Source organism: Myotis yumanensis, unplaced genomic scaffold (assembly GCF_028538775.1).
Source record: "Myotis yumanensis isolate MYYU_CA2020_CCGP unplaced genomic scaffold, mMyoYum1.0.hap1 SCAF_27, whole genome shotgun sequence".
NCBI lineage: Eukaryota > Metazoa > Chordata > Mammalia > Chiroptera > Vespertilionidae > Myotis > Myotis yumanensis.
In genome coordinates, this window is record NW_027223778.1 from 965903 (window position 1) to 1037553 (window position 71651).

The following is a 71651-nucleotide window of genomic DNA, read 5'->3' on the forward strand; positions in this document are numbered from 1 at the left end:
CCTCACTGGGGGCCTCGTCCACAGTTAACTAAAAGAGAGCCCGTGGTGTTGCGTCGGGAACACTGGCATGTTGTAAGAGAGAAGAAAAACACACTACAGTAACGGAAGAACAGGCGGCAGGACAAAATTAACTCTCACGGTCAGCCAGCGGCGGGCACCGCTGACTCGGCCCCATCGCAGTCGCCAGCGCAGCACACGTTGCGAGGGCCCGGTCCCCCTTCCGCGAGGGGGACGGACGTGCCTTCCCCTTATCCAGCCAGACTCCCCCGGGACTCCCCTCCAGAGCACCGCCGACAGCAGCAGCCTGGCTGTGGGCTCGTGGGGAGCGGGAAAGCACACCACCAGCTCAGCCTCGGGCACCTGCAGGACATCCAGGAGAGCTCCAGGGGCACCCACCAAGGGCCAAGGTGAAACAGCGACAACACGCCCAACGGGGAGGCGCGTGCGGAGTGATGATGGACGGCCCCTCCCCGCCGCGGGGAGGGGCGCCTGCGACAACGCAGGCCGGGAAAGGCGAGCAGAGGGTGTCCACTGTGTAAGAGAGACCACCAGCGTGACACCAAGGTCGGGCGGGTTCCTTACCCCTTCCCTTCCACGCACCGCCGACTATCAGGGAGGAGAGGAGAGGGGCCAGCGGGTAGAGCGAGAAGAGCAGTCCCATTCGCCAAGGAATGTCTGTCTCTTGGCTGGCGCAGCTTAGGCCCACCCAGGAGAGCGCGACATCACCATATCAAGCTCCCCCCAGCGAGCATAAGGGAAACGGGGCGGAGAAAACCGTCCAGAAAACGAGACTGCACTTCAGCCTCGCCATGTAAAGCCCTCCATTCTCTTACCACGCGGAGGGGGAGAGCACAGTCCTCGGGGACAGGGTCTGAGACGTACAGCAGCAGCCAGCGCTCGCAGGCCCTATGCTTAGGGCTTTCGCTCGTGCAGCAGGGATGGGGTAGTCATGCTTCCGGTCGCTGCCGAGAAGCTCCCGGGCACACCCCCTGTTGTCCAATCACCCGAGGACAGCGTGTCCACACTCATCTAGTGGTACAAAATGCCAACTTTAGGCAAAACATGCATGGTGCCAGTGATGGGGGCCTCTGTCTTCAGATCACGCTGGACTCCCGGAAGCGAGTCGCGGCCACCAGAGACCCCACGGGACACCATCACCACCAAAGAAGGGCGGGGGGGGGGGGGGTGCAAAAGTAAGGGACGGAGCTATCTGGTTGACCCCCCAAAGCACGTAAATAGCATGCCATGGACAGGTGGCAGCAAGAGAAGAGGGCCGGGCCGTCCACGGCCTCGCTCACCACTTTGCACGTGCGGGCAATGCCCTGTCAAACGTGCTTCCGAATCGGGACTTTGAAAAAATTCTGCGGGCACCTAGAACCACTGTGTCGCCGGAAGGCCTGGACACAGAGTCGGCCCAAGCTCACTCACAGAAAAATGAAGAACCATATCTGACGACAGGGACCACGTGTGCGCTCCTACCAACCTGCCTCGTCCTCCGCCATCCTCCACGCACCGCCCATACCGGCCCCCACCTACGGAGCTCCGAGACTCAGATAACGGCCACAAAGTAGAGCCCGGTGAGCGAGGCTCACTCGGCACACGCCTGCCCGGCGCAGCCCGGTTGACCACTTAATGACGCGCATGCTCCGGCCTCCAAAAGGGGATTTTGAAAAATTTCGTGGAAGGCGCCTCTGATGGACAGAGGGACGAACTCACAGGAGTGACGTGGACACACGGCCGGGGAAGTTAACATGCCGGATTTGGGGCAGCGGGGAGAGGATAAAAGAGAGGGATTGACCTTTGCCGTTTCAAAATGGCGGCTGCCGCCCTAACTGGTTTGGCTCAGTGGACAGAGCATCGGCCTGCAGACTAAAGGGTACCAGGTTCGATTCTGGTCAAGGGCATATACCTTGGTTGAGGGCACATCCCCAGTAGGAGGTGTGCAGGAGGCAGCTGATTGAGGTTTCTCTATCTTTGAGGTTTCTAAATATCTATCCCTCTCCATTCCACTCTGTTAAAAAATCAAGGAAATATATTTAAAAAACAAAATGGCGGCTGCCAAGTGACTGGAGCCCAAAGAGCTGGAAGTATGCCACGGTCACCCACATCACGGGACAGTGCATGAACTCTAAGGTAGAGATCCACCTCATGCGCCGCATCCACCTGCCAGATGGCGAGATATTCCGCAACTTCAAAGAGCTCCCCCGTGTGGTCCAGGAGATTGACAGCAGGTGATCCGGGAGCAGCAAGAGCAGCAAGAATGTGGGGCCGAGGAAAGCCAGGGCCACCCCTGGCAGAAGTCTGGTTGACTGGGGCAGGGAGCGGCCTAGGTCCCAGCCTCGGTCCCTGCCCCCGCCTCTGCCCCCCCCCCCCCCCGCGGCCTCGGCCCCCACCTTGGCCGTCCCGCTCGCTCCGGTCCAGCCTAATGATGTCGTCCAGTGACATGTGGATTTTGTTGGCCATGGCGGGCCCTGAATCAGCCTCGAATCGAGCCCGTGCGGAGGCACGCTGGTCCTGCACTTCCTGCACGGCGTTGGGGCTGTCCCATGTTGGGGTCCAGGCCCAGGGGTTTCCAAGTGTGTGGACGAGTCGGTGAAGAAGAAATGACACCGAGACAGCGTTCAGTGGATCAGCAGCCCAGCCAGGCTCTAGCCAGATGCTCTAGCGGCTTCTGTGTTCCGGGACCCGGTCTTGGGGAGAACTCTCTCCTGAAAGCACCCTTGAAGAACGAGGACGACGACCACTACCACGACAAGCCTAGGGCTGAGAAGCTCTGCAAAGAAGGCCCTGCGTTCTTTAATAGCCCTAGTGCTGGTGGGAGGAGCCAAATCAGGCGCCCGCTCGACCAATCAGCCTCCCCCAGGACCAAAGTCACTAGTTGGGCCTCAAGTTGAGGGGAGGAGGCTTGCATTGGCGCTCCAGGATCAGGAGAGGGCGCCACTGGCCCGCCCAAGCGATTCACGGGGCTTGGGAAAGGACTTGGGAGACGGGGCAGGTGCCCAAGGAGGCCTGCAGGGCTCGGTCTCCACGTCTAGCAGGACGGCATAGCTGTTGTTTCTCGGTGGAAGAGGGGACAATACATACTTAGACAGGCTCTGGTGGGCTAAGGCTGGGCCAAAAGGAAACAAAGCCACGGAAAATCTCCTAGGCGTGCCTCACTCGGCAGATATCTTGTTAGCGGTACCTTGTGGTCGTGTGTGTGGCGGGGGGCGGGGGGGTTGGAGGCGGGAGGGATAGGTGTGTGGGTGTGGGTGTGGGAGTTTGTGTGTGCGCGCACGAGCGTGTACGTCTGTGCATGTACATCCACAGTCACGCACGGACACTCCTTGCTTTGAACGGTCCGCCGCCATCCATGAACACCCTTCAGCCCCTGCCTTCTCAATGATAATGCCCCCTGCATGTCCTTCCCGCCTCGGGTCTAGCCAGAAATGGGGAAGTCCAGTCACCTGTCTGTGCTTTCCCCACAGGCGGTTGCAAGAGGGGGGCTTGCATTGACACTTCTGGACCAGCAGAGGGAAGGACGGGCTCTTAAGCCCCTGCCCCAGTCCACCCAAATTCTGTAATCCACAGCCAAAGATTATGTCCTGGCCTGTCCATCTGATCGACACTACACCCACGCCCACCCCCCAACGCCCCACCCCCAACCCTCCCCCCACCCCGCTCAATCTGTGGATGAATGGTCCGGCCCCCGCCCAGAGACCAAGTCCAGGCCTGGCCACCTGGGCTTGCCAAATCCTCAGAAATTGGAAAGGCGGGATCAACCTATTTTTCTGAGGAGGGTATTTTGTTGTTTTATCTTAGGGAACGAGTTATTTTGTTCGTTTGTTTGTTGTTTGTTTGTTTTTCCCACACCTTTTTGGGTGATTATGGCAAAGGTAAAAACAGCAACCGGTAAAATGAATCCCGAAAATGACCTCGGCACAAAACATCTTTTTCAGAGTTATTGAATAAAATAAACGTTAATGAAAAATCTTTCTAGGAGTTTTAAATCCTATTTCCAAACAGAAGAAACATCTCCATCATTGGCCCCAGGTCCCTGGCCATCCTCGCACACACTGACTTGCTGGTGCTTTAGCTGGTGTCCATCATCGCATCGTCGTCTAGCAGGGCATCCATCTCCTCGGCGTCCTTCTGGCCGTCCAAGTCCTCGGTGTCCTTCATCGTGCCGTCAGCGTCCAGCTGGGAGTCAAACTTCTCGGTGTCCCTCATGGAGCTGTAAGCGTCCTTCTGGGAGTCCAACTTTTTGGTGTCCCTCATGGCATGGTAAGCGCCCAGGTGGGCGTTCATCCTTTTGGTGTCCCTCATCGAGTTGTAAGCGCCCTTTTGGGCGTCCAACTGCTGGGTGCCCCTCATCGCGCTCTAAGCGTCCAGCTGGGCGTCCAACTCCTCCGCCGAGATGTATGGCTTTGAATGGCGCCCCGTGCGCCTGCCTGGACGCCGCTTGCCTCCGTGGGCGCGGTCCTGAGTGCTGCCGCCGCCGAAGCCTCCAGATCCTTGGTTTGTAGTCACCCAGCCTCTGTTGACACTCGGTACCGGCCTGGGCTGTGTGTCCATCTGCGAGGTGAGGATCTGGATGTGGAGGGGACGGCCATCCAAAGGGATGCCATTGTAGTGTTTCCTGGCTTCCAGGGCTTCTGCCTTCCTTTCAAAGTGCACGTGGGCTGTTCCCAGGCTGCGGCCAGAGAGGTCGTAATGGGCAGCGGCCTGCTTCAGAGGCCCGAACTCCACAAACAGCTGCTGGATGTCCGCTTCGGACACTCCGAAATCCAGGTTGGACAACAGCAGCTTCCCGCAGATGGTCAGGCCGGTATCCGTGCCGAATGCCCTGCGGAAGCGGTCGTGTTGCCACTCGTGGGGAAGCTGTCTGGGCCTTCTGTAGGGCGCCGGCCGGTTCCTGCCTCGGCCGAGGGCCGCCCTGTTCCGGAACGACCCGCCGCCCCAGCTCTCCGGGGAGGCCTCCCTGGGAACTGGCCCTGCCTGGGTCCCGGCCGTGGTACCTGTCCCCGCCGTGGCCGTGGCCCTGGCCGTGGCCTCCCTGGGAGCCGGCCCAGCCTCGGTCTCAGCCTCGGTCCCTGCACCCGCCCCCGGCCCCACCATGGCCGCGGCCCCCGCCTTGGCCGTCGCACTGGCTCCGGTCCAGCCTAATGATATCGTCCAGTGACATCTGGATTTTGTCGGCCATGGCGGGCCCCGAATCAGCCTCAGATGGAGCCCGTGCGGAAGGACGCCGGTCCTTCACTTCCCGCGTGGCGCCGGGGCTGTCCCAGATGTTGGGGTCCAGGCCCAGGGCTTCCCAAGGGTGTGGACGAGTCGGTGAAGAAGAAATGACACCGAGACAGCGTTCAGTAGATCAGCAGCCCAGCCAGGCTCTAGCCAGGTGCTCTAGCGGCTTCTATGTCCTGGCACCGGGTCTTGGTGAGACCTCTCTCCTGAAAGCTCCTCCCTTGGAGAACGAGGACGAAGATCACAACCACTATAAGCCTAGGGCTGAGAAGCTCTGCAAAGAAGGCCCTGCGTTCTTTAATAGCCCCAGAGCTGGTGGGAGGAGCCAAATCAGCCGCCTGCTTGACCAATCAGCAGCCCCCAGGACCAAAGTCACTGGTTGGGCCTCAAGTTGAGGGGAGGAGGCTGACATTGGCGTTCCAGAACCAGGAGAGGGCGCCACTGGCCCGCCCAAGCGATTCACAGGGCTTGGGAGAGTACTTGGGAGACGGGGCAGGTGTCCAAGGAGGCCCGCAGGGCTCCGTCTCCAAGCCTTGCGCGACGGCATCGCCGTTTTTTCTCGGTGGAAATGGGGACAATACATACTTAGACAGGCTCTGGTGGGCCCAGGATGGCCATTGGAAACAAAGCCACGGGAAATCTCCTAGGCGTGCCTCACTCGGCAGATATCTTGTGCTCCCGTGTGTGTGTGTGTGTGTGTGTGTGTGTGTGTGTGTGTTTGTGTGTGGCAGGGTGACCCCGGGGGCAGAGGGTTAGAGGCGGGAGGGATAAGTGTGTGGGTGTGGGTGTGGGAGTTTGTGTGTGCGCGCAAGTATGTGCGTCTGTGCGTGTATATCCGCAGTCACGCATGGACAATCCTTGCTTTGAACAGTCCGTCGCCATCCATGAACACCCTTCAGCCCCTGCCTTTTCAATGACAACGCCCCCTGCATGACCTTCCCACCTCGGGTCTAGCCAGAAATGGGGAAGTCTAGTCACCTGTCTGTGCTTTCCCCAAAGGAGGTTGCAGGAGGGGGGCTTGCATTGATGCTTCTCGATCAGCATAGGGCTGGACGGGATCTTTGGCGCAGGCCAAGGCCCCAGTCAACCCAATCTCTGTAATCCACAGCCAAAGACTATATCTGGCTCAAGCAATCTTGTGGGCCCTCCCCACCCCTCACCCCCACCCTGCTCACTCTCTGGATGGATGGATGGTCAGCCCCCCGCCCACAGACCAAGTCCGGGCGTGGCCATCTGGGCTTGCCAAAGCCTGAGAAAGTTGAAAGGCCGGATCAAGAGTTTTTCATGGAGGATTTTTTTATTTTTATTTTTTTTAAGGAGTGTTTTTTTGTTTTTTTTTTTTTCAATCTGGCATGACGTGGAAGGTGTCATTCCAGGCCCCCAAATCCAAGAATGTGGGGGGAGGAAGCTGACCTGAATCCAGTTCCTCAAGCTATTTTGCCTCCTCTGTTGGTGTGTGGTGACCCCTTCACACTACAAAACTGTTCACTATTTACTAGGAGCAATGTCAGAGTCATCCTTCAGCACTCCAACCATGTGTTCGCTATGAGTCTTAAATCGTCGCATTTTGTGTAGTGGGCAGGCTTTTTCCTGCTCTGGATAGGGGCCACTTTCTTTGGTCTGGATTCCTGCATGGAAGAAATACCCTGTCGCTTCAGATATTCTTCTGAATATCTCCGCTGCCTTCTCCAATTTTCTCCTCACCCATTGAATCCACAGTGACACTCCTCCACAGTTTCTGAAACCCTTCGTCCACAGAAAATTGACAGCTTTTATCATTGAAGAAAAGAATTTTCTTCTATTCTGGATGATTTACAAAGAATATCTGGTCCCCTAAAGCCTTGACAGCTTTCTGGGAATTGGGCAGTTCTTCCTCTATGTCTTCTAGAAGAATTCCTCCTAAGCCTCGCTGGTCATGCTTATCTATGAGCAGACGCAGAGCCTTCTTATCTTCTACTCAATGGAATACTACCTTGCATTGAAAAATAAAAAGAAGAAGAAGAAGAAGGAATTCTTGCCATTTGCAAAAGCATGGGTGGAACTGGAGAGCATTATGCAAAGTGAAATTAGCCAGTCAGAGAAAAATGAATACCATGTGATCTCACTCATTTGTGGAATATAGAGAACAACATAGACTGATGAACAGGGACAGGTCCATAGACATCTGTACCACCACTCTGTGCTGGGGCCCGGCAACATGGCCACCACCAGGCAGTTCAGGGCTATCCCGGTATCTTTATATTTCTATCTACCTATCTACTTATCTGTCTATATATCTATCCAAAATCATGTTCATGTTCAATTTGTAACAAGGAAATTGGGGCTCCGCACAACATGAGGAGCTGTATTAAAGGGTCACAGCATTAGGACGGTTGAGACCCCTGGTCTAAGGTTTATTTCTACCTCAATTTCTGGCCTCTACCCAGCCTGGCCCTGGTCCGGGCTTGGGCAGGGGGGAAACTACTGATGTGTTTCTCTCACATGGATTATGTCTCTTTTCCCCCCTCTTCCCCACTCTCTCTAAACATCAAGGGGAATATTTTCTCAGGTGAGGATTAAAAAAAAAATCGAACAAAGGTCGGTCACAAGGTCAGAAGGTCCAGTATTCAAAGTGTATGCAAGCTGCTCCTCCTGGGGGGTCCGGGCTGAATGTTTCAGAGCATCTCCAAGAAGGCCTGTGGGGATGGTGCCTCCACATGCTGGAAGGTGTTCTGGACTCTGTCTAACAGGATGAAGTATTTCATCTCCAGCCAGATGAACCGGAAGTAGTTCTCATCGAACAGGATGAAGACTCCCCAGTTCCCGTCCTCCCCTAAGCCGCTTTGGTGAATCCCTTCGGAGGTCTCTCTGGATCCACCAGATGCTGAACCTGTCCTTCTGATTCTGCATGTGGCGGCTGTGGGAAAAGCTGTACAAGTCGTCCATGTACTCCACCGTGGCTGATTTCCTCTGCATCAGGTGAATTCGAAACGAAGGCTCGAATTGCATTGGGCCATCCACATGGGTGTTAAGGCGAGGCCCGTACATCCAACCAGTAATGCATAAGCCATCATGCACCACAACATTCAGCAGTCTTCTATAGCCATAATCTAGCTGCCACAAACCCAAAAGGTTTCTGTATGGGAACATCTTGGCGTAGACTTCTTTATAAGACATATCACCGATCTTCTCCAGTTTCTGCAAGTTTCCAGGAATGCCAAAGTCCTGGTGACAGCACTGTCTCCTGTTGGGAGCCATTATAAATCACATATACATCTCCAGCTTACAACAAGAGGTTTCTGGCTCCTCCAAGCCTACTCCCGGTTTGGCCTGGAGTTAAAAGTTAACCTTGCGATTTAGCCTGGAGTTAAAAGATAACATACCCTCACCCTAAGCACAAAGCAAGCTACATCTCCGCTGATAAGCTGAGACATTCCAAAGTCTGTTACATCCTTAATGACTTCCTTTGCCCACCCCCTTACTCTAGAAACAGTATAAATACCACCCGCTGTAAAAATAAAACTGAGGCTTGATCAGAACTTTGTCTTGCCTCCATTTCTTCGCGTCTCCTATCCTCTCATTCCTTTGCAGGATTTGGTGCGGTGTACCCACGAAGCGTGCCCTGCAGGTCAGGGCATAACTGGCGCCCAAACGTGATCTCCGCTCTCCAGTCCTCCTCAGGAACGTTCACTTTTTATGTCCGGCCGGACCTCCCTTTGGCCCCACTGGGATCGCCCTGTGAGTCAGCCTGCTTTTTTCCTGGTCGCCGCTCTGCTTACCCGCTTTGCGAGTCAGACCTGTTGCTTTGGTAAGTGAACGCATTTATTTTGGATAGGCATTCTCTTCCCTCATTGCCTCCCCCCTTGTCTCCTGCCTCTAGTCCACTTTGAGCACTCTCTTGTTGTTTCGGGGAAGAGTGAAAGGTACCCGATTTCGGCGGAGAGAACTCCGAATCACTCAGGCTTGTCCCTTGGTTTCGTTCCACGTGGTTGACTCCTTCCAAAAACCCTGCGTTCACCTTGTCTTAGTGGTCTTTCTGAGAAAATGGGGACTCCAGCTGAGACTCTGAAGTAAGTGTTTTTGCCTACTTTAAAGCTTAAACCGTCCACCCAAAATTAGAAGTAAACCAGTAAGAACTTGTGTCACTGTTACTCCGGGAAAACTCCTTGCCTACTTAAAAACGCAAGCCGTCCACCTTGTGAGCACTCATGGGGTGCCTGACTCCCGACTGGTGAATGCCTGAGGGTCCTAGCAGGTTACCTGCCTCACAAGGGTCCGAGTTGGCGGGTTATACCAACCGGCTGTTTACGTAGGAGGAGTGAGCTGCAAAAACAGCTCCGAGGAAGGCACTTGACAACAAGTTTCGATCTGGGGAGCTCTGATTCAGGGGCCCGAGTTGGCGGATCATACCAACCGGTTGTTTACGTAGGAAAACACACCTGTGGCATAAACAGGACTGAAGTAGTCTCAGCAGAGAATTTCAACATCCAGACCTATGACACGTGAACAGGGGCCTCTCTTTTGAGGTGACGGTTGGCATCTTCCTCGCTGGTTCGTCTCCTTGTCGACTCCTGGGCTGACCTGGTACGGGGTTTATACGTCCCGGAGGCTTACGTGGAAGAGGCTAAGACATGGGTCAGGCTCTGAGTTCTCATGAGCTGTTTCTTAAAGGACTCAGGGAGTCCCTCAAGGAGCGAAGATTTAGGGTTAAAAAGAAAGATTTAAAAGGCTTCTTACAGGACTCAGGGAGTCCCTCAAGGTGCGAGGATTTAGGGTTAAAAAGATTCAAAAGGCTTCTTGAAGGACTCAGGGAGTCCCTCAGAGCACGAAGATTTAGGGTTAAAAAGAAAGATTCAAAAGGCTTCTTGAAGGACTCACGGAGTCCCTCAGAGCACGAAGATTTAGGGTTAAAAAGAAAGATTTAAAAGGCTTCTTGAAGGACTCAGGGAGTCCCTCAAGGCGCGAAGATTTAGGGTTAAAAAGAAAGATTTAAAAGGCTTCTTTACTTTTAAGAAATGAAACCCCGCTGCCGAATCTCTCTCTGGTTCGGAGAGATTCAGAGATGGCAGGAGAGGGCAGAGCTGTGGGCTCTCCTGCAATGAGATTACTTGGTGTTTTATTTAAAAATTACTGGAGAACATCTTATGACAACCAAACTTTGGCTAAGATTACCTTGGGTGTTAACCATGACTTTAGAAAGCGAAATAGGAAAAAATTTAAAAAGTCTTTTTCTATTAAGCATGACTTTGGGGAAAAATACGCCATCTGAGTCATTTGCTAAAACTTCCCCCAAAGCAGGACATGTAGGGGAAAGGAAAAAGGAACACATGGCGATCCTATATGGACGCCTCCTCCCCAGTATTCAAATTTAAAATCTCCTTCTCGTAATTAAAAAAGTTTTACAAAATTTAGAAAATGCGTCTGGGATTTCTGTTCATGTGTAAAGAGAAAAACTGGCTTGGAACTAAAAGCGCATCATCCAATTTTGGACATTTAGATAGAGTTTTGAGCTAAAAATCTCTTTACAAATGTACAGAATAAAACCCAAGACTGATTATTTCCTAAGAAAAATGGCATATTTGAGCCAGGGAAGAAATGCCGGCTGGTTCTAGCAATAAGATTGGTATATTTCCATAATAAAGAGTGATTTTTGAAATGTTAATAAAGCCTGTTCCAAAGTTAATCTTAAAAGCCTCAAAGAAATTTAGTAAAATTGTCTGTTATAGAAAAGTTACCAAAATAACTGCCTTAAAATAATGATCTAGATTTGAATCTCAAGAATTATTGATCTATATTAATTATAAAAATCTAAGTAGCCCGGTAAAAAACCAGCCCTTTGTTAATTGAAAAGGCTGGCCAAAACATTTCTAATGAAAAAAGAGGATAAATTCTGTGATCCCAACAGAAATTTTAAATACAAAGATCAGTTTAAATTTGATATCTCTTAATAATTATAAAAGGTATATAATCTTTAAATCATATATATACATATATATTTGATGGTCTTTCAAGTTGGATTTCAAAACTATAACCAAGGAATGACTTTGGGACATTTCATGGGCCCTGAAATGTTTTCAAAAGTTTATTCTCTCTTCTTAAAGGATTTTTTAATAAAGCCAATTTAATATACTTGAAATCACATGGGAAGCTTTATCAAATATAAATTAATAAATATATTTTAGGTTTTTGCCTCTGAGAAAGGGCAAAACAAGTAATTTTGTTTAATATTTCTTAAAATACAGCAGTGGAATTTTAAGATGTAATTTGAAATAACAAAAGCTCCTCGCCGCTGCATTTTAAATTAGGCTGGAGGTGGGGCAGCATTTGTCCCTTGTGAATCAAAAGTTTACTAAATACTAAATTTACTTGTTACATTTGTTGCTTGTGTGAGAAAGAAAGCTGTCTGGAAGGAAATAAAAAGGTTTCCTTCAGATGCCTAAATAAATTAAAAATCAATATATTGGGCCTCAAAAGCTAAATTAAATAATTTGTGTTTTGTCTCCTTAAACAAAGTTTATGTAAATTTACCCAAAAACTAATACCAGAAATTTAATTAAGGTCATTTACTGTCCATAACTTAGGACAAGTAAAATTAAAAGAATAAATGCTATTTCAAACTGACTTAAAATTGGCAAATTGGGTTAAATGGATATTCAGGGGAACTTAGTTGTCACCTATTAAAAGATAAACTTTTACAATTTTTATATAAGACCTCCATCATTATACCAAAAAATACTACGCAGGAACCAATTCCTGGAGCTTTAACTGTTTTTACTGATGGGTCATCAAATAAGGAAGCTGCCTATTATACTATAAATTCTGACAGAGTTAGGGAAACCCTAGTTCAGAACCAAATTGAAGAATTCATTAGAAACATGTATCCTCCCCTCCACTATCACCCTTTAGCCTTACCTAAATCACGAGGAGTAGATCTAGACACCCAAACCTCTGATATCTTAGAAGCCACACTCCGTGCTTTAAATGCCTCCAATCCATCCCTTGCAGAAAACTGTTGGCTATGCATGACCCTAGGTACACCTATGCCCCTTGTCATTCCAGATGACATCAGTAACATCACTTCTAATAATAATTGTACCCTCAGTTTGCCCTTTAGAACTCAACCTGTTGCATTCAACTTTTCCTCATGTCTACAAAAACTCCCCCAGAATAATAGTTATGATCTAGATGTAGGCTTCGTTAGCTTTGTTAACTGCTCTCCCGTTCACAATCACAGTTCCTCCCTTTGCCCCGCTCCTGGACGAGTGTTTGTATGTGGAGGTAATATGGCCTATACAGCTCTACCTTTAAACTGGACAGGATTATGTGTTCAGGCTAGTATTCTCCCTGACATTGATATTATTCCAGGGGGAGAACCTGTCCCCCTACCCAGCCTTGATTACATTGCTGGACGCAGTAAGCGGGCTGTCCAATTTATTCCTTTACTTATAGGACTGGGAGTCTCTGGAGCTGTGGCCACTGGCACAGCTGGATTAGGAACCGCATTACATACCTATAATAAATTATCTAATCAGTTAATTGATGTTCAGGCTCTTTCAGGTACTATCAATGATCTCCAAGACCAAATTGACTCCCTAGCAGAAGTAGTTTTACAAAATAGAAGAGGATTAGATTTACTTATAGCAGAGCAGGGAGGAATATGTTTAGCCCTACAGGAACGCTGCTGTTTTTATGCCAACAAATCTGAAATCGTCTGAAGACAAGATAAGAAAACTCCAGGAAGACCTGGTGAAAAGGCGAAGAGAGCTGTTCGAAAACTCCCTTTGGAGAGGACTCAATGGCCTACTCCCCTACCTGCTCCCTGCACTTGGCCCCCTTGTCAGCTTACTGTTCATTTTAACCTTTGGTCCATGGGCTTTTAAGAAACTGACAAGTTTTGTCAAACAGCAAATTGATAGCATCCTGGCCAAACCCATTCAGGTTCACTACCACCATTTAACTACTATAGACCGAGAACGTGATTATGATTGCCAGAGCTCCCTCCCCACGGGGACAGCATAAAGCCAGAGGAATGCTTACCTACACTCTATATAGAGGTATGGTATGGGTACCATCTGGGTGCAGGGCAAAGCACTGCAAGGGAAGGTCAAATCAGAAAATCAAAATTTTCTTGACCGCCTCTGGATTTCTCTGTGAGCACACCTGGTTTGCATAGAGGTTGGTATCCATACATATATAATTGTTGGCTCTGCCTCTCCTCCCCAAAAGATACCAAGAGCCACCAGAGGTGAGATCTGCTGATCTCATGGGAGGAACCAGGTCACTACTCCCCCAGTCGGTTAATGCCCACCCTTAACTAAATGGTAAGGGAGGAATTGTTGGGAGCCATTATAAATCACATATACATCTCCAGCTTACAACAAGAGGTTTCTGGCTCCTCCAAGCCAACTCCCGGTTTTCTTCATTGTGAAAAAGTGGTGAAGGGGTTACCTCTACAGGGGATCGAGAGCTCTATCACTGTGAACTTTGGGGGTGCAGAAATGAGATTAACATTTATGATGCTTTCAATTCTTCATAATGCTCTGCATCCTTTCAAAAGCAATCTGAGGTAGTTCTTAGCTTTGACAATAATTCAATCAAAAGTAAAGCATTCATTTGTTCATTTCAAAAAATATTTACTCACTCACTGGTGCAGAGAAACAGACTCGAAAGGCTATATCATGAGTCTAGGTGTAATGATTATTAGCATTTTATGAATGCTAAAGTATCTTATCTTTTGTACAATGAATATACATAGCATTGGAAATAAGAAGACAAACAACAATGATCTCACTTACATGTAGAATTTATAAAGAGCTGAATTCATGATAACATGGAGCAGAATGGTGGTTGCCAGAGATTGGGCCTGGAGGAAATTGGGCAATGCTGGTCAAGAGGTACAAACTTCCAGTTACAAGATGAGTAAGGTCTGAGGTTTTAACGTATAGCATGGTGGCCACAGTTAACAATATTAAATTGTATACCTGAAAGTTGCTAACAGTGTATCTTAAGTGCTCCCACTACAACAAGAAAAAAAGTAGCTGTACATGTATCGACGCATCATGTGCACACATTAGACTTACACAACAGTTGCATGTCCATTACTAATATATATCTCAATAAAGTTGGCAGGTGGAGAGAGAGAGAAAAAAACAAACAATTATGATTATTTGATTTTTAAAACATTTTCTTCATTGTGAAAAAGTGGGGGAAGGGGTTACCTCTACAGGGGATTGAGAGCTCTATCACTGTGAACCAAGTAAATAGAAAATGCAAACAATACTCTAAGCCTCAGACCGGAAACTTTGCTTTGCTTCTCCACCTGACTACTCTCAGCCCCCAAGGATTTAAAACAATATGCCAGGACATCAATGTTGTACAAATATTTTTGAGGAAGAATATATATCTATATATCTATATATCTATATATCTATATATCTATATATCTATATATCATCTATATATCTATATCTATATCTATATCTATATCTATATCTATATCTATATCTATATCATCTATATCTATATCTATATTTATATCTCTATATATATCAAATTCAACATATAAAATCAAATGAAAAATTGCATAAATCCTTAAATCATTTTCAAGCTCATTGGTATCAATCTGATACCCTTACCCTCACCCCCATCCCCACCCCCTGGGGCAATTGTCAGTCTTCCTTGCTCTAAGAGACTCTTCTATTCAAAAGTTTGGGAAGCCCTAAGGCAAAGAGCACCGTCTGATCCCCACCCAGGAGCCCCCTCCCCGCTTTGAAAGAGCAACAACCTCATTAATAATATCACTTTTATGTTAGCTTTCTTTTAAGTAAAATTTTTCTTCATCTACTCTATCTTCTAAAATTCTTTACAAAACAGGTGGCAGCAAACATGTTGCCAGGGAAACCCAAAAGCCACAGGAGCATCCTTGGCTCTGCTTTCCTTGTTGGTGCGGCAGAGGAAGGGAGGGGTCAGGGGGCCGGTGGAGAAAGAAGTGTCTGGCCTGGCGCCCTCGGCTCTGAGGGATACCTCTGGGCTGCCTCACATTTCTGCAGGACAGCAGATTGCTCTGCACAAGGTACTAATTCAGCCATTCCATAGGTATTTACTGAGTGAAGCCTGAGAAAGTCCTCTTAGGGGACAGTGTGATCATTCACAAGCCAATGAGCAGGGCTAACGGATCAGATGTGGACAATCCATCTTTCATTAGACCTCAAACCACCTCTAGGATACAGCAGCCAGGCCCCTGCGGCACCCACTCAGAGCAGCTGGGCCGGATCAGGCAGGGGCTGTGGAACAGGGGTGCTGTCTGGGAGAGGCTAAGGCAGTCCCGGATCCACACCAGAATCTTTGAAACCCTTGCACCTGACTTTGAGCTAACACCTCTAAATGCTTCCAACAGTGTCTAGTGTTATGCCCAGAGTTCGGGGTCCCCAAGAATCAACCACCAGGGAGCCTCCTCTGATGCAAAAGCAGAGAGTCTTTATTCAAACTAGTTTGCCACCCCACCCCATCAGCCACATTTGCGGATGCAGCGGCAAGCTGCCGAGAGAGCCCCGATTCCCAGGAGAACAAAGGTTATATAGGGCTAGTCATTTGGGTGGGCTTAGGTAAGTGACGTGGGTTACAGAGACTGGTCACTTTGGTCAGGGTCTTTCATCAGGGTCTTACAGCACAGTGGTCAGGAAGTGACCAACACATTCTAAGGTTTGAGCCATCCCTCACTAGGTCCTGATTGGTCAACTGCAATGAATAGAGAACAATTTATGGTATAGCCTTGTTAGGACCTTGGCTGCATTCCTTAGCTTCATTGGTCCACTCAGGCAGTGGTTGGAGGAGTTAGGACATTTCTGGCATTCCTGTGGTTACTCCCTTGGGCGGGGGGGTTGTCAGGCTGAAGATCCAGCTCTACAAGTATGGGGATAGTCAGTTCTGCTTTGTTCTTTCACGGGCACCTACTAAGAACTCAATCGTCAGTTTTGCTGGTACTATTCCAGCTTGCCCTTCCTCAAGGAGCATCAAAACAGTGGAAAGAACACAAGTGTTAGATTCAGAAAGACCGGATTTGAGTCCTAGCTATGCCACTTACTAGCCATGTGACTAAGGGATGTGATCATTCCAAGCCTCGGTTTCACATTTGTAAAATGGGGTCAAGGGCAGTATCCCATCCTCACGCGAGGCTTTCAGAGAATTAAGGACACATTTTATGCAAAGAGAAGTGTCTGGCCCATAAGTGCTCCATAACAGATAGTCAGTATTGCTACTGGTTTTCTTCACCCCTTCCCCACACCTCTTGAAGGGTCCTGGAATCTGAATTCACATGGAAGTCACAGTAGAGCAGAAAAACTACAGGGGTGAGGGAATGAGGGGAGTGTGAGGGAGGGGGAGGGGAGATAGGAAAGGGAAGGCTGAAGAACTTCCAGCAAAGTTCCCAGTTCCTTTCAGCCACCTTCCTCTGGCTGCTCCATCCACTGACAGATGGGGCCACTATTCCCTAGTTAGGGAGGCTGCCAAGACAGGGACAGGAAGCTGGACAGCGGTTTGAATCCATCCAATCTTCCTGTGTTTGTCTGTCTGTCTGGACCCCACTGGGCTTCCTCTGCACGTCCCTACCAGGCTGAGGGGGCCAGAAGGCTGACAGTATGACTCACAGCTGTTCTTATCTGGGCTTCCATCCTCACCCAGAGCCCAAAGGCCTGGAGGGAGGCCGCTGGTCACCACCCAACATTCAATGAAAATGAGGACTTTTCACTAACCAGGGGATTTATAAAGGGAAGAGGGAGAAAAGGAAAGAGGGGGTTGGCAGGGTGGGTGCAGAGAGAGGCCCACTTCCTACATGCTGGAGGAGCCCATGACTTAGTGCTGGAGCAGTTGGCTTTCCACTTTAGAGAATGACAGCTAGCACTCCTGTCATTTATAACTCACCGTGGGACAGGTCTGCGTGTAGGAAGAGAATTCCAAAAACAAATCTGCTTATTTTCCAAGTACAAATTATCAGCCGCAAATCCCCTTCCCAACACCCCACCAGTGTGGCCAGTGGTCCTAGCGCGCTGCCTAAGTCACCTGAGCAATCTGGGGCCGTCCCTCTGTAGCCAGGTCCCACCAGCAGCCAGCACCAACCCGGGCTCAGGCCGCAAAATCCCCAGGAAACCCCAGCGCCCAGCGGAGCCCCCGCCGACCCAGGACCTTGGCTTCCTGGAGCCTCTGGCCCCTGGGCAGCGGAGCTGGACCTTAAGTAGGTGGGGAATTGACCAAGGAAGCTTGCCGGCTGCCAAAATGCAGTTCACGTGTCAGAATTCATAAGACTAAAAAGCACCATTCAACCCCAACGCCTTCATTGAACCGAGAAGGAAACAGACCCAGAGAAGGAGCGAAAGTGGCCCAAGGTAACACAGCGAGTGGGCAAAAAAGTTCAGACTAGCACCCGGGAGGGCTCCGAGTGGCAGCCAGACAGGGAGCGAGTCCCGCTGCCTTCAGAATCCTCTAACCCGCGGCCGAAGCCAGGTGTGTAACCCTCAACCCCGGTTACCTTCTGCCAACCGGGGAGCAGGAGCCTCCTCTTCCCTGCCGGGCGCTGGCGGCTCTACCTGGCTCGCCAGGCCAGACAGGCTTCCAGGTGTAGCCCTACAACTGTCAGCGCAGGGCTGAGTGCTGGCCCCTCCCATGGGCGCTGGCACTGGCAGGGGTGGCGGGCGGTGCTGGGGCTCGCAGGAGCACCCGCCATGGAGCAGATCCTGCTCCATCCGCTCTCGCCTCCCAAGGGCCCCAGCTCCCTTCCTGCCATTTGCCCACCTTTTCCAGCCTCTTAGTTTGCTGCTCCTTCTGAGCCCTCAGGGTCCTCCTTCCCGGCCTTCTCCAGGGCACATGAACCCCGAAAAAGCTTTTTTTTTTTATTGCGCAGAGTGCAGCGCTGTTATGTTGTGACCACTGTGCGTTAAGCGACTTGGAGTAGGAGAGCGGGAAGCACTCCAGTTATTTGGGGTCAGCCACCCAGCATGGACAACTGCGCTGAGTGGTGTGGAGCCTGTTGACCCCAACAAGATGCTTCACCTGCTCTGGGCACCAGTTTTCTCACGAGTAAATAGGTCACAAATAACTCCCAGGTTGTTGAGAGGATTCAATGAGGTGATGCTTTACGTTTCTAATAAACACCGGGATCAATAGTGAGGGCAGTTGTAGGGCCTGAGCCCCCCCAAGGGGTGGGCAGTGAGGACTGGCAGGATGCTGGAAGGTGCTGGATGGTGTGAGGCATACCTATAAAGGCAATGTGATATTATAGCCAACTTGAAAAAATTACTGATGATGTGGCAAACCAGGCAAACTTCTGAAATTGGTGAACCTTAAGGCCTTCTCCCATCTTCCCAGTTGGTGCTGTCTATCCAACTAAAGGTGGCCCAGGTCAGCATTGGATTCTTCCAAAGATCTTCCTTCTCCCAGACTTACAAATGCGACATCCCAAGGGCCTCTTTCAGTACTGGGGGCAGGACTGCTAACCTGCTTAGGAATCCATGCACTGTGTTAACATGGGTACTCTAGCTTTCACCCAAACTTGTGGAGTCTGCTGTGTCCCTGTGCTGGGTGAGCACTCAGCATGTAGAAGGGGATCAAGCCGCTTTTCTTGCCTTTGGTGAGACAAATTTGCAAATAATTTATACTTATGTTAATGACTGCTTTGAAACTACAAAGTGTTTAATAGTCACACTGGGTGAATAGGAAAAGAAAAGCTTAATTAAGGTGTGGCCAAGGTAAGTCTTGAGGGGGGGGGGGGCTATAACTTAGGTGGGATGGAAGCAGGAGAGAGCAGTGGGTGCAGACAGGCAGGGAAGGCATGGAGAGATGCCTGTCATATATAGTGGCTGTGTGACAGGCAGGCAGAGATGAAACTAAGGTGATCCATACAGACGGGGTGGCGTGCCTGCGGGAAGCAGCTGTATCCTGTTGGTGATGGCTGCTGGTGAGAGATTTTAAGCAGAGGAGTGACATGGCCTCATTTGCTTTGGTATCTCACTTTCAGTGTTGATAGCACCTTCCTTTGTTATCTCCTGTGCTATACCAGCACGGCCAAGGGTGATCCCGAGTGGGGTGGGGTGAAAGAATTGAGAAAAGACAGATAAGAGAATGATAGCTGGGTCTCGGTGGGTCGCTGCCTCCCTGGTGAGGAGACAACGACCATGCCCACAAGCCCAGTCTTTATTTTATAGCAGATGCCACGAGGTAAAGTAGGGTTGTGATCAAGCTGTTTACAGCATAATCCTGAGTTTCAACCATACTCAACTATATGCACATGAACTCTAGCACAAGGCACATGGGGCCACGTGTTCGCACTATAGGTTCAATCTGACAACCACAGCTGTTGGCTATGATTGTGCTGGGAGGGCCCTGCCCTCCAGCTGGGACTTGCACGTGGCAATGAGAGGACCCTGTCCTTTCATTAGTCTGAGGCTTGAACATGGCCAAAACACTGTAGCCGCGCCCCACATATCCCCCTTTACTTTTGTTTTTAAACATGCCCATTTACACTATCCAAAAACTCTAAACAAATTATTCAGCATCATCAAAACATCAAAACAAACCCCTGGCTGTTAACAAAACCATAAACAGCAATGTTAACAAGAGAACAAAATTCTGGCTACTAACAAAGCAATCCCAATGAAAATCAAACTACAAACATGTTAACTTTTTCAGGATATCTTACTCAAAGTCCTTAGATTTAGCTCCACAAGATTTTAGGGAAAACTGACAGTTCAACAATGCTAACATAGCTTCCACTTGCTTTTCTAACATCTGCTTGGCCTCAGTTGCCATCTTGTTGAGCTGACTCCATGCTGATATATCTGTCACTAGCGTAGTAAGATGATGCTGATGCAAAGATGTCCTTGATGCAAAACCAGTCCCCTGGTCAGTCTGTTTGGATGGTTGACCTCGACACTGAGTCTGCACCAGTCCCAGTCAAATCATCCCTGTCCACGCAGGTGGAAGTCTGGTCCCTTCTCAGCCTCTTTCTTTATCTGCAGCTGCATGGAAAGGAGCAACCGTCAGTCCTGCAGAGCTGGAGACTTCCCACTCTGAGTCTGGCATCTCACACAGACCCAAAGTCCCAGGGAGCTATCAGTTCACACATGCAAAGATAACCAAAGCCTAGAAACAATGCAGCTGCTGCAAGAGCTTGCAATCTAAGTCTAAAACAAAATTACTTCCTTAAACAGCATCAACCACAGCCATCTTCTGCTTTACAGTAGCTTAAACAAAACCTAGGAGATTGCTACTTTATTTTGTATTTCCTAATTATTTTCTTACCGCTTATTTTCTACCACTTATTTCTCTGTTTCTACTTTCTTTCTATTGTTACTTTATTTCTACCACTTTTTTTTTTTTTACTTATTTCTCTACCTCTAACTATGAGCTACAGTGAGGCCTTGACTTACCAGTGTCCCGACTAAGGAATTCTTTGAGATACCAGATGTCTCTCGCAGGATTTTTGCTTTGAGTTGACGGAGTAATTTGAGTTAATGAGCTCCTTAACGAGCATGGTCTCCCAAAGAATTAAACTTGTAAGTCAAGGCCCCACTTATAGGTCGGCTTGGCTGCCCCTGCCTAAACCTTCCTGGGTTGCAACCCTCCGCTGGTTTCTATATTCCTACAACTTATTTCCTACTCTCTATTTCTACAGCTTATTTTCAACTGCTTACTTTTCTGTTGATCTCATCATTTCTACAACTTATTTTTTTAAACCAATAAATATAGCAAAATCAAACTTAGTCCTCGGTTTTGGCTGCACAAGATTTTATAGAAGACTGGCAGCTAACCAATGCTAACATAGCCATAAACATGGCTGAAGGAGTAGCTTCCACTCCTTGTTTTTCTGCTATTTGCTGGGCTTCAGTTTTAGCTTCTTCAACTGACCCCATGTTGGCACCTCAGCCCCTAGTGTAGCCTTTGTTTTCTTTTTATTCCTCTTTGCTGTCATCGGGGCAACTCTCAGTCCCTTGAACGGAGGGACAAGGAGCTTCTCTGAGTCCATTGTGGTGCCGCACGTACCATTCTGCACCCAAATTGGCTGCAATGCTCCTTCTGGAAAGACACAAACACAACCTCTTCCCCACATCATTACTGGATCTGGTCCTAACCATCGTCCAGTTTGAAAGTCTTTCCACCGGGCTAACCTGGAGGAGGCTATTGTGCTGGAGGCCTGATTCCTTTCAGCTGCTGGACGACCTTCTGCATCAAAATTCAAAAAGATTAAGACATATATAGCATGACTGAGTTTATTTTGAGGTGACACATAACATCCGTCTCCTCCCTCCTTTATTTTTAGTAATTGCATTTTAAAAGTAGGATTGGCTCTTTCCACTACTGCTTGCCCTTGAGGGTCATAAGTAATACCAGTTTTGTGACAAATTTGATACTGTTGACAAAACTGCTGAAAAGTGGAACTAGCGTATGTGGGTCCATTGTCTGTTTTCAGCTCTAAGGGAGAACCTAGCACCACAAAGGCGGCTAAGCAATGCTTTATTACATGCTTGGCACTTTCTCCTGTTCGGGGAGTCGCAAAAATAAAGCGAGATCAGGTACCTATGGTAACATGTGCCCATCTCTGTGTACCAAATTCTGGAGCATGGGTGACATCCATTTGCCAGATTTGATTAGGTTAAGACTCCTAGGATTAACCCCTAATGATTGTACAGGGCAATGAATTATACACTGATCACACTGCTTAAGAATTTGATGAGCTTGCTCCCGAGAAATACGGAATTGTTTACACAGGGCAGCATTTTGATGATGCAAAGCATGGAAGGGCTGTGCAAGAGAAAATGGCGTCTTCTCCTGCACCACAGCAAGGAGGTGATCAATAGCCTCATAGCCATAGCTAACGGACCAGGGAGACCTGAATGAGACCGAATATGGCCAATAAAGCAGGGAAATTGTCGTTCTCTAGTGACTTTTTGAAGGCTGAAAAATAAATTAAGAAGTCCCTCTGAATTAGTATGCCCTATAGTAGCTGTCTCTATAATTTTGGCCATACTTACCACGTAGGCACTATCACTATACCAGTTGATAGGCTCTGTAGCAAAATCTATCAAAGCATAGACAAGGGCTTGTATTTCTACCCATTGTGCTGAGGTATAAGGGGTTTGACAGACCTTGGCACCTCTGTTGCAGTAATATCCAGCTTTTCCAGAACTAGATCCATCTGTAAAAATGGTTAATGCTTGAGGTATAGGTTTTGATGTTATTATCATTGGGAAGATGAAGATAGTAACTGAAAGAAATTGTAAAATTTTATTTGCTGGATAGTGGCTATCAATCTGTCCACAGTAATTAGCAACTGAAACTTGCCAACTTGTTGACCATTGCCAGAGCCAGTCTTGCTGTATGGCTCAGGGTCTCAGCCCACCAACTGGCCCAATCCAAGATGGCCTCGAGCAATCAACTGCGACACTGAATCATGAAAGGGAGTGAATACCTTAGTTGGAGAATGAGCCAGGTGTAGCCATTCAATGACTCTAGCATCTTGCCAAATAACCCCAGTGGATGTATGTATAGTGGGAAAAATTAAAACTTGTAAAGGAAGGGAGTAATCAATTCTAGTAAGCTGTGCCGAATTTAAGGCACCCTCGACTTTATGTAGGGCTGTCCTGGCTTTCTCTGTCAAGCAGCGTGGGGCTGTTGGGGATGGATCGCCCCTGAGTACATGAAATAAAGGGCATATGTCAGATGTAGTTGGTTTTAAAACAGGTCGAACCCAATTAATGTCTCCTAATAATTTTTGGAAGTCATTTAAGTAAAGTGTCAGTCCGAATTTGAGTTTTCTGAGGTCTTATTTTTTGTCCTTCAATAATGCTACCAAGGTAAGAAAAAGGAAATGTTCTTTCAACCTTTTCAGGTGCTATGCATAATCCAGCACAGCACAAGGAATCCTGCAAATCTATATAAATGGTATTTAAGAGCATCTCATGTTTATGAGCTAAGAGAATATCATCCGTCTAATGAATAATATAAGCCTCAGGATATTTTTCCCTTATAGAATGTATGGCAGCAGCCACAAAATCCTGACATAAGGTAGGTCTATTAGCATGCCTTGAGGGAATATTTTCCACTGATACCTTTTCATGGGTCCATTGAAATTTATTGTAGGAACATTAAATGCAAATTTTTTGCTATCCTCAGGGTGAAGAGGAATAGTAAAAACGAAAACCCAAAAAACAGTCTTTTAGATCTAATACCAATAAATGATATTGCAATGGGATACCTGTGGGGGATATTAACCCTGACTGAAAGGGATCCCATCATCTCCATGGTCTTATTAACTGCCCTCAGGTGTTGCAATAGTCTCCATTCACCAGACTTCTTCTTTATCACAAATATGGGTGTGTTCCATGGACTGTAAGTGGGTTCAATATGCCCTGCCTCAAGTTGTACTTGAACCAATTCTTGTGCAGCTTTTAATTTTTCTCCTAATAGGGGCCATTGATCAAACCAGATAGGGGTATCTGTAAGCCAGGTAATCTTAGCTGCTGTAAGCTGGATCAGAGAAATGATCAAGGCCCCTGTTGAAAATCCTGGTAACCCAATTCATGCCTCTCCCTTTTAACAGACATTGGGATAGACAAAAGCCTTTCTTGCTGCTTCTTTCCCTGCCTCTTTTGGGGGTGAAATTCTTGACCAGAAGTAGCAATAGAACTAGGACTTGTTTTTAAAACTTCCATTTGTTCTAACATCTCTCGACCCCATATATTGACAGGTAAATATTGCAATACATAAGGTTTAAAATAACCTGTATTTCCATCTGGATCTTCCCATCGAAGGAGTTGAGCACTCTGTAGAGATTGAGTAATATGCCCTACTAGGTGCAATTCAGAAGCTGCGGGATTTAAGGGCCAAGCCTGAGGCCAGTGTCTAAAGGCAATGACTGATACATCAGCTCCGGTGTCTATAATCCCTTTAAAAGGCTTCCTATTAATTTTTAGTTCTAATTCAGGCCGATCTTGCTTAACTATTCTTGCCCAGTATACAGCGTCATTGGATCCAAACCCCACTGCACCACGGGGTCGACCGGTTATAGGCTGCCCTTCTACATAATACAGCAGAAGGAAAATTTGTGCCATTTTTGTTCCTGGTAATACCTGAATTACAGTATTGATTATTTGTGGTATTACTTTAGTTTCTTCAGTATAGTCCTGGTCTGTTACCCCAGGGAGAACTTGAAATCCTTTTAATGTTAAACTGCTTCTCCCTAAAATTACTCCCATCTTGCCTGCAAGAAGGGGACCATGCACTCCCGTAGTAATGGCCTGAGGCCCCATTTCAGGTTTTAGTACACATCTGGAGGTAGGATAGAGTTCCATTCCTGTGCTTCCCAGGGTGGTAAGGTAAAGGTCTCCGATGGTTGGCTTTGGGACCAAGCCGCCTGGAAAGGCTGAAGTGGTGTCAAAGATATGACCCCTACTGTTGGGTGGGGCTGGGGCTGGCCCCTCTTGAAATTTCCCCGCCTATAGGATATTGAATTATCATTAACATCAGTCCATGAGTAACATTCATTTACCCAATGCTTTCCTCTCCTGCATCTTGGACATAGTCCAGGCTGCCTATTTCCACTCTCCATAGCCTTCTGACCTCCATTTCTGACATTGTATTCATTTTTTCTGTTTGTTTGTTTGTTTGTTTGTTTTTTACTGCATTTCTGTGAAATGTGTCCCACACCACCCTCCCATAGCAATATCCCTGGAGGCATCTCCCTGCAGAAAGCAGATTAGCGACTGCCTGGGGCTAGGGCTGGAGGACAGGAAGGCAACAGTTAATGGGTATGAGTTTAAAGTCCTACAATTGACTCCTTTCTGAGGGGGCTTGGCTAGGCTGTGGAGGGCGTGGCTGGAATCTAGGGCGGAGCTAGCCAGCTTAAAACCCTGCGGAGGCTTAGTGGCCCAGGCTATGATGGCTGTTAAGCCTGGAGGCATGGAGGAATGCGCTTGCCTCTGCAGCTTGGGCTCTTCTCTGGGATTTCCCTGTGATCAGGAGTGCCAGGGCCCAGCCTAGATTCAGAGGCCAAGGGCAAGCGCTGTCTTCAGGAGTGCCAGAACCCAGCTGAGAAGGGAGAGGCCGATGGCAAGCAGGCCCCGGCAGAGAAGCACCTCGAGGTGGCCGCGGCCGCCCCCTTCTGTGCAGGGAGTGGAGGAATGGCGAGCCCCATGCCGCCCCCGCACTGCTCGCTGCAGGACCTGCAATGTGGAGATGCTGGTGGACATCTTCACCTCGCACCCCGGCACCTACCTGGCCAGCCTGGCCCAGGCCTGCACCAAATTCCGCCACATCCTGCGCACTGACAGCATCTGGAGACAGTGCTGCCAGGAGGAGTATGGCGTTTGTGAAAACTCGCAGAACCCGGCGATGATCGGTATGTCTTATTGAGAGGTCTACGCCAAGATCTTCCCATACAGACACATGTTGGGATTGTGGCAGCTAGATCATTGCTATAGAACACTGCTGAGTGTAGTGGTGGATGGCTTATGCATTGCTGCTTGGACATGCAGGCCTTCCTTTAACACCCATGTGGATGACCCAGTGCAGTTCGAGCCCTGCTTTAGAATTCTCCTGATGGAGAGGAAATCAGCCTCGGTGGAGTCCTACATGGAAAACCCCTACAGCTTTTTCCACAAACGCCACCTGCAGATTCAAAAGGACAGGTTCAGCATCCAGTGTGTCAAGAGAGACCACCAAAAGGATTCACCATTGTGGCTTAGGGGAGAACGGGGGCAAGTGCTGTTGGTGGAGGACTTTCTGCTTTATAACCGCCTGACTTACTGCCGAGTCTACCTCCCGCTGAGCCATGCGGAAGACCTCATTAGGCCAGGCCTCTTCCAATGCGTATACTATCACAAAAGCCTAAAGATTGTCATGCTCAGCTTCCATGGGAAGTATGCCAGGGTCACCCACATCACGGGACAGGCCATGAACACTAAGTTAGAGATCCCCCTCATGCGCCGCATCCACCAGCCAGATGGCGAGATCTTCCGCAACTTCAAGGAGCTCTCCAGCGTGGTCCAGGAGATTGACGAGCAGATGATCCTGGAGCAGCAGCAGGAGCAGCAAGAAGACGGGACGGAGGAAAGCCCAGCGTCTGGGAGTCCAGGGCTGCAGCTTCGGAGGAGCAGCCTGTTTCTTTTGTTCTGCCTGAGGGCGTGGGCTCAAGAGACCAGAATTACCCCCGAACCTGCAGGATGTGTTTCTATGGCGTGGAAGCTACTAATGTTACCTCAGCTACGTTTGTCTGCGCCACATGCCGTTCTGGAGTCTTCATCTTGTTCGATGAGAACCACTTCGGGTTCATCTGGATGGAGGCAAAATACTTCATGCTGTTCGGCAGAGTCCAGAACAACTTCCAGAATGTGGAGGCACCATCCCAGTGGGTCTTCCTGGAGATGCTGTTGCACATGAAGTCCAGGCCCCCTGGGAGGAACAGCTTGCATGCACTTTGAAGATTTGACCTTCTGACCTCGTTAAAAAAAACCAAAAACCCTCCTTTTAAAATAAAATAAAATAAAATAAAATAAAAACTCCTAAAAAATAAAAAATAGCTCATTTAATTAAAAACTTCGTTTCAAAAATAAACTCATTTAAAAAAATTCAAAAACTCCTTAAAAATAACCCTCCTTAAAAACAAACAAACAAACAAACAAAAAATCAACTCCTTACAAATGACATTGATCCAGCCTTTCAAGGTGCAGATGATTTGCAAGCCCATGTGACCCGGCCCAGACTTGGTCTCTGGGCAGGGGCCTGAGCATCCATCCAGAGAGGGAGGTGGGTGGGGGTTCGACCACAGGGCCCAGCCCAAGACGGGCCGAAGAGCCCGTCTCGCCCTTTGCCGGTCGAAAAGCGCCACTGCAAGCCACTCTCTTGCAGCCACCTCTGGGGAAGGCAGAGCCCGGTGCCTGCACTTGACCCGACCAGGGAAGGACAAGCAGGGGCCGCGCTGTCTATGAGAAGGCAGGGGCTGAAGGGTGTACACACACAGACACGCACACCGAAAACCACACCCACACCCACACCCACACCTACTCACCAAACCCCCCTCCCCCACCTCCAAAACACACACACACACACACACACACACACACACACACGGGAGCACAAGTTCCGCTATCAAGATTTGTAATGAGTGACCCTCGTCTAGAAGATTTACTGTGGCTTTTTTCCTTGTGGCTTGTCCCGGGCCCACCTGACCCTGTCTAAATATGTATTGTCGCCTCTTCAACCCAGAAAACAGTGATGCCGCCCCAGGAGATGTGGAGATGGAGCACTGTGGGCCTCCTTGGGCACCTGCCCCATCTGCCAAGTCCTCCCCAAGCTCAGGAATCACTTCGGCGGGCCAGCGGCACCCTCTACTGGTCCTGGAGCGCCAATGCAAGCCTCCTCCCCACCCCACACCCGCACCCCCTTGGGTAACCTCCTCTGGGGAAGGCAGAGCCTGTGTCCGGACCAAAGAGCCCTTCCCGCCCTGTGCTGGTCGAGAAGCGCCAATGCAAGCCACCCTCCTGTAGCCAGATCCAGGTGCCTGGACTTGACCTGAGCGGGGAAGGACAAGCAAGGGGCTCACTAATATACAAAACCATACACATTTTATATACATCAACTTCAGCCTCTGCCTCCCATGACCTCCAAGGCCAGCTTCATTCGGTGTGTCTGCGTCTCTGGTCTACCCCCGTCTGCCACCCACCCCCACACACACCCCACCCGCTCCTGGCCCATTCCCTTCGAGGAATGAATGCCAGGCACAGCCACGTTCAGCAGAACCTTTCCTTTCTGTCCTTTGGGTGAATGCCACCTGAAGGGGCGTGTCCTACGGGGCCTAGCTTGGAGCATGTGCGCCCCCACCTGAAACTTGATGCCCAACCGCTGATGCTTTCAGTCCTGGGGGCGGCTGATTGGTGGAGTGGGCGGGCGGCTGATTTGGCTCCTCCCACAACGCTCCGGGGCTATAAAGAAATGCAGGGTCTACTCTGCCCAGCTTCTCAGTCCTAGGCTTTTTGTCTTGGTCGTCGACCGTGTTCACCAAGGAAGCTTTCAGGGGAGAGATCTCGCAAGACCCGGTCCAGAATATCTTGAACACATGGTACTAAAATTAGCAAAGGAATCACCACCTCCTTTTGAAGACATAAAAACGGGTGAGGGTGAAGATAAGGAAAATCATGATGCTGTACCGAAAGGAAATGAAGGCCCTGGTGCTCGCTGAGACAAACCTGTGACAGGGGAAATATAGAGATATTTGCCAACAAATTGGGTGAACAGTGGAACATTCTGGCTCCTTCCACATCATCCCATATATAAAAGCAGAAGAAAAAACAAAAACAAACAAAAAAACCCCACAGAAACGAAAAAAGCGTACAAAAAGAAAAAACCCTCCTAAAAAAAATCACCCCAAAAAACCAAAAATATAATAATAATAATAACAATAATAAACCAATAAAACAAACAAACAAACAAACAAACAGAAAAACCCCACAGGAAATCCTCCTTAGAAATGATATTCATCCAGCCTTTCAATGGGCAGAGGCTTCTGCAAGCCCATGTGGCCTAGCGCGGACATGGTCTCTGAGCCGGGCCTGACCATCCATCCTGAGAGGGAGTGGAGGTATGGATGGGGGGGGGGGGGGGGGGGCGGGGGGGTTGGAAGTGCAACAGATGGCCCAGCCTAGGCGGGGCCTGAGAGCCCGTCCCGCCCTCTGCTGGTTGAGAAGCGTCAATGCAAATGCCCCCTCCTGCAGCCTCCTCTGGAGAAGGCAGAGCCAGGTGACTGGACTTCTCCAGTTCTGGTTAAACCCTAGGCAGGAAGGACGTGCAGGGGGCTATGTCTTCGAGAAGGCAGGGGCTGAAGGGTGCTCATGGATGCTGACGGACCACTCAATGCCAGAAGTGTCCGTGCGTGACTGCAGATGTACACGCACAGACACACTCCCCCGCGCCCACGCGCACACACACACACACACACACACACACTCCCAAATGCACACCCACACTCACACACATAGTCCTCCTCCCCCCCCCCCCCCCCCCCGACACACACACGGGAGTACAAGGTCCGCTAACAAGATATCTGCTGAGTGACGCACTCCTAGGAGATTTACTGTGGCTTTATTCCTTGTGGCTTGTCCCGGGCCCACCAGAGCCTGTCTAAATAGGTATTGTCCCCTCTTCAACCCAGAAAATGGCGATGCCTCTCCGCAAGGCCTGGAGATGGAGCTCTGTGGCCTTCTTGGGCACCTGCCACATCTCCCAAGCCATCCCCAAGCCCCGGAATCGCTTCAGTGGGCCAGTGGCGCCCTCTACTGGTCCTGGAGCGCCAATGCAAGCCTCCTCCCCACCCCCCCCCACCCCACCTCTTCCCTCAGCCTCCTCTGGAGAAGACAGAGCCAGGTGTCTGGACCTCCCAGGTGTGCATAGACCCCAGGGGTGGCGGAAGATCCAGCCGGGGGCGCTGTCTGCAAAAAGGCAGGTGTGTGGGTGTGTCTGTGGCAGGAGGGAGGACGGGGCGGGGGGAGAAGAGGGGTTCTCTCAGATGCCATCACACAATGGAAATCCAACAGTTTGCCTGAGTGGCTGTGGATATACACACATGGAGCACAATGTCGTGCACCGTGATTTCTGCCGAGTAACCCGCTTCTAGGAGATTCACTGTGGCTTTTTGCCGGGTGGCTCGGGCCTGTGGCTGAGATTTGACGCTCAGCTGAGATTCTGATCACACCTACAGTACAACTGACCTCCTTGGCTTCAATGGTTTTGAAAAACCGACGTCATAGGGCACATCTGAAGGAAGGCATCCTATTCATTTCCTAGAGTCGCCATGTCCCTTTGCCACCAAATAGGTGGGTTATAAGAACAGAGAGGAATCCCCTGAGAGTCCAGATGCCAGGAGTCACAAATCAAGTTGCTCGTGGGACCCCAGGGAGCGACCCTACGCATGACTCGGCCTTGGTTCGAGCCACAACCCAGGCAGGGCCGGAGCAGAGAAGGGGACACCGTCACCACAATGGGCCCCACGACCACCTTCCTCTTTTCCCGTTGGCAGCGTGGGGAGCGAGGAAGCTCCTGAGAAGGAAAACCGTGGCCTCGGGGCCTCGCCGGTATCTCACGGGGCGCACAGACACCGTCATCTACACTTAGGGGGATGGAGGGCCCAGGAACGGGCCCTGCAAGGAAACCCCCAGCCGCGCACACACCCGGGGGCGCACGACACCCCGGGGGATGATTGATCGGCAAGGGATACTCATTCAGGCGTAACCCCGGGAGGAACCCTGGCCCGCAAGTGCGTTCAAACTGTCGATGATCAATGTGTCCTGCAATTCACATGAATCCTCGCAGCTAGCTGCATTCTTCATCGACATACAAGCAAAGTGATCCATCACTAAGAGTGGTAACGTTTTGGTTTTTGGTTTTCGCTCCCTGGCATGGCAACTTTCTCTTCTCCCCCTCCACCCCCACATCCCACTGGTTGTGGGCGGGGGCGCCTCAGGCAGCCGTCTAAGCTCGAGACAAACAAGACCAGACTCTGCAGGTCGGGAAGGTATGACCTTGGGGTGGTCCGAAGCAATGGCCCCAAAGGGGCGTGCTCAGACGCCCCACAGACTCCCGGGGGTAGGGAAGGGAAAGGGGTAGAAAAGGGGGTGGGGTCCTTCCTGCCTGGCCCTCCCCACGGGCCGTAAACCCGCAACCCAAGGAGGATGGGCGACCCCCAAGGGTCTTTAAACCTCCGCGCCGGGAAGCGATAGGTACCTGGAAAGGGGGAAGCAAAAGGTCAGAGCGGACGGGGTGGGGAACCGCGTTCCAACGGGCGCCTTCACCCCCGAGGCCTCGACCCCTCAACCCAATGGTTCCCACAACCTGCACAGGCGTAGGGCACAGAGCCCCCCGACGCTGCCTTCCCATGACGGGGCCTCCTGCTGACCCGGCAACCGGTACCATCCCCCCCCACGCCCCTTCAGCGCCGACCAACCACCTTCATTTTCACCACCTGGCAGACTCTAAGCCTGGAAACCCCGCGCAACACACCTCAACAGGCGTCCTGGGGCCGTTCCCCCTTCTCTCCCTCCACCACCGTGTCCCGTCCCTGTACCCGTGGCCCAGGCCCCTCACCACTTTGAGGCTAGGGGCTGCGACGGGAAGCAGGGTGCAGGCTGGGGCACGGGGCGAGGCTTGTGGGGAGAGGGGAGGCAGAACACCCGGAACGTGCGGGGCGGTGGACGGCGGAGGAGAAGCACGGGGCAGATGGTTGTGCTCCTGACTGGAAGGACAGGATGACCCGTGTCCAGGGCAGGCGTGGGAAGGGGCCACCGCGGCCCAGTTCCCGAGACACAAGGTTTGGGGTTGGGGGGGGGGCGCCCACAACGCGTGCCCTTGTCTTCTTGCGGCCGGGGGTGAGGGCAACAATGAACCACAAGGTGGCAGGTGTGGGCAACGGGGGCACCCCGAGGCCCCCTCCTAGTCCCCGCTTGCTCCTTCTCTAGCGAACAGTGGGGGAAAGGCGGCAGCAGTTGCCGCCCCAACCCGGACCACGCCGCAAAAACCATGGGGGTTAAGCCAGAGGAAACTGACCCGACCAACGGAATGCAGAAGGACTTGGGCTCAGTCGCCCCTTTCCCGTTAATGATCCTTCCACAGGTTCACCTATGGAAACCTTGTAAGAATTTTACTTCCTCTAGATAGTTAAGTTCGACCGCCTTCTCAGCAATCCACCAGGGCCATGGGCCCACCCCGGCGGGGCCCATCCCAGGGCCTCACTAAACCATCCAATCGGTAGTAGTGACGGGTGGTGTGTACAAAGGGCAGGGACTTAATCAACCCAAGCTTATGACCCGCACTTACTGGGAATTCCTCATTCATGGGGAACAATTGCAATCCCCGATCCCCATCACGAATGGGGTTCAACAGGTTACCCGCACCTGCGGTCATAGGGTAGGCGCACACTGAGCCAGTCAGTGTAGCACCGTGCAGCCCTGGACATCTAAAGGCATCACAGACCTGTAATTGCTCAATCTCGGATGGCTGAACGCCACTTGTCCCTCTAAATTGGGCTACTCATCTAAGTTGGGGTTGAGTAACTAGTTAGCTAGCATGCCAGAGTCTCATTTGTTATCGGAATTAACCAGACAAATCGCTCCACCAACTAAGAACAGCCATGCACCACCACCCACAGAATCAAGAAAGAACTCTCAATCTGTCAATCCTGTCTGTGTCAGGGCCGGGTGAGGTTTCCCCAGGTTGAGTCAAATTAAGTCGCAGGCTACACTCCTGGTGGTGCCCTTCTGTCAATTCCTTTAAGTTTAAGCTTTGCAACCATACTCCCCCCGGAACCCAAAGACGTTGGTTTCCCAGAAGCTGCCCAGCGGGTCGCGGGAATAACCCAGTCGGGATCGTTTATGGTCGGAACTACAACGGTATCTGATCGTCTTCGCACCTCCATCTTTCGTTCTTGATTAATGAAAACATTCTTGGCAAATGCTTTCGCTCTGGTCCCACTTACACCAGTCCAAGAATTTCACCTCCAGTGGCACAATACGAATGCCCCTGGCCGTCCCTCTTAATCATGGCCTCACTTCCGAAAACCAACAAAATAGAACGTTGGTCCTATTCCATTATTCCTAGCTGCGGTATCAAGGCAGCTCGGGACTGCTTTGAACACTCTTTTTCAAAGTAAACGCTTCGGGCCCTGTGGGACACTCAGCTAAGAGCATCGAGGGGGTGCCGAGAGGCAAAAGGGGGGGGGGGGACGGGTGGTGTCTTGCCGGGCCATTCGAAAGTGAAAGACTTCCTCTAAGTCACACACCACCACCACCACCCACCCACCCACCCCACACTCACACACCCCGCAGGCCCAAGACGTCCCAGCTTCTGCCTCACTTTCTCCCTTTATCCCTTCCCGGAAGACATAACAAAAACATTCTATTAAATATTTTATTGATGTTTACAGAGAGGAAGGGAGAGGGATAGAGAGAAACATCCGCCAGAGAAACATCGATCAGCTAGCTGCACACCTCCTACTGGGGATGTGCCCGAAATCAAGGTACATGCCCTTGACTGGAATCAAACCTGGGGCACACACACACACACACACACACACCCGCCCCTGCCCCTTCTCCCCCCCCCCCCCCCCCCCCCCCAGTCCAAAGGCCAACGCTCCATCCACTGAGCCAAACCAGTTAGGGCACAAAAAAATTTGCCGCCTGGGAGCTGAAACCTAAATGAGGCAGTACTCAAGGATCGGATCCTCTCATCTTCTCTCTCTCTCTCTCTCTCTCTCTCTCTCTCTCTCTCTCTCTCTCTCGTTGAAATTATTGGGGAGACACCGGTTCATAAAACCATACGGGTTTTAAAATAAAATGAAAAATGAATAAATCAAATATGAATAAACAGGAATTTTTGTATGGAACTAAACAAAAAACAACAACAACAAAAACATTCAGGTATTCGAGTGGACAACTCAAGAAAATGTCATCTGAATACATACATACAGACATACATACCACATCCAGCGTGCAAGCGGGAAGCATCATCGGAGAGCATCCAGCCCATGGAGCCCAGTGCATCAAGTACCTCCTTCCTCATGGATTTTTTCTCCACATGCCCGCCCTCCTCTTTTCTTTCTTCTCTTTTGTGGCCCACAACCTCCACACCCCACCCAGCATCCATGACTTTCAGCACAGGTAGGAGTGAAAGGGTGAGGGCTATGCCCTCCATCTTACCCCATATCCTCCATGTTGGGGCAGTAGCCATGTGCTCAGACCCCTTCTTCCAGGAAGCCCAGGCCTCTGCTGGCCACGCCAGGGATTTATTTAAACTCACCAATGACAATTGAGGGATGTGCGGGCCATAAAAATTACCGCATCCTATGTAACTAGACCCAGCTTGCGCCTGGCCAATCTGCAGGGCCCACAGTCCCCTCACTCCACCCCCTATTAAAACCCTGTTTTTTTTTTTCTCATGAAGGCTCTCCCCCTTCTTGTTGTTACGTGGGAAGAAGCTGGGAGCCAGACCCGGGTCTGTAATAATAATAAAGGACTCTCTGCTTTTGCATCAGACTTGGCTGGCTCCCTGTTGGTCTGTTGGGGATCTTGAAATCTGGGCATAACATTTGGGGGCTCATCGTGATCCCCAACACCATCAAGGGACCCCCAGTCCAGAGGGCATGACTGACAGTGGTAGGTGTCTGTGTCATTCTGTGTTTTGTATCTGTCCTGTGTGAGCTCACTTCTGAAATCAGCAATCGCCTGCAATAATCTAAGTAGACGCACAGGGGAATCAAGGGCGGGAGGATTTGGGGGACGCTTGGACCCTCCATCTGGAGGGGTGTAGTTTTGCTTCTGTGGAGTCGGGAAGGTCTGTAGGAACCCCCTCAATCTGAGACAGGCTGGTCGCTCCCGCTGGTTGGTGTGCAGCCACTGGTTGGCATGCAGCCATCGTTTTCAGTTTTTGCTTCCATGGAGTTGGAAGATTGTTTTGGTTTCACTTCCATGGAGTTGGAAGGCTGTATTTTTGGGCCCTCTTAGTTTTCTGTGTTTTTGTGTTTTTTTTCCCTGTGGGCTTACTGAACGGATGTTATGGGATAGAATTGGACTGCTCCTTTGGGTATTGTGATTGATCATTTCAAGGAGATTGGGGGAGGCTGTAGAGCTCCCTCAGGAGTTGGGAAGTTGTTATTGTTTAAACTCTGAATGAATGTCTGGTGAAAGTATGTGAGTGTGGAGGGAGGGGGCCTGCCTTCTCCCCTCCTTTGTGTGGCTCCAGGATTTAGGTAATGTGGGCATCTGAGTAATGATCTGTGAAAACAGGTCACCCCCTTCCCAAGTAAATGCTTCTGGGATTTCTGTGCACATGTAAGGAGAAAAGCTGGCTAAAACCTAACGTGTGCACCAATCGATTTTGGATAAAGTTTTGAGCTGGAATCTCCTTGCAGATGTGGAGGATACATCACAATACTAATCATTTAGCCTTGGAAAAAATATATGCTAGCTAGATTCTAGCAGCAGGATTTGCATTTCCATAATAAAGAACAGTTTTTGCAAGGGAAAAAATGGTCTTTTGTTAATTAAGAAAGCTTTTCTTAATGGAGGAAGGAGATAGTCCCTCCTGCCTGTAGCGTCTGTATAAACCAGGTAGGCCAGAACCTGCTTTGCAAGGCTCAAATTTGGTTTTCCAGAGCCGCTTGACAGTAATATTGAATGAGACATAGGTCAAGAATCCTGTCCTGTGATGTGGGAAAGAAAGGCCTCCCCATCTGTTTCTGTCAGGCCCCCATCAGGGGACCTGGGGGTGGTGTACCTTTTATCTGCTCAAGAGCCCAAGACTGTAAAGATACTTGTTCACTGAAAAGGTGTAAGTGTAAATGTATATTTGATGTTTGTAAACATCTCTGTCTGTTTGTTTGCTGGGAACTTTGATTTGCTATGTGATATTCTGTGCTGGGTTGGGATTTTGGAATTCTGGGGTAAATTTAAAAGGTATTAGTGGCTTTCCTAGTCTAATTGGGACATCTTAGGGTGGGGCTCACAGTTCCTCAAGACAAAGATTTAATGGGCCCTTCCCCCTGCCTGTGCTGAATTAGATAATACGGGCCAGTGTCATTTGGCTTGCTGATAAAAGTAACACAATGGACCCTGGAATCTGTAAAGATGTGTGGGAATGAAGCTGCTCAAATGTACTGAAAGGGTTTGGTACCTGTTGCTGCTAGCAAAGGAGGGGCTGATATCTCCTTCTAGGATCTCCCTTGAAAGAGGCCTGGTTGCTCCTCTGCCAAAAAGGGCCCAAGTAAAGCAGGTAGTAACCAGGGCTATTGGGGCAAATTGGAAATTACATCGTGCTTATAGACCCCAGAGTTCAGGGCAGGTAGAAAGGAAGCATGGAAACTGGCCGGGACTTGGTGGCTATCCTATCATATTTAGCAGGCCACCCCCTATCATTCCTAACCTTAAAGCTGACTTTCTTGCTGCAAGAACTATCTCATTCCTTGAGAGGGCTCCAGAAGGTGCACAAGGACACTCCGAAGTCCAGGTTGGACAACAGCAGCTTCCCCCAGGTCATCATGCCAGCGCCCATGCAGAAGGCCCTGCGGAAGTCGTCGTGTTGCCACTCCTCAGGAAGTGGACATGGCCTGCTGTAGGGCACCGGCCGGTTCCTGCCTCGGCCGAGGGCCGCCCTGTTCCGGAATGACCCGCCGCCCCAGCTCTCTGGTGCGGCGGCCTGCACTCTGCCACCTCGGCCTCCCTGGGAGCCAGCCAGGCCTCGGTCCCAGCTTCGGTCACTGCCCCTGCCACTGCCCCCGCCATGGCTGCGGCACCAGCCATGGCCGCTCCGCTGGCTCCGCTCCAGCCTAATGATGTCGTCCAGTGACTTGTGGATTTTGTCGGCCATGGCGGCCCTGAATTAGCCTCAGATCAAGCCTGTGCGGAGGCACGCCGGTCCTTCACTTCCCGTGGGGCGCCGGAGCTGTTCCTGTACGGGCACCAGATGTTGGGGTCCAGGCCCAGGGGTTCCCAAGGGTGTGGACGAGTCAGTGAAGAAGAAATGACACTGAGACAGCGTACAGTGGATCAGCAGCCCAGCCAGGCTCTAGCCAGGTGCTCTAGCGGCTTCTATATCCCGGGACCAGGTCTTGGCGAGATCTCTCCCCTGAAAGCTCCCTAGGAGAACGAGGACGACGACCACGACCACAAGTCTAGGGCTGAGAAGCTCTGCAAAGAAGGCCCTGCTTTCTTTTACAGCCACAGACCTGATGGGAGGAGCCAAATCAGCCGCCCGCTCGACCAATCAGCCGCCCCCAGGACTGAAGTCACCAGTTGGGCATCAAGTTTAGGGGAGGAGGCTTGCATTGGCGCTCCAGGACCAGTAGAGGGCGCCACTGGCCCTCCCAAGCGATCCACGGGGCTTGGGGAGGACTTGGGAGACAGGGCAGGTGCCCAAGGAGCCCCGCAGTGCTCCGTCTCCATGCCTTGCGGATCGGCATCGCCGTTTTTTCTCCGTTGAAGACGGGGCAATACATACTTAGACAAGCTCCGGTGGGCCCAGGACAGGCTAAAAGGAAACAAATCCACGGAAAATCTCCTAGGCTTGCCTCACTCAGCAGATATCTTGTTAGCAGACCTTGTGCTCCCATGTGTGTGGCTGGGGGACGCGGGGATAAGGCGGGTTTGGGGGATAGGTGTGTGGGTGTGGGTGTGGGAGTGTGTGTGCGCAAGTGCGTGCTTCTGTGCATGTACATCGGAAGTCACGCACGGACACTCCTTGCTTTGAACGGTCCTTCGGCTTCCATGAATACCCTTCAGCGCCTGCCTTCTCAAAGACAACACCACCTGCATGTCCTTCAGGCCTCAGGTCTCGCCAGAAATGGGGAAATCCAGTCAACTGTCTGTGCTTTCCCAACAGGAGGTTGCAGGAGGGGGGCTTGCATTGATACTTCTAGACCAGCAGAGGGCGGGACTGGCTCTTTGTCCCAGACCCCTGCCCAGTCCACCCAAATTCTGTAATCCACAGCCAAAGATTACATCCTGGCCTGTCCATCTGGTCGACAGACGCCCACCCCACCCCCACACACCCCCACCCCACACACAGCCGGCTCACTCTGTGGATGGATGTTCAGGCCCCCTCCCAGAGACCAAGTCCAGGCCTGGCCATCTGGCCTTGCCAAAGCCTCAGAAATTTGAAAGGCTGGATCAACCTTTTTTCTAAGGAGGGTTTTCTGTTGTTGTTGTTTTATCAGAGGGAACGAGTTTTTTTGTTTGTTTGTTTGTTTTTCCTACACCCGTTTCTGTAGATTATAGCCAAGGTGAAAAGAGCAACTAGTAAAATGAATCCCCAAAATGACTCTGTACAAAACAGGTCTTTTTCAGAATTATTTCATCAAATAAAAGTTAATAAAAACGCTTTACAGGAGTTTTAATCCTATTTCAAAACTGAAGAAACAACTCCATCATTGGCCATAGGCCCCTGGCAATCCTCGCACACACTGACTTGCTGGTGCTTTAGCAGGTGTCCATCAGGGGATCCATCTCCTCTTTGTCCCTCATGGAGCTGCAAGCGTTCTTCTGGACGTCCAGCTCTTTGGTTTCCCTCATCGAATTGTAAGCACCCTTCTGGGATCCAACTGCTTGGTGCCCCTCATCGGGTGTAAGAGTCCTACTTGGCATCCAAATGCTTGGTGCCCCTCATGGAGTTATAAGCATCCAGCCCGGGGTCACCCCGCCCCTTCCCCCCTTCCCCCGCCCCATTCTCCCTCTCTGGATGGATGGGATGATCATGCCCCAGCCCAAAAGCTGGACGGATGTCATTTCGAAGGAGATTATTTGTTTGTTTGTTTGTTTTTAAGATTTTTTTTGAAGGAGGATTTTTTTAAGATTTATTTTCTTTATTTTTTTATTTTTCAATTTTAAAATGAGTGTTTCTGGCTTTGGTTTTTGTTTTGGGTTTTTTTTAAAAACCAGGTCAGAATGTCAAATCTTCAAAGTGCATGCAAGCTGCTCCTCCTAAGTGGCCCAGACTGAATATTCGAGAGCATCTCCAGGAAGGCCTGCAGGGACGGTGCCTCCACATTCTGGAAGGATTTCTGGACTCTGCCAAACAGGGTGAGGTTTTTCATCTCCAGCCAGATGAACCCGAGTGGTTCTCATCTACCAGGATGAAGACTCCAGGGCAGAACCTGGCGAAGACGAACTTAGGGAAGTTAACATTAATGGTTTCTACTATCGCTATAGAAACACATCCTGTGGGTTCGGAGGTAATTCTTGTCTTCTGAGCCCACACCCACAGGCAGAACAAATGGAACCGGCTGTTCCTCCAAAATTTCAGCTCTGGACTCCCGGACGCTAGGCTGGGCAGGGTCCTGCCAGCCATGGCCCTGGCTTTCCTCAGTCCCGTGTTCTTGCTGCTGCTGCTGCTGCTCCCAGATCACCTGCTCGCCAATCTACTGGACCTCGCTGGAGAGCTCATTGAAGTTGCAGAAGATCTCACCATCTGGCAGGTGGATGCGGCCCATGAGGTGGATCTCTACCTTAGTGTTCATGTACTGTCCTGTGATGTGGATGACCCTGGCATACTTCCCGCCACTTTGGCCCCAGTAACTTGGCAGCCACCATTTTGTTTTATAAATATATTTTATTGATTTTTTTTCTAGAGTGGAAGGAAGAATGATAGAGAATTAGAAACCTCAAAGATAGAGAAACCACAATCAGCTGCCTCCCGCACACCTCCTACTGGGGATATGCCCACAACCAAGGTATATGCCCTTGACCAGAATCGAACCTGGGACCCTTTAGTCGGCAGGATGGTGCTCTTTCCACTTAGCCAAACCAGTTAGGGCGGCAGCCGCCATTTTGAAAAGGCAAAGGTCAATCCCTCTCTTTAATCCTCTCCCTGCCGCCCCACATCCCCCGTTTTAACTTCCGAGTTTGGATAGCAGAAAATGCAAGTACAAAACATTGCACAAGTGTACGTTTTACTACACGGAGATGGATTAACATCTTTGTGCGGTTGGTGTGTGTGTGTGTGTGTGTGTGTGTGTGTGTGTGTGTGTTTTAAAATATATCTTTATTGATTTCAGAGAGGAAGGGAGAGGGAGAGAGCGATAGTACATTCACGATGAGAGAGGATCACCGGTCAACTACCTCCTGCACACCCCACACTGGGGATCTAGCCCTCAACTGAGGCATGTGCCCTTGACCAGAATCAAACCCGGGAGGCTTCTTGATCCACAGGCTGACATTCTATCCATAGATCCAAACTGGCTAGGGCCATTTTGTTGTTGTTGTTTAAAAAGAGATTGGAAGGGAGAGGGAGAGATAGAGGGGAGGGAGAGGGATTTGGAGAGGGAGAGGAAGAGAGAGAGGGAAAGGGAGAGGTAGAGTGAGAGAAAATTGATTTTCCACTTGTTTATTCATGTGTCCCTTGATTTAAAAAAAATACAAAACTAACAACGATAGAATTTTTCGTCTTTATCCTGGGATCCTGGGGGGGGGGGGGGAGGGCTGAGGGCACTGGAAAAAAGGAAAGTGACTTGTTACCGTGGCCTTCATGAGTCCAAAGACATGTGATCCTAGAGGCATAGAAAGATAATAGGCTCAGATACCAGTAAGGTCAAAGATGATCTCTCTCAGGGAAGATATCCAGCCCAGGGTGTGACTACACACTCACTATACACTGTTTTCTACTTTTAAAAGTCTTTTTATTTTCAGAACATCCTGGGTGATCACTTTAGGTGTCTGAGTTTGCAAACCCAGGCCAGGCCTCCCGGGAGTGGGTCAGGTGAGCATGTGGCCCCTTTTCATCCACAATGCAAAGCTTCTTATGTATTTACACCTTCCATTTTATCCTATGGCATTCCATTTCATTTTATTAACCTATGTCTCCCCCAATATATTCCATTGCAAAAACAACAGCAACAACAACAAACAGAAAATGAATGCCCCATTGTTGTCCCTGGAGTACTCGCCTCGTTTAGGCTTTCAGAGTTCCCAGGGTTTCAAGGGTCCAGGTCAACAAATAGTGTTCTGGGTACATCTACCCAGTCCACAGGCACACCCAATCGCCACCCACACCCCCTTTTCACACACAGACACACACACACACACAGACACACACACACACAGAAAATCTCCATTCCCCCTTTCACTGCCAGTCCGCCCGCGGGGCCTTCTGGGGGGAAACCCATGTGGTGAACGCCAGGGCATAGAGGATAGTGGGTCAGGGTTAGGGTCAGATCTAGGGTCAGGGTCAGGGTAAACATAAGTGTCAGGGTCAGGTCATGGTCAGGTTTGGGTTAGGGTGATGGTGAGGGTAGTTAGGGTTAGGGATGGGGTTGTTAATTTTAGGTTTAGGGGTTCTGCACGGAGCGCTGCAGAAGGCAAGGCTGGGCCTGCTCCGGCAGTCAGCACCCAGTGGTGGGAGAGGCCCAGCATCCCCGGAGGTGCAGCCCTGGAGTTGGAGAAGGGGTGCAGCTGGATTGCCACTCCCACCCAAACCAGAGGCCCTGGGAGGCATCTCATCACTGGACTTGTAGGTTCTCTTGATTTTCTAGAAGGTTCCAACAACTCTGGGTTTAGAAAGCCTTCACTTTCTTCCACCTTCAAAGTTCCGTATGTTTACTTCCAGGACCCTCTCCTGCAGCACTGTCCCTCTCCTTCTCTTTTGACTTTGTACTGTCCTTCCGATCGTGGCTGTCTCTTGTTGAAAGGTTTTCTGGATGGTTGCTACCACCTATGCTTCCACTTCTACGACTTTTCCCACCCGAATCATCTTCTCTGTGGCCCCTTGTAAGGGGAGAATTCGTGACATGAAGTGGTAGAAAGCCCTCTGGAGAAAAGTTCTCTCCATTTGCTGACGGTCGAGGCTGTGCTCCAGCAGCATAACCTTTGTAGCGTTTTTCGTACCACTCCCTGTATTTCCTCTCCCATTCTCGGTAATGCTCTTTTACAAATGGGTCTCTAAAGTCAACACTCCTCCCATCATAAGCTTTTCTGTCATAGGGTGGTGGAACGTCTCTGTATCTCTTAAAATATTCACGTTCTGTTTCCCCTTGTGGTACAGTGCGTTTATTTGGAAACTGTCCCCTAAATGCTTGAGGTGACCTTGATCGCAAAGGATGTCGCCTATATAGTGGTGACCTTGACCTAGATCGACCACGATATCCATGAGATCTAGATCTAGGCGGTAATTTTGACTCTTGCCTCTGCCTCTTCTGGGGCATGGCAGTGATTCGTATAGGAAGGAGAGTGTGAGTGGCTAGGTGATAGAGAATGAGAACATGAGCGCCCTGAACCACTTCTTGATTTAGCGTAAACAGAAGGACTTCTGAAGTATGAGGAACCACTATGGGAATATTTAGACTTAGACTTTTCTTATAGCCGTCGCTGCTCTCTATAGAATTCTTCCCTGGACAGAAGTGGTGCTTGTGCTGCTGGGATGGTATTTGACTGAGCAGTCTGCACTCCTGATGATACCCAAGGTGCTGATAAATTGGCAGAAGGACTCCTGGAGTATGCGAAAACACTGTAGGGATATTGATACTCTTCTTTTAGCCGTTGCTGCTCTCTGTAGAATTCTTCCCTGGACAGAAGTGGTGCTTGTGTTGTTGAATTGGTATCTGAGTGAGCAGTCTGCCCTCCTGATGATACCCAAGGTGTGGATAAGTTGGCTGGCACTGCAGGTAACCCGGGGGGGAGGGAAGCTATACCCAGCAGGTGGTGACTGTCCAAGCAAAGATGGATTTCTGAGCACAGGCACCTGGTAACCTTTCTCCTCCACAAGGGAAGTTATTGCTATTGAAGAGGTTCCCTTTGAATGTTCGAAGGCGAGGGCTGTGGCCGGCAATATTTTATGATCCGAATCCCGGAAAGGCCCATCTGGTTTTTTTGAGTGGACTGATATGGAGACGGTTGCAGTTACATCGGGTACAGGCACTGGGGTAGATGAATTTCCAGGCGCAGCAGGGGCTAAGGAAGACAGATTAGAAGTGAAAGAAGGTATAGAAGGAGCAGGGTGGCCTGATTTAGACGCCAATGGAATCATCGGAGGATCTTGCTGTCTTGATATTGGAGATCTCATCAGAGGCTGTAGATTCCGCTGAAGGAGTGGTCTCCAAGGCGGTATTGGCGTTCGTGGTGGGGGTAACAGTTTCCGTCGTCCTGTAGTATAACCACCAGTTCCATTTTTGAAGTTATTAACAGCCTGTCACAAGGCTTAATTGGCAACTAAAGCATCAGGAGAGACATCATGTTGATGACACGTTGGGCATGTATGGTACTCTGATTCCGAGAGCGCTGTTCCTATACACTCATCACAGTAGCTTTCGCACAGCAGGGAATGATAGCGGCATCAGTCACGATGTCTTTGCAGATGAGACAGAGCAACTCGTCTGGAATTGGGTCGTCCTTTTCAGAGGATGAAGAGGGCTACTCTGGGAAGAAAGGTGGCTTTTCTTTCTTCCCAATTGCATATGCCTCTGCCTCTATAGTCGGTATTGCGTATGTTCCGGTGCTGGTGAGCTTTGCACCTTTCATGGTAGGACCTGTCACTTCCATCATGAAACTTCGGGGGATTCCGGTGCTCTTTTTAATCCTAGGACGAGATTCGAAGTTTTTGTCCCCATTGGTTGGGCAATTCTTAATATAATGGCCAGGTCTACCACAGCGGAAACAGGTGTAAGAGGGAGGTGGTGGACCTAGAGGTTTCTTCATGTAATTGATGAGGTCCTATGTACAGCCAGACTGCCACATCATGGCTTTAATTTTATCTTTTTCAGAAGCATTGGCTTCAGCCAGATTGGTAGTCTTTGTAAGCTGGGCCAGAGACGTAGGTGCAGAAGAGTCGTCAGTGACTTTTGAAGTTCCCATCACTGGATCAGTTCGACGTATAACATCCGTCAGGCTTGTAGATTTCACACCTCCAATAGGAATTCTTCTAACAATGAAAGACGGATTCTTAGGAATCAGAGCATTATCATCAGTGTACTCTTCCGCGGTCTGTGGTTGAGGATCTGCAGGTCGCACTTGGCAGCCTTCAGCTTCTCTCTCCCCATAATCTGCATCTTTAGGTTGCGGAGGGAGATGTGCCGCCCATCAAAGGTGACGATGGCATAGTTAAGTGTGGAAGCGAATTTATAATGCACACAGGACATGGTGCCAAAGGACTCCTCAGGTTGGGCGAGGACACGTGGACACGTTCAGTATACGTATACTTATGAACTGAAGAGAAAAATATGGGCATACACAGAAAACTCGCAAGACACCGAAGGGACGAAGGCCTTGGGTTGAACACCCCCTCCCCACAGCAGGGGTGTGATAACCGCAATCCAGTCCCCAAACCCAGAATCACTTAATGTGCAGGAGGGCGGGCCAGGGCGGGAGGGCCCGGGGCTCTGCCAAAGGGCACGGCATCACCCAGGCCGGATCCCCCTCACTCAAGCTCAGGTCCAGCGGGTGGTGCAGTCAGCGGCGGTGAGTCCACACGTTCCAGGTCCGAGTGACCCAGAGGGGAAAGGGGTCTGTAGTGCCTCCGCACCTCCCTGGGGCCCTCTTCGTGGTTTGGGGTGACCCGGGCACCGCGAGAAGACCAGAGTCGGCGAAGAAGAAATGACACGCAGACCGAGTTCGGTGATCAGCAGCTTAGCTAGGTTCTAGCCAGGTGTCCTAGCGGCTTCTATGTCCCGGGACCGGGTCTTGGCGAGACTTCTCTCCTGAAAGCTCCTTTAGAGAACGAGGACGACGACCAAGACCACAAGCCTAGGGCTCAGAAGCTCTGCAAAGAAGGCCCTGCTTTCTTTTATAGCCCAGAGCCGGTGGGAGGAGCCAAAGCAGCCGCCCCCTCAACCAATCAGCCGCCCCCAGAACTGATGTCACAGGTTGGGCCTCAAGTTGAGGGGAGGAGGCTTGCATTGGCGCTGCAGGACCAGGAGAGGGCTCCACAGGCCCGCCGAAGCGATTCATGGGGCTTGGGGGAGGACTTGGGAGACAGGGCAGGTGCCCAAGAAGGCCCGCAGGGCTCCGTCTCCACGCCTTACAGGACGGCATCATCGTTTTTTCTCGGTGGAAGAGGGGACAATACATACTTAGACAGGCTCCGGTGGGCCCAGGCCTGGCCAAAAGGAAACAAAGCCACGGAAAATCTCCTAGGCTTGCATCACTCGGCAGATATCTTGTTAGCGGGACCTTGTGCTCCCGTGTGTGTGTGTGTGTGTGTGTGTGTGTGTGTGTGTGTGGCGGGGGGACGGGGGAGGCGGGAAATGGGGGGGGGGTTGGAGGCGGGAGGGATAGGTGTGTGGGTGTGGGTGTGGGTGTGGGAGTTTGTGTGTGCGCCCGAGCATGTGCGACTGTGCGTGTATATCCCCAGTCACGCACAGACACTCCTTGCTTTGAACGGTCGGTCGCCATCCAACACCCTTCAGCCCCTGCCTTCTCAAAGACAACGCCCCCTGAACGTCCTTCCCGCCTCGGGTCTAGCCAGAAATGGGGAAGTCCAGTCACCTGTCCGTGCTTTCCCCACAGGAGGTTGCAGGAGGGGGCCTTGCATTGACACTTCTAGACCAGCAGAGGGCGGGACGGGCTCTTAGGCCCCTGCCCCAGTCCACCCAAATTCTGTAATCCAAAGCCAAAGATGACGTCCTGGCCTGTCCATATGATAAACACCCCGCCCATGCCCACCCCCTAGCCCCCACCCCTAACCCTCCCCCCACCCCGCTAACTCTGTGGATGGATGGTCAAGCCCCCTCCCAGAGACCAAGTCCAGGCCTGGACACCTGGGCTTGCCAAAGCCTCAAAAATTGGAAAGGCGGGGGTCAACTTTTTTTTCTGAGGAGGGTATTTTGTTGTTGTTCTTTATCAGAGAGAACGAGTTATTTTGTTTGTTTGTTTGTTTGTTTGTTTGTTTTTCCCACACCATTTCGGGTGATTATGGCCAAGGTGAAAACAGCAACCGGTAAAATGAATCCTGAAAATGACTCGGCACAAAACAGGTCTTTTTCAGAGTTATTGAATACAATAAAAGTTAACGAAAAATCTTTCTAGGAGTTTTAAATCCTATTTCCAAATAGAAGAAACCACTCCATCATTGGCCCCGGGTCCCCGGCCATCCTCGCGCACACTGACTTGCTGGTGCTTTAGCTGGTGTCCCTCATCGCATCGCCATCGTCCAGCAGGGCGTCCATCTCCTAGGCGTCCTTCTGGCCGTCCTAGTCCTCGGTGTCCTTCATCATGCCGTCAGCGTCCAGCTGGGAGTCCAACTTCTCGGTGTCCCTCATGGAGCTGTAAGCGTCCTTCTGGGTGTCCAACATTTTGGTGTCCCTCATGGCATGGTAAGCGCCCAGGTGGGAGTTCATCCTTTTGGTGTCTCTCATCGAGTTGTAAGCGTCCTTTTAGGCGTCCAACTGCTGGGTGACCCTCATCGTGCTGGAAGCGGCCTGCTTGAAGTCCAACCGCTTGGGGCCCCTAATTGAGTTGTAACCGTGCAGCTGGGCATCCAAATCCTCCGCCGAGATGTGTCGCTTTGAATGGCGGCATGTGCGCCTGCATGGACGCCAGTTACCTCCGCGGGCAAGGGCCTGAGTGCCGCCGCACCACCTCTGCGGCCGAAGCCTCCAGATCCTCAGTTTGTAGTCACCCAGCCTCTGTTGACACTCGGTACCGGCCTGGGATGCGTGTCTATCAACACACGTGACCTCGCTGCCGGTTCCCAGCGCTGGGAGCCCAGTAGCCGCTGCTGGTGTGGGACCCACTAGAGAGCTATGCCCACAACCTCCCAAGGACCAAGTACAGCCTCCACGCTCCTCCTAGCGGCGTGCTCTGGCGCCCGCAGGACTGGGCCAACTTTCGGAGTGTGCACATCCGCGACTCGCGGCTTCCTGCTGCTTTTCCCATCGCAATCCCTGGACTCGGAGGATTCACCCCCTTCTCACAGCGGCATCAGTGAACACCGGGAAGACGCATCAGGTCTTGTTGGGGGGTGGGCGGCATTTTAATTATTTTATTTTATTTCATTTTATTTTATGTATTATGCTGTATGAAATGATTTATTAAATACCGCTGCATATACTTTTTATCCCATACTAATAAAATTCTGCACAATATGTCGTGCTTGTGATTGGGTTTCATTTCTGACCATTTCAGATCATGTTTGGCATCATGGTTGTGCCACAAAGCTCAGGTGCCTGAGAGGAGAGTGGAGTCTGATGTTCCTTGAAATGACTGTAGTTTGGGCTCCACCTCTAGGTCCCTGCCTAATCCCCCTCTCACAGTCAAGGTCATCCCCACCCTAAGGGGCATTAAAAACCCTTAGGGATTCACCCTCCAAAGGTGCCCCGCCCTTGTGGTCCTTCGGCAGCCTCAGTGCCCCTCTCAGAATCCCTCAGTCCCTGCCCACCGCACCCCATCTGAGGAGCCCTCCTTCACCTGGACGACTTCAGAACATGTCCAGGAACCTACCCCTGCCCCCACCATGCCGTGAGAATGAGAGATCTCTGCAGCTTCTAGAGGAAGGGTGCCAAGGGCTGACAGGAGTGATGAATTTACTCATAGATAAGCCGTGTCTCCACATTCCTCAGTTCATGTAAGAAAGACATCAGATGTCAGCCAACAGTGCAGAAAGTCACCTGGACTAGAGGATTACCTTAGTAGACACAATGACATGCACACCACAGTGTGACCATGGTATTCCCTTCAGGAATGCTTTCAACCTCAGAGGGCAGAACATGATGGACCCTAGAGAGAAACCATGTGAATGTCACCTAAGAGGGAAAGGCTTTCTGCAATGATCTGGGCTTAGAAACCACAATGAAATGCACAACGGAGAGAAGCCTTATGAGTGCGGTTAGTGTGGGCAAGCCTACCGTCAGAGTTCTGTCCTTAGACAGCGTGAGGCCATCCACACAGGAGAGTAACCACATGAATGTCCCCTATGTGACAGAGCTCTCAATCAAAGCACGATTGAGTCCATCTGGGCAAGCAATGCTATGAATGTCACTATTCAAAGCTCTGGCCTGAATCAGCACTGGAGAATGAACACGGGGCAGAAACCACATGTACGTCCCATGTGTGGGAAGGCTTTCTTCAAAAGTCTGAGCTGAAGACACGTTCCAACATAACACACACCAGAGACAGCCCATGTGAATGCGGGTCAGTGTGGGAATACATTCAGTCAACATGTGAATCTCGTCAGACACCAGAGTCCCTACACGGGAGAAGAGCCCTAGGCATGTCACCTATGTGGAATATCCTCAAGTCATGGTCCTTCCCCGAGAAAACATGACAGAGGTCAACAAAGGAGAGGGAATCATGAAAGAACAACACTGTTTATACATTATTCACTCGAGTGAAATGATGCAGGGTAAAATCATGTGAAACCTTTCATTCATCAAACAACACTGGTCATTTACGTGACCATTCCCAGAGTACAAACTACTGTGTCTGAAAGGCGAGGCATTCGCTGATCACATACTTCTTACTCAACCTAAAATATCCCACACCAAGGATACAGCAATCCCAAATGGAAACACACATACATAGTTGTTTTTATATTAGAAAATATGAGGGCATGTTTGCTGGGGGAGTGTGTGTGTGTGTGTGTGTGTGTGTTTGCATCTGCCTGTGTGAACACTTGTAAAGAGCCCTAGAACACACAGCTAAGAAAGTAATGAAATGTCTGTGGAAATGAAAGTTGTTTATAGAACTGTGACATCCATTGTGGGAAGCTAGGGTGATCTGGCAACTTTGAATGTACAATTTTGTAAGAAATTCATCTTTCATTTCAGCAATGCTTGCTCATCTTTGAACAATATAATCAGTTGCGAAAGAAGCAAAGTGTTGGTGTGTGATTTTCGTTATGCAGTTTTGAACACATACATTCAGGTTCACACAGCCCTTTCCCCAATGGCTGCTTGGAAACATGGCAGCTCCCTCGGTCTATGTTTTCTTCAACACGATATGCTGAAGACACAGCCTAGCTCTTCTGCCTCAGGTGCTAGATGCCTCTGCATGACACGACCCTGCTCAGGAAAGTTCACTCGGGCATATCAAGGGCTCGCAAGGAAAAATCTTGGTGGGACGTCATTCTCTGTCTCTACTAAGTGGGGCCAGGAGACAGAGTTCTAAACATTTCTTTTTTAAATTATTTTTTTGGATCTTTACACACCCTATTTTTCTCTTAGACATCATGGAGCAGGGGGCCTCCAGTCCCTATTTACAAACCAAGGAGTGGGTCGGGTTATCCATTGTGGACGTCACGGCCGGCAACTGTCGTGGAGACCAACGTGCTCCCAGGAAAACGACATCATGTCCAGTTAGGGGAGAAGCCACCCTGACTCGGAAAGAGGCAGCTCAGATGGCGAGCTGTATCTAGCAAGGAGATATCACAGTGTGGTTTCCTTGGCATTCCATCACGCAGGTCATCGTCTCTCACATGGATTCTCATAAAAGTCCCCTGGGGAACAGCACACTCCCGAGTCCTCTTGAGGGCAGGGTCACGGCTGTATAGCCACATATGTCTGACAGGCCCTAGGACAGGCGCGGACAGCTGCTGGGTCAAAGGACTAATCAATGATTGCGCCTCCCTGAGGGCCCCGCCAGCACCCCCACTACCCCACCCCACCCCTACGCACCCCACCAGCGAGCGAAAAACCACGCAGGCACGCAGGCACGTGCGCGCGCACACCCACACACACCTGTACAAGCTGCGGGGCCTGAGGGCAGCGCTGCCGCGAGCCCCATTGGTTGAGACTGCTGGGTGGCGAGTGCCTACCAGGTATTTAAGGCGGCACTCGCAGGGCTGTTGGCCAGAGCTTCAAGCGCAGAGGGCCCAGGAGCACCCAGGATGCAAGACCACGGGTTTCCCACTGGCTCCCGGTTGTCCCCAAACCCCCGGAGGAGGAGGACTGGGCTGTGGCGCTAGCGGTGGCCGTGCACGGTGTTCAGCGCACAACAGCTGTGGGTCCTGGAGGAATTCTTTGAGGGGAAACCCTACAGGACCTATGAGGAACTCGAGACCCTGGCGGCCAGGCTGAACCTGCCTGAGGCCCAAGTGAGGGTGTGGCTCAAGAACCGCAGGGCCAAAGAGCAAAGGTTGCAGCGACTGCGCAATCAGCAAGGCCAGGGAGCCCAGGCTGCGCCCCAGCAACTGGCAGTCTGCGCCCCTCAGCCCGCCTCTGTGTCCTCATCTGCAGGCCCTGCGTCCCAGGAGGACCCTTGGCTCCCTGCCAGCCCTGTGCTGCCAGCCATTCCTGTGCGCCCTGAGGAGCCAGTGTTCCCTGCTGGCCTTGTGTTCCCAGCCAGCGCAGTGTCCCCGCAGGCCCTGGGCTCCCCGCTGGCCCTGTGTTCCCGGCCGGTCCTGTGCTCCCGCCAGGTCCTGTGCTCCCGGCCGGCTTTGTGCTCCTCACTGGCCCTGTGCTCCCCGCCAGCCTTGTGCTCCCTGCCGCCCCCGTACACCACGGGGGCCTTGGTTTCGGCAGCCTCCCTCCTCACAGACCCTTGCAAGTCTTCCCAGCAGCCGATCCCAGCGCCTCCAGCTACAGCCAGGCCTGCTACGACACTGTGCAAGGCGTCCAGGGCATGGTCACCCCTGCCACTGCTCCAGCTCCAGCCCCAGTCCCAGCCCCAGCCCCAGCTCCAGCTCCAGATCCAGCTCCAGCTCCAGCTCCAGCCCCAGACCCAGATCCAGCTCCAGATCCAGCTCCACATCTAGATCCAGCTCCTTCTTCAGCTGCAGCTCCAACTCCAGCTCTAGATCCAGCTCCAACTCCAAGTCCAACTCGAACTGGAGCTCCATCCGAGGCCACACTCTCGCCACAGGGACCCGACAACCCCGGGAATTTCTCTTCAGTCCTTGATTTCACAGACCTGCTCTCAGCCTATTGCTTATCGGAAGAGCCCTTCTCCTCCCCTAGGCCCTGGTACGACTTTGTGGGTGACAGCGACGTGGACCTTTTCCAGTTCCTGGATCACCCAGGGAGTGTGTCCCCGCCAAGTCCTGCAGATGCCGCAGGACCAGAGAGGACCAGGGTGTGAGCCCACGCGGGTGCGAGGAGCGCAGGTCACTGCGTCTCCGCTGCCAGTTGCTCTCCTGCAGAGTCAGCGAACCTCTAAGCCTCCAACCTGGGGAGGAGGCCTGGGCTCTGCACCGCAGCTCCCTCCCACCAGTGCGCTTTGGTGGCCAGTTCCCATGCACGTGGCGGAGGGTCTGGGCTGCTGCATGGGCTGGCCAGGCTGAGCCCATTAGGGCGCACGTGACCTTGCTGCCGGTTCCCAGCGCTGGGAGAGCAGTAGCTGCTAATAGTGCGGGACCCACTGGAGAGCTGCTGCCCACAACCTGCCCAAGGACCCAGCCCAACATCCACGCTCCTCCTGGCAGCGTGCTCTGGCGCGCACAGGACTGGGTGAACTTTCGGAGTGTGCACATCCGGGATTCCCAGCTTACTGGTGCTTTTCCCATCGCATTCCCTGGACTTGGAGGATTCACCCCCTTCCCGCGGTGACATCATTGAACACTGGGAAGACGCATTACGTCTTGTTTGGAGCTGGGGGCATTTTAATCATTTTATTTTATTTCATTTTATGTTATGTATTATGCTGTATGAAATGATTATTAAATTCCGCTGCATATACTTTTTATCCCATACTAATAAAATTCTGCACAATATGTCGTGCTTGTGATTAGGTGTCATTTCTGATCATGTCAGATCATGTTTGGCATCATGGTTGTGCCACAAAGCTCTGGTCCCTGAAGGAGGCGGGAGTCTGATGTTCCTTGAAATGACTGTAGTTTGGGCTCCACCTCTAGGTCCCTGCCTAATCCCTCTCTCACAGGGGAGGTCATCCCCACCCTAAGGGGCACTAAAAGCCCTTAGGAACTCACCCTCCAAAGGTGCCCCTCCCTTGTGGTCCTTCGGCAGCCTCAGTGCCCCTCTCAGAATCTCTCAGTCCATGCCCACCCCAACCCCATCCGAGGAGCTCTCCCTGACCTGGACGACTTCAGAACATGTCCAGAATCCTACCTCTTCCCCCACCATGCCGTGAAAATGGGAGCTCTCCACAGCTTCTAGAAGAAGGGTGCCAAGGGCTGATAGGAGTGATGAATGTACTCATAGATCAGCCGTGTCTCCACATTCCTCAGTTCTCGTAAGAAAGAAACCAGATTTCAGCCAACAGTGCGGAAAGTCACCTGGACTAGAGGAATGCCTTAGTAGACACAATGACATGCACACCACCGCATGACCGTGGGATACCCTTCAGGGATGTTTTCAACGTCAGAGGGCAGAACATGACACACCCTAGAGAGAAACCATGTGAATGTCTTCTACGAGGGAAAGGCTTTCTGCAACGATCTGGGCTTTGAAACCACAATGCAATGCAAAACGGAGAGAAGCCTTATGAGTGTGGTGAGTGTGGGAAAGCCTTCAGTCAGAGTTCTTTCCTTAGACAGCATGAGGCCATCCACACTGGAGAGTAAGCAAATGAATGTCCCCTATGTGACAGAGCTCTCAATCAAAGATCTTACCACAGAAAAGCACCATTGAGTCCATCCGGGCAAGCAATGCTATGAATGTCACTAGTCAAACTCTGGCCTGAACAAGCACCAGAGAATGCATACGGGGAAGAAATCTCATGTATGTCCCAGGTGTGGGAAGGCTTTCCGTCAAAAGTCTGAGCTGACGGACATGTTCCTACATAACACACACCAGGGAGAATCCATGTGAATGCGGTCAGTGTGGGAACGCCTTCAGTCAACATGCGAATCTCAACAGACACCAGAATTCCTACATGGGAGAAGAGCCATAGTCATGTCAGCTATGTGGAAAATCCTCCAGTCATGGCCCTTCCCTTAGAAAACATGACGGAACTCAACGAAGGAGAGGGAATCGTGAAAGACTGAGACTGCTTTACACATTATTGGCTCAACTGAAATGATGCAGGGTAAAACCGGGTAAAACCAGGTGAAACCTTTTATTCATCAAACAACACTGGTCACGTACGGAATCATTCACGGTGTAAAAACCACTGTGTCTGAAAGGGAGGCATTCGCCAATCACTTCTTACACAACCTAAAATATCCCACACCAAGGATACAGCAATCCCAAATGGAAACACACATACTTAGTTGTTTTTATATTAGAAAATATGAGGGCATGTGTGCTGTTTGTGTGTGTGTGTGTGTGTGTGTGTGTGTGTGTGTGTGTTTGTGCATCTGCCTGTGTGAACACTTGTAAAGAGCCCTTCAACACACAGCTCAGCAAGTAATGAGATGTCTGTGGAAAAGAAAGTTGTTTATAGAACTGTGACATCCATTGCGGGAAGCTAGGGTGATCTGGCAACTTTGAATGTAGAATTTTGTAAGAAATTCATCTTTCAGAACAGCAATGCTTGCAGATACTTGAACAACAAAATGTGTTGCGAAAGAAGCAAAGTGTTGGTGTGTTAGTTCTCCTTATGCGGTTTTGAACACATACATTCAGGTTCACACAGCCCTTTCCCCAATGGCTGCTTGGAAAGATGGCAGCTCCCTCTGTCTATGTTTTCTTCAACACAATCCAGTGATGACGCAGCCAAGATCTTCTACCTCAGGTGCTAGATGCCACTGCAGAGCACGACCCTGCTCAGGCAAGGTCATCCGGGCATATCAAGGGCTCTCACGGGAAAATCTTGGTGGGACATCATTCTATGTCTCTGCTAAGTGGGGCCAGGAGACAGAGTACTAGACACTTTTTTTTTTGGTTCGTTACACACCCTGTTTTTCTTTTAGACGTCATGGAGCAGGGGGCCTCCAGTCCCGATTTACAAACCAAGGAATCGGTTGGGTTATCCCTTGTGGACGTCAAGGCCGTCAACTGCTGTGGAGACCAACGTGCTCCCAGGAAGCAGAAATCATGTCCAGTTAGGGGAGAAGCCACCCTGACACGGGAAGAGGCAGTTCAGATGGCGAGCTGAATCTAGCAAGGAGATCTCACAGTGTGGTTTCCTTTGGCCTTCCATCACGCAGGCAGGTCCTCGTCTCTCACATGGATTCTAATCAAAGCCCCCTCGGGAACAGCACACTCCCGAGTCCTCTTGAGGGCAGGGCCACGGCTGTGTGGCCACCTATGTCTGCCAGGCCCTAGGACAGGCACGTGGTGCGGGCAGCTGCTCGGTCAAAGGACTAATCAGTGATTGCGGCTCCCCGATGGCCCCGCCGGCCCCACCCCCACCCCACCCCACCCCACCCCACCCCACCCCACCCCGCCCCTACGCACCGGCGCGCGAAAAAGCAGGCACGCACGCACGCATGCACGCACGCACGCACACACCTGCACAAGGGGCGGGGCCTGAGGGCAGCGCTGCCTCGAGCCCCATTGGTTGGGACAGCTGGGTGGCGAGTGGCTCCCAGGTATTTAAGGCGGCACTCGCAGGGCTGTTTGCCAGAGCTTCAAGCGCAGAGGGCCCAGGAGCACCCAGGATGCAAGACCCCGGGTTTCCCACCGGCTCCCGGTTGTCCCCAAGCCCCCCGAGGAAGAGGACGCGGCTGTGGCGCCAGCGGCGGCCTCGCACGGTGTTCAGCGCACAACAGCTGCGGGTCCTGGAGGAATTCTTTGAGGGGAAAGCCTACGGGACCTATGAGGAACGCGAGACCCTGGCGGCCAGGCTGAACCTGCAGGACTCCCAAGTGAGGGTGTGGCTCAAGAACCGCAGGGCCAAAGAGCAAAGGTTGCAGCGACTGCGCAAGCAGCAAGGCCAGGGAGCCCAGGCTGCTCCCCAGCAACTGGCAGTCTGCGCCCCTCAGCCCGCGCCTGTGCCCTCGCCTGCAGGCCCTGCGTCCCAGGAGGGCCCTCTGCTCCCTGCCAGCCCTGTGCTGCCCACCATTCCTGTGCGCCCTGAGGAGCCAGTGTTCCCCGCTGGCCCTGTGTTCCCAGCCGGCACCATGCTCCCCGCAGGCCCTGGGCTCCCCGCTGGCCCTGTGTTCCCGGCCGGTCCTGTGCTCCCGGCGGGTCCTGTGTTCCCAGCTGGCCCTGTGCTCCCTGCAGGCCCTGGGCTCCCCGCCGGCCCTGTGTTCCCGGCCGGTCCTGTGCTCCCGGCGGGTCCTGTGTTCCCAGCCGGCCCTGTGCTCCCCGCAGGCCCTGGGCTCCCCGCTGGCCCTGTGTTCCCAGCTGGTTCTGTGCTCCCGGCGGGTCCTTTGCTCCCGGCCGGCTTTGTGCTCCTCGCTGGCCCTGTGCTCCCCACCAGCCCTGCACTCCCTGCCACCTCCGTACACCAAGGTGGCCTTGGTTTCGGCAGCCTACCTCCGCACAGGCCCTTGCATGTCTCCCCAGCAGCAGATCCCAGCGCCTCCAGCTACAGCCAGGCCTGCTCCGACCCTGCGCAAGGCGTCCAGGGCACGGGCCCCCCTGCACCTGCTCCCGCTCCTGCTCTGGCTCCATCCGAGGCCACAGTCTCGCCTCAAGGCCCCGATGAAGCCGGGCATTTCTCGCCAGAACCTGAGGCCACAGACCTGCTCTCACCCTATTGCTCCGCAGAGGAGCCCTTGTTCTCCCCCAGGCCCTGGTACGCCTTGGTGGCTGACAGCATACGACTCTGTGACTGACCTGGACCTCTTCCAGTTCCTGGATCTCCGCGGGAGTGTGTCCCCGCCAAGTCCTGCAGATGCCGCGGGACCAGAGGGGACCAGGGCGTGCGCCCACGCGGCTGCGAGGAGCGCAGGTCAGTGCGTCTCCGCCGCCAGTTGCTCCCTGCAGAGCTGGAGAACCTCTGAGCATCCACCCTGGGGAGTTGGCCTGGGCTCTGCACCCCGCCCCCCTGCCGCCAACACGCTGTGGTGGCCACTGCGCATGCGCGTGGCGGCGGGCCTGGGCTGCTGCGTCCGTCCGCGCGGTCCAGGCTGAGCCCATTAGGGCGCACGTGACCTCGCTGCCGGTTCACAGCGCTGGCTGGCAGCGCAATAGCTGCTGCTGGTTGCGGGACTCCCTGGAGAGCTGCTGCCCACAACCTTCCCAAGGACCCAGCCCAGCCTCCAAGCTCCTCCTGGCAGCGGGCTCTGGCGCCCGTGGGACTGGGCCAACTTTCGGAGTGTGCGCATCCGCGACTCCCGGCTTCCTGCTGCTTTTCCCATCGCATTCCCTGGACTCGGAGGATTCACCCCCTTCTCGCGGCGGCATCATTGAACACCTGGAAGACGCATCACGTCTTGTTGGGGGCTGGGGGGCATTTTAATTATTTATTTTATTTTATTTTATTTTATTTTATTTCATTTTATTTCATTTTATTTTATTTTATTTTATTTTATTTTATGTATTATGCTGTACGAAATGATTCATTAAATTCCGCTGCATATTCTTTTTATCACATACTAATAAAATTCTGCACAATATGTCGTGCTTGGGATTGGGTTTCATTTCTGATCATGTCAGATCATGTTTGGCATCATGGTTGTGCCACAAAGCTCAGGTCCCTGAGAGGAGAGTGGAGTCTGATGTTCCTTGAAATGACTGTAGTTTGGGCTCCACCTCTAGGTCCCTGCCTAATCCCAATCTCACAGTCAAGATCATCCCCACCCTCAGGGGCACTAAAAGCCCGTAGGAATTCATCCTCCAAAGGTGCCCCTCCCTTGTGGACCTTCCGCAACCTCACTGACCCTTTCAGAAATTCTCATTCCATGCCCACCCCAACCACATCCAAGGAGCCCTACCTGACCTGGACAACTTCTGAACATGTCCTGAACCCTACCCCTGCCCTCACCATGCCGTGAATATGCGAGCTCTCCACAGCTTCTAGAAGAAGGGTGCCAAGGGCTGATAGAAGTGATGAATTTACTCATAGATCAGCCGCGTCTCCACATTCCTCAGTTACAGTAAGAAAGAAACCAGATATCAGCCAACAGTGTGGAAAGTCACCTGGACTAGAGGAATGCCCCGGTAGACACAATGACATGCACATCGCAGTGTGACCCTGGAATTCCCTTCAGGATTGTTTTCCATCTCAGAGGGCAGAACATGACGCACCCTAGAGAGAAACCATGTGAATGTCATGGAAGAAGGAAAGGCTTTCTGCAATGGCCTGGGCTTAGAAACCACAATGCCATGCACCACCAAAGGAAGCCTTATGAGTGCAGTGAGTGTGGGAAAGCCTACAGTAAGACTTCTTTCCTTCGACAGCATAAGGCCATCCACAGAGGAGAGTAACCACATGAATGTCCCCTCTGTGACAAAGCTCTCAATCAAAGATCTTACCCCAGAAAAGCTGGATTGAGTCCATCCTGGCAAGCAATGCTATGAATGCCACTAGTCAAAGCTCTGGCCTGGACCAGCACCAGAGAATGCACACGGGGCACAAACCACATGTATGTCCCCCGTGTGGGAAGGCTTTCCATCAAAAGTCTGAGCTGACGACAGGTTCCCACATAACACACAGCAGAGAGAATCCACGCGAATGCGGTCAGTGTGGGACCGCCTTCAGTCAACATGCGAATCTCATCAGATACCAGAGTTCCTACAAGGGAGAAGAGCCCTAGGCATGTCGGCTATGTGGAAAATCCTCCAGTCATGGTCCTTCCCTTAGAAAACATGACGGAACTCAACGAAGGAGAGGGAATCGTGAAAGACTGAGACTGCTTTACACATTATTCGCTCAAGTGAAATGATGCAGGGTAAAACCGGGTAAAACCAGGTGAAACCTTTTATTCATCAAACAACACTGGTCACGTACGGAATCATTCACGGTGTAAAAACCACTGTGTCTGAAAGGGAGGCATTCGCCAATCACTTCTTACACAACCTAAAATATCCCACACCAAGGATACAGCAATCCCAAATGGAAACACACATACTTAGTTGTTTTTATATTAGAAAATATGAGGGCATGTGTGCTGTTTGTGTGTGTGTGTGTGTGTGTGTGTGTGTGTGTGTGTGTGTTTGTGCATCTGCCTGTGTGAACACTTGTAAAGAGCCCTTCAACACACAGCTCAGCAAGTAATGAGATGTCTGTGGAAAAGAAAGTTGTTTATAGAACTGTGACATCCATTGCGGGAAGCTAGGGTGATCTGGCAACTTTGAATGTAGAATTTTGTAAGAAATTCATCTTTCAGAACAGCAATGCTTGCAGATACTTGAACAACAAAATGTGTTGCGAAAGAAGCAAAGTGTTGGTGTGTTAGTTCTCCTTATGCGGTTTTGAACACATACATTCAGGTTCACACAGCCCTTTCCCCAATGGCTGCTTGGAAAGATGGCAGCTCCCTCTGTCTATGTTTTCTTCAACACAATCCAGTGATGACGCAGCCAAGATCTTCTACCTCAGGTGCTAGATGCCACTGCAGAGCACGACCCTGCTCAGGCAAGGTCATCCGGGCATATCAAGGGCTCTCACGGGAAAATCTTGGTGGGACATCATTCTATGTCTCTGCTAAGTGGGGCCAGGAGACAGAGTACTAGACACTTTTTTTTTTGGTTCGTTACACACCCTGTTTTTCTTTTAGACGTCATGGAGCAGGGGGCCTCCAGTCCCGATTTACAAACCAAGGAATCGGTTGGGTTATCCCTTGTGGACGTCAAGGCCGTCAACTGCTGTGGAGACCAACGTGCTCCCAGGAAGCAGAAATCATGTCCAGTTAGGGGAGAAGCCACCCTGACACGGGAAGAGGCAGTTCAGATGGCGAGCTGAATCTAGCAAGGAGATCTCACAGTGTGGTTTCCTTTGGCCTTCCATCACGCAGGCAGGTCCTCGTCTCTCACATGGATTCTAATCAAAGCCCCCTCGGGAACAGCACACTCCCGAGTCCTCTTGAGGGCAGGGCCACGGCTGTGTGGCCACCTATGTCTGCCAGGCCCTAGGACAGGCACGTGGTGCGGGCAGCTGCTCGGTCAAAGGACTAATCAGTGATTGCGGCTCCCCGATGGCCCCGCCGGCCCCACCCCCACCCCACCCCACCCCACCCCACCCCACCCCACCCCGCCCCTACGCACCGGCGCGCGAAAAAGCAGGCACGCACGCACGCATGCATGCACGCACGCACGCACACACCTGCACAAGGGGCGGGGCCTGAGGGCAGCGCTGCCTCGAGCCCCATTGGTTGGGACAGCTGGGTGGCGAGTGGCTCCCAGGTATTTAAGGCGGCACTCGCAGGGCTGTTTGCCAGAGCTTCAAGCGCAGAGGGCCCAGGAGCACCCAGGATGCAAGACCCCGGGTTTCCCACCGGCTCCCGGTTGTCCCCAAGCCCCCCGAGGAAGAGGACGCGGCTGTGGCGCCAGCGGCGGCCTCGCACGGTGTTCAGCGCACAACAGCTGCGGGTCCTGGAGGAATTCTTTGAGGGGAAAGCCTACGGGACCTATGAGGAACGCGAGACCCTGGCGGCCAGGCTGAACCTGCAGGACTCCCAAGTGAGGGTGTGGCTCAAGAACCGCAGGGCCAAAGAGCAAAGGTTGCAGCGACTGCGCAAGCAGCAAGGCCAGGGAGCCCAGGCTGCTCCCCAGCAACTGGCAGTCTGCGCCCCTCAGCCCGCGCCTGTGCCCTCGCCTGCAGGCCCTGCGTCCCAGGAGGGCCCTCTGCTCCCTGCCAGCCCTGTGCTGCCCACCATTCCTGTGCGCCCTGAGGAGCCAGTGTTCCCCGCTGGCCCTGTGTTCCCAGCCGGCACCATGCTCCCCGCAGGCCCTGGGCTCCCCGCTGGCCCTGTGTTCCCGGCCGGTCCTGTGCTCCCGGCGGGTCCTGTGTTCCCAGCTGGCCCTGTGCTCCCCGCAGGCCCTGGGCTCCCCGCTGGCCCTGTGTTCCCAGCTGGTTCTGTGCTCCCGGCGGGTCCTTTGCTCCCGGCCGGCTTTGTGCTCCTCGCTGGCCCTGTGCTCCCCACCAGCCCTGCACTCCCTGCCACCTCCGTACACCAAGGTGGCCTTGGTTTCGGCAGCCTACCTCCGCACAGGCCCTTGCATGTCTCCCCAGCAGCAGATCCCAGCGCCTCCAGCTACAGCCAGGCCTGCTCCGACCCTGCGCAAGGCGTCCAGGGCACGGGCCCCCCTGCACCTGCTCCCGCTCCTGCTCTGGCTCCATCCGAGGCCACAGTCTCGCCTCAAGGCCCCGATGAAGCCGGGCATTTCTCGCCAGAACCTGAGGCCACAGACCTGCTCTCACCCTATTGCTCCGCAGAGGAGCCCTTGTTCTCCCCCAGGCCCTGGTACGCCTTGGTGGCTGACAGCATACGACTCTGTGACTGACCTGGACCTCTTCCAGTTCCTGGATCTCCGCGGGAGTGTGTCCCCGCCAAGTCCTGCAGATGCCGCGGGACCAGAGGGGACCAGGGCGTGCGCCCACGCGGCTGCGAGGAGCGCAGGTCAGTGCGTCTCCGCCGCCAGTTGCTCCCTGCAGAGCTGGAGAACCTCTGAGCATCCACCCTGGGGAGTTGGCCTGGGCTCTGCACCCCGCCCCCCTGCCGCCAACACGCTGTGGTGGCCACTGCGCATGCGCGTGGCGGCGGGCCTGGGCTGCTGCGTCCGTCCGCGCGGTCCAGGCTGAGCCCATTAGGGCGCACGTGACCTCGCTGCCGGTTCACAGCGCTGGCTGGCAGCGCAATAGCTGCTGCTGGTTGCGGGACTCCCTGGAGAGCTGCTGCCCACAACCTTCCCAAGGACCCAGCCCAGCCTCCAAGCTCCTCCTGGCAGCGGGCTCTGGCGCCCGTGGGACTGGGCCAACTTTCGGAGTGTGCGCATCCGCGACTCCCGGCTTCCTGCTGCTTTTCCCATCGCATTCCCTGGACTCGGAGGATTCACCCCCTTCTCGCGGCGGCATCATTGAACACCTGGAAGACGCATCACGTCTTGTTGGGGGCTGGGGGGCATTTTAATTATTTATTTTATTTTATTTTATTTTATTTTATTTCATTTTATTTCATTTTATTTTATTTTATTTTATTTTATTTTATGTATTATGCTGTACGAAATGATTCATTAAATTCCGCTGCATATTCTTTTTATCACATACTAATAAAATTCTGCACAATATGTCGTGCTTGGGATTGGGTTTCATTTCTGATCATGTCAGATCATGTTTGGCATCATGGTTGTGCCACAAAGCTCAGGTCCCTGAGAGGAGAGTGGAGTCTGATGTTCCTTGAAATGACTGTAGTTTGGGCTCCACCTCTAGGTCCCTGCCTAATCCCAATCTCACAGTCAAGATCATCCCCACCCTCAGGGGCACTAAAAGCCCGTAGGAATTCATCCTCCAAAGGTGCCCCTCCCTTGTGGACCTTCCGCAACCTCACTGACCCTTTCAGAAATTCTCATTCCATGCCCACCCCAACCACATCCAAGGAGCCCTACCTGACCTGGACAACTTCTGAACATGTCCTGAACCCTACCCCTGCCCTCACCATGCCGTGAATATGCGAGCTCTCCACAGCTTCTAGAAGAAGGGTGCCAAGGGCTGATAGAAGTGATGAATTTACTCATAGATCAGCCGCGTCTCCACATTCCTCAGTTACAGTAAGAAAGAAACCAGATATCAGCCAACAGTGTGGAAAGTCACCTGGACTAGAGGAATGCCCCGGTAGACACAATGACATGCACATCGCAGTGTGACCCTGGAATTCCCTTCAGGATTGTTTTCCATCTCAGAGGGCAGAACATGACGCACCCTAGAGAGAAACCATGTGAATGTCATGGAAGAAGGAAAGGCTTTCTGCAATGGCCTGGGCTTAGAAACCACAATGCCATGCACCACCAAAGGAAGCCTTATGAGTGCAGTGAGTGTGGGAAAGCCTACAGTAAGACTTCTTTCCTTCGACAGCATAAGGCCATCCACAGAGGAGAGTAACCACATGAATGTCCCCTCTGTGACAAAGCTCTCAATCAAAGATCTTACCCCAGAAAAGCTGGATTGAGTCCATCCTGGCAAGCAATGCTATGAATGCCACTAGTCAAAGCTCTGGCCTGGACCAGCACCAGAGAATGCACACGGGGCACAAACCACATGTATGTCCCCCGTGTGGGAAGGCTTTCCATCAAAAGTCTGAGCTGACGACAGGTTCCCACATAACACACAGCAGAGAGAATCCACGCGAATGCGGTCAGTGTGGGACCGCCTTCAGTCAACATGCGAATCTCATCAGATACCAGAGTTCCTACAAGGGAGAAGAGCCCTAGGCATGTCGGCTATGTGGAAAATCCTCCAGTCATGGTCCTTCCCTTAGAAAACATGACGGAACTCAACGAAGGAGAGGGAATCGTGAAAGACTGAGACTGCTTTACACATTATTCGCTCAAGTGAAATGATGCAGGGTAAAACCGGGTAAAACCAGGTGAAACCTTTTATTCATCAAACAACACTGGTCACGTACGGAATCATTCACGGTGTAAAAACCACTGTGTCTGAAAGGGAGGCATTCGCCAATCACTTCTTACACAACCTAAAATATCCCACACCAAGGATACAGCAATCCCAAATGGAAACACACATACTTAGTTGTTTTTATATTAGAAAATATGAGGGCATGTGTGCTGTTTGTGTGTGTGTGTGTGTGTGTGTGTGTGTGTGTGTGTTTGTGCATCTGCCTGTGTGAACACTTGTAAAGAGCCCTTCAACACACAGCTCAGCAAGTAATGAGATGTCTGTGGAAAAGAAAGTTGTTTATAGAACTGTGACATCCATTGCGGGAAGCTAGGGTGATCTGGCAACTTTGAATGTAGAATTTTGTAAGAAATTCATCTTTCAGAACAGCAATGCTTGCAGATACTTGAACAACAAAATGTGTTGCGAAAGAAGCAAAGTGTTGGTGTGTTAGTTCTCCTTATGCGGTTTTGAACACATACATTCAGGTTCACACAGCCCTTTCCCCAATGGCTGCTTGGAAAGATGGCAGCTCCCTCTGTCTATGTTTTCTTCAACACAATCCAGTGATGACGCAGCCAAGATCTTCTACCTCAGGTGCTAGATGCCACTGCAGAGCACGACCCTGCTCAGGCAAGGTCATCCGGGCATATCAAGGGCTCTCACGGGAAAATCTTGGTGGGACATCATTCTATGTCTCTGCTAAGTGGGGCCAGGAGACAGAGTACTAGACACTTTTTTTTTTGGTTCGTTACACACCCTGTTTTTCTTTTAGACGTCATGGAGCAGGGGGCCTCCAGTCCCGATTTACAAACCAAGGAATCGGTTGGGTTATCCCTTGTGGACGTCAAGGCCGTCAACTGCTGTGGAGACCAACGTGCTCCCAGGAAGCAGAAATCATGTCCAGTTAGGGGAGAAGCCACCCTGACACGGGAAGAGGCAGTTCAGATGGCGAGCTGAATCTAGCAAGGAGATCTCACAGTGTGGTTTCCTTTGGCCTTCCATCACGCAGGCAGGTCCTCGTCTCTCACATGGATTCTAATCAAAGCCCCCTCGGGAACAGCACACTCCCGAGTCCTCTTGAGGGCAGGGCCACGGCTGTGTGGCCACCTATGTCTGCCAGGCCCTAGGACAGGCACGTGGTGCGGGCAGCTGCTCGGTCAAAGGACTAATCAGTGATTGCGGCTCCCCGATGGCCCCGCCGGCCCCACCCCCACCCCACCCCACCCCACCCCACCCCACCCCACCCCGCCCCTACGCACCGGCGCGCGAAAAAGCAGGCACGCACGCACGCATGCATGCACGCACGCACGCACACACCTGCACAAGGGGCGGGGCCTGAGGGCAGCGCTGCCTCGAGCCCCATTGGTTGGGACAGCTGGGTGGCGAGTGGCTCCCAGGTATTTAAGGCGGCACTCGCAGGGCTGTTTGCCAGAGCTTCAAGCGCAGAGGGCCCAGGAGCACCCAGGATGCAAGACCCCGGGTTTCCCACCGGCTCCCGGTTGTCCCCAAGCCCCCCGAGGAAGAGGACGCGGCTGTGGCGCCAGCGGCGGCCTCGCACGGTGTTCAGCGCACAACAGCTGCGGGTCCTGGAGGAATTCTTTGAGGGGAAAGCCTACGGGACCTATGAGGAACGCGAGACCCTGGCGGCCAGGCTGAACCTGCAGGACTCCCAAGTGAGGGTGTGGCTCAAGAACCGCAGGGCCAAAGAGCAAAGGTTGCAGCGACTGCGCAAGCAGCAAGGCCAGGGAGCCCAGGCTGCTCCCCAGCAACTGGCAGTCTGCGCCCCTCAGCCCGCGCCTGTGCCCTCGCCTGCAGGCCCTGCGTCCCAGGAGGGCCCTCTGCTCCCTGCCAGCCCTGTGCTGCCCACCATTCCTGTGCGCCCTGAGGAGCCAGTGTTCCCCGCTGGCCCTGTGTTCCCAGCCGGCACCATGCTCCCCGCAGGCCCTGGGCTCCCCGCTGGCCCTGTGTTCCCGGCCGGTCCTGTGCTCCCGGCGGGTCCTGTGTTCCCAGCTGGCCCTGTGCTCCCTGCAGGCCCTGGGCTCCCCGCCGGCCCTGTGTTCCCGGCCGGTCCTGTGCTCCCGGCGGGTCCTGTGTTCCCAGCCGGCCCTGTGCTCCCCGCAGGCCCTGGGCTCCCCGCTGGCCCTGTGTTCCCAGCTGGTTCTGTGCTCCCGGCGGGTCCTTTGCTCCCGGCCGGCTTTGTGCTCCTCGCTGGCCCTGTGCTCCCCACCAGCCCTGCACTCCCTGCCACCTCCGTACACCAAGGTGGCCTTGGTTTCGGCAGCCTACCTCCGCACAGGCCCTTGCATGTCTCCCCAGCAGCAGATCCCAGCGCCTCCAGCTACAGCCAGGCCTGCTCCGACCCTGCGCAAGGCGTCCAGGGCACGGGCCCCCCTGCACCTGCTCCCGCTCCTGCTCTGGCTCCATCCGAGGCCACAGTCTCGCCTCAAGGCCCCGATGAAGCCGGGCATTTCTCGCCAGAACCTGAGGCCACAGACCTGCTCTCACCCTATTGCTCCGCAGAGGAGCCCTTGTTCTCCCCCAGGCCCTGGTACGCCTTGGTGGCTGACAGCATACGACTCTGTGACTGACCTGGACCTCTTCCAGTTCCTGGATCTCCGCGGGAGTGTGTCCCCGCCAAGTCCTGCAGATGCCGCGGGACCAGAGGGGACCAGGGCGTGCGCCCACGCGGCTGCGAGGAGCGCAGGTCAGTGCGTCTCCGCCGCCAGTTGCTCCCTGCAGAGCTGGAGAACCTCTGAGCATCCACCCTGGGGAGTTGGCCTGGGCTCTGCACCCCGCCCCCCTGCCGCCAACACGCTGTGGTGGCCACTGCGCATGCGCGTGGCGGCGGGCCTGGGCTGCTGCGTCCGTCCGCGCGGTCCAGGCTGAGCCCATTAGGGCGCACGTGACCTCGCTGCCGGTTCACAGCGCTGGCTGGCAGCGCAATAGCTGCTGCTGGTTGCGGGACTCCCTGGAGAGCTGCTGCCCACAACCTTCCCAAGGACCCAGCCCAGCCTCCAAGCTCCTCCTGGCAGCGGGCTCTGGCGCCCGTGGGACTGGGCCAACTTTCGGAGTGTGCGTATCCGCGACTCCCGGCTTCCTGCTGCTTTTCCCATCGCATTCCCTGGACTCGGAGGATTCACCCCCTTCTCGCGGCGGCATCATTGAACACCTGGAAGACGCATCACGTCTTGTTGGGGGCTGGGGGGCATTTTAATTATTTTTTTTATTTTATTTTATTTTATTTTATTTCATTTTATTTCATTTTATTTTATTTTATTTTATTTTATTTTATGTATTATGCTGTACGAAATGATTCATTAAATTCCGCTGCATATTCTTTTTATCACATACTAATAAAATTCTGCACAATATGTCGTGCTTGGGATTGGGTTTCATTTCTGATCATGTCAGATCATGTTTGGCATCATGGTTGTGCCACAAAGCTCAGGTCCCTGAGAGGAGAGTGGAGTCTGATGTTCCTTGAAATGACTGTAGTTTGGGCTCCACCTCTAGGTCCCTGCCTAATCCCAATCTCACAGTCAAGATCATCCCCACCCTCAGGGGCACTAAAAGCCCGTAGGAATTCATCCTCCAAAGGTGCCCCTCCCTTGTGGACCTTCCGCAACCTCACTGACCCTTTCAGAAATTCTCATTCCATGCCCACCCCAACCACATCCAAGGAGCCCTACCTGACCTGGACGACTTCTGAACATGTCCTGAACCCTACCCCTGCCCTCACCATGCCGTGAATATGCGAGCTCTCCACAGCTTCTAGAAGAAGGGTGCCAAGGGCTGAAAGAAGTGATGAATTTACTCATAGATCAGCCGCGTCTCCACATTCCTCAGTTACAGTAAGAAAGAAACCAGATATCAGCCAACAGTGTGGAAAGTCACCTGGACTAGAGGAATGCCCCGGTAGACACAATGACATGCACATCGCAGTGTGACCCTGGAATTCCCTTCAGGATTGTTTTCCATCTCAGAGGGCAGAACATGACGCACCCTAGAGAGAAACCATGTGAATGTCATGGAAGAAGGAAAGGCTTTCTGCAATGGCCTGGGCTTAGAAACCACAATGCCATGCACCACCAAAGGAAGCCTTATGAGTGCAGTGAGTGTGGGAAAGCCTACAGTAAGACTTCTTTCCTTCGACAGCATAAGGCCATCCACACAGGAGAGTAACCACATGAATGTCCCCTCTGTGACAAAGCTCTCAATCAAAGATCTTACCCCAGAAAAGCTGGATTGAGTCCATCCTGGCAAGCAATGCTATGAATGCCACTAGTCAAAGCTCTGGCCTGGACCAGCACCAGAGAATGCACACGGGGCACAAACCACATGTATGTCCCCCGTGTGGGAAGGCTTTCCATCAAAAGTCTGAGCTGACGACAGGTTCCCACATAACACACAGCAGAGAGAATCCACGCGAATGCGGTCAGTGTGGGACCGCCTTCAGTCAACATGCGAATCTCATCAGATACCAGAGTTCCTACAAGGGAGAAGAGCCCTAGGCATGTCGGCTATGTGGAAAATCCTCCAGTCATGGTCCTTCCCTTAGAAAACATGACGGAACTCAACGAAGGAGAGGGAATCGTGAAAGACTGAGACTGCTTTACACATTATTGGCTCAACTGAAATGATGCAGGGTAAAACCGGGTAAAACCAGGTGAAACCTTTTATTCATCAAACAACACTGGTCACGTACGGAATCATTCACGGTGTAAAAACCACTGTGTCTGAAAGGGAGGCATTCGCCAATCACTTCTTACACAACCTAAAATATCCCACACCAAGGATACAGCAATCCCAAATGGAAACACACATACTTAGTTGTTTTTATATTAGAAAATATGAGGGCATGTGTGCTGTTTGTGTGTGTGTGTGTGTGTGTGTGTGTGTGTGTGTGTGTTTGTGCATCTGCCTGTGTGAACACTTGTAAAGAGCCCTTCAACACACAGCTCAGCAAGTAATGAGATGTCTGTGGAAAAGAAAGTTGTTTATAGAACTGTGACATCCATTGCGGGAAGCTAGGGTGATCTGGCAACTTTGAATGTAGAATTTTGTAAGAAATTCATCTTTCAGAACAGCAATGCTTGCAGATACTTGAACAACAAAATGTGTTGCGAAAGAAGCAAAGTGTTGGTGTGTTAGTTCTCCTTATGCGGTTTTGAACACATACATTCAGGTTCACACAGCCCTTTCCCCAATGGCTGCTTGGAAAGATGGCAGCTCCCTCTGTCTATGTTTTCTTCAACACAATCCAGTGATGACGCAGCCAAGATCTTCTACCTCAGGTGCTAGATGCCACTGCAGAGCACGACCCTGCTCAGGCAAGGTCATCCGGGCATATCAAGGGCTCTCACGGGAAAATCTTGGTGGGACATCATTCTATGTCTCTGCTAAGTGGGGCCAGGAGACAGAGTACTAGACACTTTTTTTTTTGGTTCGTTACACACCCTGTTTTTCTTTTAGACGTCATGGAGCAGGGGGCCTCCAGTCCCGATTTACAAACCAAGGAATCGGTTGGGTTATCCCTTGTGGACGTCAAGGCCGTCAACTGCTGTGGAGACCAACGTGCTCCCAGGAAGCAGAAATCATGTCCAGTTAGGGGAGAAGCCACCCTGACACGGGAAGAGGCAGTTCAGATGGCGAGCTGAATCTAGCAAGGAGATCTCACAGTGTGGTTTCCTTTGGCCTTCCATCACGCAGGCAGGTCCTCGTCTCTCACATGGATTCTAATCAAAGCCCCCTCGGGAACAGCACACTCCCGAGTCCTCTTGAGGGCAGGGCCACGGCTGTGTGGCCACCTATGTCTGCCAGGCCCTAGGACAGGCACGTGGTGCGGGCAGCTGCTCGGTCAAAGGACTAATCAGTGATTGCGGCTCCCCGATGGCCCCGCCGGCCCCACCCCCACCCCACCCCACCCCACCCCACCCCACCCCACCCCGCCCCTACGCACCGGCGCGCGAAAAAGCAGGCACGCACGCACGCATGCATGCACGCACGCACGCACACACCTGCACAAGGGGCGGGGCCTGAGGGCAGCGCTGCCTCGAGCCCCATTGGTTGGGACAGCTGGGTGGCGAGTGGCTCCCAGGTATTTAAGGCGGCACTCGCAGGGCTGTTTGCCAGAGCTTCAAGCGCAGAGGGCCCAGGAGCACCCAGGATGCAAGACCCCGGGTTTCCCACCGGCTCCCGGTTGTCCCCAAGCCCCCCGAGGAAGAGGACGCGGCTGTGGCGCCAGCGGCGGCCTCGCACGGTGTTCAGCGCACAACAGCTGCGGGTCCTGGAGGAATTCTTTGAGGGGAAAGCCTACGGGACCTATGAGGAACGCGAGACCCTGGCGGCCAGGCTGAACCTGCAGGACTCCCAAGTGAGGGTGTGGCTCAAGAACCGCAGGGCCAAAGAGCAAAGGTTGCAGCGACTGCGCAAGCAGCAAGGCCAGGGAGCCCAGGCTGCTCCCCAGCAACTGGCAGTCTGCGCCCCTCAGCCCGCGCCTGTGCCCTCGCCTGCAGGCCCTGCGTCCCAGGAGGGCCCTCTGCTCCCTGCCAGCCCTGTGCTGCCCACCATTCCTGTGCGCCCTGAGGAGCCAGTGTTCCCCGCTGGCCCTGTGTTCCCAGCCGGCACCATGCTCCCCGCAGGCCCTGGGCTCCCCGCTGGCCCTGTGTTCCCGGCCGGTCCTGTGCTCCCGGCGGGTCCTGTGTTCCCAGCTGGCCCTGTGCTCCCTGCAGGCCCTGGGCTCCCCGCCGGCCCTGTGTTCCCGGCCGGTCCTGTGCTCCCGGCGGGTCCTGTGTTCCCAGCCGGCCCTGTGCTCCCCGCAGGCCCTGGGCTCCCCGCTGGCCCTGTGTTCCCAGCTGGTTCTGTGCTCCCGGCGGGTCCTTTGCTCCCGGCCGGCTTTGTGCTCCTCGCTGGCCCTGTGCTCCCCACCAGCCCTGCACTCCCTGCCACCTCCGTACACCAAGGTGGCCTTGGTTTCGGCAGCCTACCTCCGCACAGGCCCTTGCATGTCTCCCCAGCAGCAGATCCCAGCGCCTCCAGCTACAGCCAGGCCTGCTCCGACCCTGCGCAAGGCGTCCAGGGCACGGGCCCCCCTGCACCTGCTCCCGCTCCTGCTCTGGCTCCATCCGAGGCCACAGTCTCGCCTCAAGGCCCCGATGAAGCCGGGCATTTCTCGCCAGAACCTGAGGCCACAGACCTGCTCTCACCCTATTGCTCCGCAGAGGAGCCCTTGTTCTCCCCCAGGCCCTGGTACGCCTTGGTGGCTGACAGCATACGACTCTGTGACTGACCTGGACCTCTTCCAGTTCCTGGATCTCCGCGGGAGTGTGTCCCCGCCAAGTCCTGCAGATGCCGCGGGACCAGAGGGGACCAGGGCGTGCGCCCACGCGGCTGCGAGGAGCGCAGGTCAGTGCGTCTCCGCCGCCAGTTGCTCCCTGCAGAGCTGGAGAACCTCTGAGCATCCACCCTGGGGAGTTGGCCTGGGCTCTGCACCCCGCCCCCCTGCCGCCAACACGCTGTGGTGGCCACTGCGCATGCGCGTGGCGGCGGGCCTGGGCTGCTGCGTCCGTCCGCGCAGTCCAGGCTGAGCCCATTAGGGCGCACGTGACCTCGCTGCCGGTTCACAGCGCTGGCTGGCAGCGCAATAGCTGCTGCTGGTTGCGGGACTCCCTGGAGAGCTGCTGCCCACAACCTTCCCAAGGACCCAGCCCAGCCTCCAAGCTCCTCCTGGCAGCGGGCTCTGGCGCCCGTGGGACTGGGCCAACTTTCGGAGTGTGCGCATCCGCGACTCCCGGCTTCCTGCTGCTTTTCCCATCGCATTCCCTGGACTCGGAGGATTCACCCCCTTCTCGCGGCGGCATCATTGAACACCTGGAAGACGCATCACGTCTTGTTGGGGGCTGGGGGGCATTTTAATTATTTTTTTTATTTTATTTTATTTTATTTTATTTCATTTTATTTCATTTTATTTTATTTTATTTTATTTTATTTTATGTATTATGCTGTACGAAATGATTCATTAAATTCCGCTGCATATTCTTTTTATCACATACTAATAAAATTCTGCACAATATGTCGTGCTTGGGATTGGGTTTCATTTCTGATCATGTCAGATCATGTTTGGCATCATGGTTGTGCCACAAAGCTCAGGTCCCTGAGAGGAGAGTGGAGTCTGATGTTCCTTGAAATGACTGTAGTTTGGGCTCCACCTCTAGGTCCCTGCCTAATCCCAATCTCACAGTCAAGATCATCCCCACCCTCAGGGGCACTAAAAGCCCGTAGGAATTCATCCTCCAAAGGTGCCCCTCCCTTGTGGACCTTCCACAACCTCACTGACCCTTTCAGAAATTCTCATTCCATGCCCACCCCAACCACATCCAAGGAGCCCTACCTGACCTGGACGACTTCTGAACATGTCCTGAACCCTACCCCTGCCCTCACCATGCCGTGAATATGCGAGCTCTCCACAGCTTCTAGAAGAAGGGTGCCAAGGGCTGAAAGAAGTGATGAATTTACTCATAGATCAGCCGCGTCTCCACATTCCTCAGTTACAGTAAGAAAGAAACCAGATATCAGCCAACAGTGTGGAAAGTCACCTGGACTAGAGGAATGCCCCGGTAGACACAATGACATGCACATCGCAGTGTGACCCTGGAATTCCCTTCAGGATTGTTTTCCATCTCAGAGGGCAGAACATGACGCACCCTAGAGAGAAACCATGTGAATGTCATGGAAGAAGGAAAGGCTTTCTGCAATGGCCTGGGCTTAGAAACCACAATGCCATGCACCACCAAAGGAAGCCTTATGAGTGCAGTGAGTGTGGGAAAGCCTACAGTAAGACTTCTTTCCTTCGACAGCATAAGGCCATCCACAGAGGAGAGTAACCACATGAATGTCCCCTCTGTGACAAAGCTCTCAATCAAAGATCTTACCCCAGAAAAGCTGGATTGAGTCCATCCTGGCAAGCAATGCTATGAATGCCACTAGTCAAAGCTCTGGCCTGGACCAGCACCAGAGAATGCACACGGGGCACAAACCACATGTATGTCCCCCGTGTGGGAAGGCTTTCCATCAAAAGTCTGAGCTGACGACAGGTTCCCACATAACACACAGCAGAGAGAATCCACGCGAATGCGGTCAGTGTGGGACCGCCTTCAGTCAACATGCGAATCTCATCAGATACCAGAGTTCCTACAAGGGAGAAGAGCCCTAGGCATGTCGGCTATGTGGAAAATCCTCCAGTCATGGTCCTTCCCTTAGAAAACATGACGGAACTCAACGAAGGAGAGGGAATCGTGAAAGACTGAGACTGCTTTACACATTATTCGCTCAAGTGAAATGATGCAGGGTAAAACCGGGTAAAACCAGGTGAAACCTTTTATTCATCAAACAACACTGGTCACGTACGGAATCATTCACGGTGTAAAAACCACTGTGTCTGAAAGGGAGGCATTCGCCAATCACTTCTTACACAACCTAAAATATCCCACACCAAGGATACAGCAATCCCAAATGGAAACACACATACTTAGTTGTTTTTATATTAGAAAATATGAGGGCATGTGTGCTGTTTGTGTGTGTGTGTGTGTGTGTGTGTGTGTGTGTGTGTTTGTGCATCTGCCTGTGTGAACACTTGTAAAGAGCCCTTCAACACACAGCTCAGCAAGTAAT

General features: G+C 52.1%; 1 non-coding gene and 1 pseudogene across 1 annotated transcript; both read right to left on the reverse strand.

The window, feature by feature from the left end:
• Positions 1-4071: 4071 nt before the first annotated feature.
• On the reverse strand, positions 4072-36594 carry LOC139000727 (THO complex subunit 4 pseudogene; annotated as a pseudogene).
• LOC139000748 (5.8S ribosomal RNA) lies at positions 30452-30604 on the reverse strand. Its single transcript, XR_011469696.1, has one exon. It is a non-coding gene; the product is annotated as a 5.8S ribosomal RNA (ribosomal RNA).
• Positions 36595-71651: the final 35057 nt, after the last annotated feature.